This window comes from Malania oleifera, chromosome 9, assembly GCF_029873635.1.
Source record: "Malania oleifera isolate guangnan ecotype guangnan chromosome 9, ASM2987363v1, whole genome shotgun sequence".
Classification (NCBI taxonomy): domain Eukaryota; kingdom Viridiplantae; phylum Streptophyta; class Magnoliopsida; order Santalales; family Ximeniaceae; genus Malania; species Malania oleifera.
In genome coordinates this window covers 49,851,910-49,923,998 of record NC_080425.1, presented here as the reverse complement: position 1 = coordinate 49,923,998, position 72,089 = coordinate 49,851,910, and the positions used below count along the sequence as shown (strand labels likewise).

The following is a 72,089-nucleotide window of genomic DNA, read 5'->3' as shown; positions in this document are numbered from 1 at the left end:
ATTTGATGAATAGAGTTTTTTCACCAATATCTTGATCAGTTTGTAGTAGTTTTCATTGATGATATATTGGTGTACTCGAGGAGTTTTGAGGATCATAAGGTGCATTTGAGACAGGTGCTACAAGCACTCAGGGAGGAGAAGTTTTATGCCAAGTTTAGTAAGTGTGAGTTCTGGCTTAAGAAAGTTGCATTTTTAGGCCATGTGATCTCAAGAGACGGTATAGTAGTGGATCCCAGCAAGATTGACGCAGTGATAAATTGGGCCAGGGCGAGGAATGTATAGGAAGTTCGGAGTTTCTTTGGATTGGCAGGTTATTACCGATGATTCGTTAAGGGGTTTTCAGCTTTATCAGGACCTCTCACGCGTTTGACTAGGAAGAATTCCAAATTTGTGTGGGATGAAGAGTGTGAGCAGAGCTTCTAGGAATTAAAGTAGCGGCTTGTCACTGCTCCAGTTCTGACGATTCCATCGGGATATGATGGTTATGTTATCTACAGTGATGCATCTTTGAAAGAGTTCGGTTGTGTACTGATGCAACATGGTAGGGTGGTAGAATATACGTTTAGGCAGTTGAAAGAATATGAAAAGAACTATCCTACTCACGATTTGGAATTGGCTGTGGTTGTACACGCACTAAAGATCTGGACACATTACTTATATGGTGAGAGGTGTGAGATATTCTCTGACCATAAGAGCATAAAGTATTTCTTCACACAAAAAGAGTTGAACATGTGGCAGAGGAGGTGGTTGGAACTTATCAAGGATTACGACTGTACTATTAGTTACCACCCAGGTAAAGCAAATGTGGTGGCTAATGCTTTGAGCCGTAAGTCAGGAGACACAGCACAGCTAGCAACTGTAGTTCAGCACCCAATTCTGATGGACTTGGAAAGACTCGGCGTGGAATTAGTGGAAGATAATCCTCAGGCGCTTATTGCCAGTTTAGTGATATAGCCTGCACTGTACGAGAGAATTAAAGCTGCTCAGAGAGATGATCCAGAGTTAGTGGAGGTGCTTGCTAGAATACAGGATGGTCAGGGAGAGAATTTCAATATTGCCGATGATGGGGCTTTAAGATTTCGCACCATATTATGTGTGCCAGTAGATGACAGTATCAGAGGTCGATTCTAGAAGAGGCACACAGATCTCTATACACTGTCCATCCTGGTAGCACAAAAATGTATAGGGATCTGTAGGAGTATTTCTGGTGGAGTGGCATGAAGAGGGAGACAGCAGAGTTTGTGCAGCAGTGTTTGACATGCCAGTAGGTTAAGGTTGAGCACTAGAGATCGGTTGGTTAGTTGCAGCCACTTTTCATTCTCGAATGGAAGTGGGATCACGTATCCATGGATTTTGTTACCGGGCTACCACAGGAGCTGCACGGTTAGAATACCATCTGGGTAATAGTTGATAGGTTGACGAAGACAGTGCACTTTCTGCCTATTAAGGTTAGCTACCCTATAAACAGGTTAGCAGATATTTACATACAAGAGATTGTGCGACCCCATGGAGTGCCAGTATCCATAGTCTCGAACTGTGATCCATGTTTCACATCACGGTTCTGAAGGAGTTTAAGGAGGCACTAGGGACTCAGCTAGCATTCAGCACCGCTTTCCATCCTCAGACTGACGGTCAGATAGAGAGGACCATTCAGGTACTCGAGGATATGTTGTGAGCGTGTGTTTTGGATTTTGGGGTAAGTGTACTCAGTATATGCCATTGGTGGAATTCGCTTACAACAATAGCTATCAAGCTAGCATAGATATGACTCCTTATAAGACACTTTATGGTAGGAAGTGTTGTTCCCCTTTATATTGGAATGAGCTGGGTCAAAGGCGAGTTTTGGGACCAGAGATAGTTCAGCAGGCGTACAATAAAGTTCGACTCATTCGAAACCGAATTAGTGCAGCACAGAGTCGGTAGAAAAGCTACGTAGATACTCGCCGCTGAGAATTGGATTTTGGAGTAGGTGATCATGTATTTTTGAAAATCGCACCGTTAAAGGGAATTATGAGATTTGGAAAGAAAGGTAAATTGAGCCCTAGGTTCATTGGCCCATTTGAGATACTCGAGAAGATTGGGTCAGTTGCCTATCGGCTAGCTTTACTGCCACCTCTATTTAGGATTCATGACATGTTTCACATTTTTATGTTAAGAAAATACATCCTAGATCCTTTCCATATCATCAACTATGCGGAATTGGAACTCAGTGGTGATCTAGCATATGAGGAAGCTCCAGTACAGATTCTAGATAGAAAAGAACAAAAATTGCACAATAAGAAGATACAGTTGGTAAAAGTTCTGTGGAGGTATCACGCAATAGAAGAAGTTTCATGGGAGCTTGAAAGCGAGATTAGACAAAAATACCCCCACCTATTTAGTGGGTTATAGCAGTGATGTATAATTAAAGTAATAGTAATTTTATTTTGTTTAGCATAGTGAAATTGTAATATAGTGTATAGGATAGGTAGTATTTTGGTTTTGGGGGAACTTGTAATCTCCCAGAACTACCCATGTGACCACAGTATTCCTCCGCCATAAGTGAGGGCAGGTAATAAAATAAGTAGACCATTTTGTCCTCATGGGATGATGAGCTATATGGATAGTAAATTTCGAGGACAAAATTTTATAAGGAGGGGAGAATGTAGTGACCCGAAGAATAATAGTATTTAAATAATAAAGAGGAAGAGAAATGGAAACACTAATAGAAGGAGGCAGTCGACTTCGTCGACGAACGCGGCCTCGTCGACGAACACAAGAGTTTCGTCGATGAGGGTTCTTTAGGATCTCGTCGATGGTTAGATATTGAGAGAGGATTTTGAGGTCTAAAATTCATCGACGAAGGTGCAGGTTCATCGATGAACTTTCTACAGGACTCGTTGATGAGGTGACATGGCTCGTCGATGAATCTCACAGTATAAATAGTGCAAAACTTTCGGATTAATTCAGAAATGCAGCGCCGCTCTCTCTCCTACGACCCCTTTTCTATCTCTTTTCGATTTCGATCCCGTCAGTCGCCGGATCGATGATCTGAGGCCACCACGACGTTCCTGGCAAAGTTTTCTTCAAGTCTGCCAGAGTGGATCGTTAGTGGAACGAAGTCAGAATTCATCCCAAATTTAGGGTAAGGTCTTTTATTCAGAATTTGGGTTTCCAGCAGCTGTGAGAAATGTAATAGACATAGAAATAGTAATGTTTTGTTATGGGATTTATGGTTTTCAGGGTGTTGAGTGGAGAACCCTGCGTGTGTAAGACCCGTTATAGAAGAGGGATTTTAATAGAAAATAAGTAAAGAAAATATGCTATATTAGGTTATTTAAATATGATTTTAATATAAAATTATACATATTCTACTAGAGTAATATTCACAGCGGAGATTTATACTGTTTATTCAAGTATGATTAATATGTTTTAAAAATATTGTGTGACTTGAGAATATAGTTATAGTACAAAGACATGCTTTACAGTATTTTTCAGAGTTATGTTTTACAAAATATACAAACAGTGAATATATTTTATAGTAATTACAGAGTACCATGATTATACAGTTGATACAGATACAGTTTACAGCCATAACATACAGTTTTACAGTTTACTTTAGAAAATACAGTTGATACAGATACAATTTATCACAACGTCATGGTTTATGCATTTATTACAGAATCATGGTAAAATAGGTAGTTGTATATAGAGATGTATTATATAGTATCAGACCCTATTGGACCATACAGTTTACAGAGCATGGTACCGTAGCTACATATAATTTATAGAGTGCAACCATCTATTCAGATAATACGTGGTATAAAGGTCGATCGCATAGAGGCCACTAGTGGATAGGCTCCCCATCAGATATGGGTAGAGAATGGGCTGATCAGACCTATGGAATATAGTGATTTATTCCTGGTTGGCCAGTCAGGGTAGATCTCGCCTATGGGTCGCACAACCGTGTCATGAGGGGTTAAATCATGACATACAGTTATCCACAGGGAAGTTTTCAGTTATTACTATGTTTATACAGATTTACAGAGATAGAAAATATATATATTTATTAGAAGTATTTTGAGTAGAAGCCTAAAGTATAGAAATGTTAAGCAACAGATAAAAGTTGATGGTTTATATTACTAATATTGTATTTACCGATTCATTGATACATGATTATATAGTAATAGATTTTCGTAGTATTGTAACTCATCTGCTACACACTAGCAATAGCATATTTCGTCTTGCTGAGCGTTGGCTCATCCCAATTAATTTAACATTTTTCAGGTGATCAAGGTAGGCGAGTAGATCAGGCTCGCAGGTAGAGGGGCTTCAGTACTGCCCTGTAAGTAAAAAGTGAGTATTTGTTTTGGAGTGTTTCTGTATAGCCCTAGCCATTCAAGGGTATTTTGAGGAACAATCGTGCTTGTATATTTTGGGAAACATTTTAGCACTCTGGTATTGTATATAATTATATATGGTTATGTTTATTTGATTTCCGCTTCTCACTGCTTATGTTAATGATTGGGTTTAATCTCGTATGGTATCAGAGCATGTTAAATATTATAAAAAAAAAAATCCATTTAAATAGCAGGTCATTACATGTACAATTATAGAAGATGTTTTACATGATTACAAAAATTAGTATGATATTTATTATGATATGATGAATCATGTTTTACTTAGAATCTATACAACCAGTTTTTAGGTATATATATATTATGTACAGTTTATGTTTAAGCACGACAATACTTATATTGCCACACATTGATATTAGTTTATCCCCCTTACTGAGAGGTGTCTCATCCCAGCATTACAAACATTTCAGAAAATCCAGATAGGCGAATGGACCGAGCTTCGCAATAGTGGAGGTTGATCATGCTACCCTGTTAGAAGGGTAAGAAGTTGAGTTAGGGTTAGATTGGTTTTTGGATTATAACCCTAGGGTACTTTTTGTATTATGGAGATGTGTATGTATAAGATATATGGATTTAGTAGCACTCTAGTATTGTGTCTAGTATTGTAATTATGACTGTGTCATTTTTGTTTTCCACTGCTTAGGTATCATAGATGTATGATAGGCATATCCCCGGTACCCATGAGTCCGGGTTGATAATGACTATATCAATTTAGCAGAGTATCAGAGTTATTATGAATGTTGTTATGTGGAAAAAAAATAGGTCGTTACAACGATACGTTGGATCTATTATGAAAGCTGAAGGAGAAATTGAAGATGGTGTAATGCATAGAGTTAAAGCAGGTTGGGTAAAATGTAGAAGTGCTTCAAGTGTGCTTTGTGACGATAGAATACCCTTAAAATTAAAAGGAAAGTTTTATAAGATGACTATAAGACTAGCTATGCTATATCGATCAGAATGTTGGGTGACTAAGAAATAGAATATCCAAAAAGTTAAAGTTGCCGAGATGAAAATGTTTAGATGGATGAGTGGTATAACACTGAAAGATAAATTAAGGAATGAACATATTCGTAGTAGGTCAGGTGTAGATCTTATAGAACATAAGATAAGGGAGGGACTACTTAGAAGACTTAGATACTTGCAACATAGGCCATATAATGCACGAGCGAGGAAGAGTGAGTTAGTTACCATGAAGAGCAATAGAAAAGGTAGGGGTAAACCTAAAATAACTTGAAATGAGATAATGAGTAAGAATTTAATAGTCATAAATTTGTCAAAAGAAATGATTCATAATAGCATAAATTGGCGAAAAATGATTCATATAGCCGACTCCACCTGATGTGACTTAAAGCTTGATTTTGCTATTGTTGTTTTTGGTCCGATGTTGGTGAAATATAATTGAGTCCAAACTCGAGTTTGAGCTACTCGCTTCATTTTCAAGTCGAGCACGAGCTCAGATTTTTGAACTTGTTTGAATTTGGGGCCGAGCTCGAGCTAAGTCTTTAGGTTACAAAGTTGAGCCTAAACACATTAGCATTCAACTCGACGTGCCTTCTTTGTAGCTATACAAACAGGCCCTAACATTTTGACAGTGAACTTGTAAATTGCATTAACATGCTAATATATTTGAACTACAAAATATGTTAAATGCTTTTTATATTTTTTGGAATGGGGTTACATAAGTAAAAAAAAAAATAATTTCTTTTTGAGAAAAGATAGCACTGATTGGGTTTTTGATACAATAATGTAGGCATATTGTGGGGATGACGTTTATTTATTTATTTTGCTGAAGATTCTATCCTGGCCTTCTCCTCTCCTCTCCTCTCCTCTCCCCTTCATTTCTTCCCCTCCTCTTTAATAGATGATTTGACACATACCTGCTTTGGTCATTTACCCTTTTTTATTCCTGAAATTTGGTCAGGCTCACATGTTTTTTAAAGCAAACAATGCCTTAGCATGAGCAACTTGGTTTCTAACCCCAACTCCCCATCCACACTTCTTCAAAAATTCTCAATTAAAAATTCTATTTCAACCTATTAAAATTCCTTTACATGGTGTAAGTAGGCCATATTAAATAGTTAAAATTTACATTAAATAATTTTCAAAAAGAAAGATGGGATGGAAATACACTGACTTAAAAAATTATTATAAATAGCGGTAAATGTTTTTAATTAGTGAAAGAAAGAAAAGGGCATCTAAGGAATTGAGAAGGAGAAAAGACTATCAAATTTTAAGTGTTAAAAAAAAAAATTCAAGCCCATTTAGAGTTTCAATTGGCCCAAAAGATTACTAAGAATACGAAGAAAAATTTTAAAAAATTAAATATTAATAATGTGACGAAATTGAAAATATAGTATAACACATTTTATTTTTTTAATGATAATTAAATATGAAAATTTAGTTTTTCTCCTTATTTTCTTTCTTATTTTCCAACTTTAATATAAATGTTGGAAAGGTGAAAATAAGGTAACACTTTTTTTTTCCATTTTTTTAGGAAATTAGAATCCAAAAATAAAAACGGTTTCCCTCCTTAATCAGATCTCATGTTTTTTCCTTAGAAATATTTCTAATTTTTCATTAAAAATATTTTCTTCTAACCAAATAGGACCAAATATTCTCTAGTTCGGCAACAAATTTTTCCATCAATTTAATTTCTATTATCATAGGTAGCAACTTAAAAGGTAGAATAAGATCGGCATTTACGAAAGTCAAATATTTGTTAATAAAAATAGAATCAACAACTTGAATGGAAGACAATAAGTAAAATTTTCTTTTTACATACGATGAACAATAATTAGAAACTTCCTTATTTGGGATAACTAAGGCTATGCATTACTGGCTATTCTTAAAAATTAGGCTAATTTAATTTTTACATTTAGGTCGACCTTATAAAAAAAAAATCTCTTCACAAAATTCATATTATTAAGGTATTCTTTTAAAGTTAATAATTTCATTTATTTATTTAATAAATGTATAGTTTCGAGAATACAAATGATGTTTATTAGATCTATGATATTATCATGCTAACATCATATCATATGAAAACAACATCAAATTCAATGATTTGATACAGTATTTATAAAGAAATAAGGCAGCAAAGCAGAGTATCCTAGACGCTTCCCTCTCTCTCTCTCTCTCTCTCTCGCCGCAGTCTCCGCCGAGAGAGGAGTTGAATCTCTGAAATCTCCCAAGAGTATCTCTCTCTTTCTCTCCCTCCATATGTTTGTACGTATGTATTGATTTTTTTTCCCTCTCTTACTGGGTTGTTTTTTGGGTACCCAATGTTGAGCAGGGCAGAGCAGAGAAGAGGAAGGTGCTTGATTGCTAGAACAGAGGTTTTGTGTGATGGACGATAGAATCACAGCAAGGAGTTACATCCAGTATTCTCCTTCCGGAGTCCATGGCTTTCCTCACAGGTCTTCTTCTCACCCTACAGATCGAGAGAGGTTGGTTTACTTCTTTGCCCGACATTCCTTTTTAATTATTGATTGTTTTTTAATTTAACCATTGCTTTGCTCAGTCTCTGGGAAAGCGGAGGAAAATGAAAAGTTGCAAATCAAAATTCTGCAATTCTTGTTTCCTTTCTCTTTTTCTTTTAGAAAACTGAAAGCTTTACTCTGCTGAGGCTTGTTCAAGTATTTCACTTAGTTGAGCTGAATTTCCGTTCGAGAAGCATTTTTTTTTTCTCTTTTTCATGGCAGTATGAGAAACAGAGATCTTGATTATGTGCTGTATTAGCGAAGGGTAGTGCAATTTCTTCTTTCGCATATGAAACCTCATGATAGGGTTTTTCTCTTTCTGTCGGTGGTTTTGGTTTTTAGGTATTTATATCCATCACATACTGACTTTACGCAATTTACTTGTTTTATAATATACCCACCTAACTTTGATATTCTGCTGATGGGCCATTTAAAGATGCCCAGTGTTAATTTTTATCCTGAGGTAGTTTGTTGTTTGTTCATTTATTACTTTCCCCCCTTGTTATTATTATTAATATTATTATTATTATTATTATTTACTTGTGTGCTTAATTTTTAAAATTGTTTTGACATATATGCCTTTGATTAAATTCATTAGCAAATTATTGCTCAGATTGTGCTTCTACTTAAGCTATTATTCCACTGGGAATGGTTGTGAAATATGGGAATTAACTAGTGTAAGCGTGGCAGGTATTTGGCTGAGTTACTGGCAGAGAGGCAAAAACTGGGACCTTTTGTGCAAGTTCTGCCACACTGCAGCCGGCTTCTGAGTCAAGGTCATTGGAACTGTACCTTCTTTTAATTAGCTTAATTGATTTGGTATATTGTGTGTTGCGGAGTTGGTTGCATCATCAAAGTTTACACTTTCTGTGTTGTGAACCATTGGCTACTTAACATGATATTGTTGAAACCAAAAATCTTGAGCAACTTAACTCTAATATTTATCTAATGGGAATCCAACTAGCCAACTGCATGCCTTGGCTGAATTTGTAGCCAAGAAAACACATGAATGCATGCATAATAATCGTTCCCATAGCTATCTTGTAATTATTTACCATGTACAATGCTGTATCAATATCGAAAGTTGCATTGCTTGAACAGTGGACTAAAATGCTGGCTTGCATATACTCTTAATATCAAAATTGACATTAATATAAATTACACTTTTAAGTTTTTTCATGCATTGCTTAGCACTGAGGTTACATTTGGTTCATAGTGTTGAATAGAGTTTGAAGGGATTAGCTTCACAAAAAAATGGTGCCGTTTTTGAGATAAGTGGACATGAAAATTAATTCTGTTCCTACCTTCTATATGGGGATAACCATTCCCAATCTCCCCATTGGAGCATCTATTCCTAAAATATCCCAGGGTGGTGGTAATGATACCATCTTTTAATTCAACTGCCCTATATTCCATTCTCACTATCTTCCTTTCTGTAAACCAAACATGGAGTAGTTAGCTATTTTCTCTTGGCTTATGTTTTATTAGAATGAAGCACCTTTAGCTCTGCCTGATGATCAGGTGCTCTCTCTCTGTGGCTTTTAAAAGGATCATAGTGTTTTAATATTAGCCATTCGCATTGATATCAGGGGTGTAAAAATTCTCATTATATAAGAATGAGAATTTTTGAGATGTAAACTGGTAGCAGTGTAAAGGAGGTGGACTTTATACTGACCACCAAAAGAAGGGATGATTCAGGCACAGTGATAGAAGGAAAAGGAGATTTGTGGGAACTTGAAGTCGCCCCATAGATTATGATGTTAGGAGTTACCCTTAGTTCTCTCTCTCTCCCTTTCTTTTTCTTTTTTTTTGGGGGCGGGTATCAACTTTGGTGGGGAAGGAAGGAGTTTATTTTGCTTTTTTCATGACAGCATGTGTATTGCTGTGTCTGAAATGCAAGATATTGATGAAGGTAGTCATCTGTTTGTGACATGTTAGTAAGGCTTTTATGGATATATAGCTGGGAGATTATAAATAAAGAACTTAAGTACATTTTGTGGTAGAAGAGGCTGTGTTGGCTCATTGGATGCACAAGCATGGCTCACATCTACTGTTGTTTTGGTAAGAAGGTGGTACTGATGCCAGCTCAGTTATTTAGGTACTTCTGGTTACATGATTTTAAAAATCTTTAAATAGGGTGCATTTTTAGACATTCAGTTACTTTGCCTTTTTGCCATTGGCATTATATTTGAGTCTCCTGATGGTTATAAGAGTCAAACCATCATCATGTATGCACTTCCACTTCATTTTATTTTAGTAATTCAGGATATTTTAGTGGTGCCTCAAAATTGGCTGTTTTTGGTTGTTGTTATGGCTGTATGAAAAGTCGTGTGCTTTTAATAAAGTTGAAGCATATTAAGGATACCTTCCCATAAGATATGATACTCATGTTCAATTAGTTAAAAAATTTTAAAACATTACAAGCATCATGGATTAGTATAATGTTGATACCAAGGTAATATTGGTTGATACCTATCTATGCCAAGAAGATCAGAGCAATAATCTGTTGATGCCTGATCATTCTTTCAGAAGAATCTTTAGAGTTGACACCATATAATTGTAAAGCAGTATTGATACGTATGGGGGGATATAGATTGGCATTCTCTGATTCTTAAATCTTTTTAGCAACATCTGTTTACTTCTATAGGGCTCGTTATAGATTTCTAGAGATAGTGACATTTTTGTCAAAGTGATGCAAGTGCAACCAGTTGACATCTACCGTAGGCTTTTTGCCTATTTCTGTCCTCTAGGATTTTCTTTGTTTGAGGACTCTATTTTATTTTTGTTTTGTTTTGTTTTTTAATCCTTCTGGTTTCCTTTCTTTTGAAACACCTCTCATTCTTCTTTCATGTACTTTCCTTGTTTACTATTTAAAAAAATAAAAATAAAAAGAGAAACAAAAATTCTATCAATATTTTCATAGCTCATGGAAAGTACTTTCCCTTACATTCATTCAACTGCCAATCGAATGGTAGTTTTTTGGAATCATCACTATAGGCTTAGTGACTTTGTTCCTGTTCCCCTTTTGTCTCACTACAGAAATCATACGGGCATCAAGACTGGTAACCAATCAAATTTTTGTGGATCATGAAAGAATTGAACAGGAGAGTCCACTTAGATCACTAGGCCGACAGCCAAATGCAGGACCAAGGGATATGGAGGGATGGTCTGCAATGCAAACAGAGGTAACATTCTTTCTACCTGTTCTGGGAGTTTATTTTGTAGTGCATTGGAACTCTATAGGAATTCAATTTTCTCAACTGTTATGCTGTGATATTTGCTTGCAATTGTGGACAATCCTACAGTTCTTAATGTTGTTGTAGTTTATTTTATGTCTTCCGCTATGTGTCATAAATTTCTGTTATCGTCCTGTGGTATTCTCTCTCTCTCTCTCTCTCTCCCCAGTTGTATAACATTCCAAGCTTTCAAGATAAAAAAATATGGTCTGAAGTGTAAGTTGTGAATCATAACAATTTGATCTGCATATTGCTTGATATTAAAAATTTAAACTGTTTGACGGTTCTCGTCATCTTTACAATAAGAAGAAATCATTGACTATTATTAAGTTTCCCATTTGTGGCTGGAACTTGGTGTGTTACTATAGGGTTAAGTTTTCCTATTTAACCTTTTTATGTCACTTATTGCTTAATTTGCTGAATGGACTTTGTTTTTTACGCAAAATTGTGTTGGATTGATGAATGACTACTGAGAATTGTCAGATAATTATTGAGTTTCTGTATAGTTCATAGATGTAACTTTAGTAGTCATTATGCTATCCTTTGATGGTGGCTACAAATCCTATATATTATGCATTTGGTGCTGTAATTCATTCATATTCATATTGATGAATCAAAATTCATTGAAAATTTTAAAGGTATCATGTGTTGAGAAGTGGGCTTAAATCACAACTTCCATGCCTTGGAAGTTTGGTAATTGATAGATCAAAGAAAAAAGGCTTAAATTAAATTTCCCCATGCAAAAAAGTTTGGGGTTGCTGTCATCTTGATCCCTCTTGTATTTTTATCGATTCCATCCCTGAAGCTTCATAATGTTAGTAATGTCAGATTTTAGGTCCATCTAGAGATGTCTGATTTCTGTAAAGTTGCCACTTCAACATTCTCTGCCGTGCTTGAAAAAAAAAAACATTTTAACTTGCATTTGCATTTTTTATTTTTGTGTTTTTTTTCAACAATTTATTTTAATTCCTGTTCATTTTCAATTTTTTGTGACTCCTCTGTCATCAATGCACAAAACACATACCAAGCTTTATTTTTACAACTCATGCCAACTGGTTCTGAGTGGCAGCAGCATCATCTTCCTCTTCCTTCTTCCCAGGAACCTCCATAGAATTCGTACTCCCTCACAAATCACTGCCTGAGTCATCTTGATTACCTCACCACCAACCTAATTGTCTATTCTTTGCTTCTTCTCCATTTGTTTTCCACTTAGATTGGGGTTTTTATTGTTTTTATTTCCTCATAATTCTTTGGGTTTCTTCTCTAGGGGATTAGTCGTCTGGTTCAGCTGTCATTCTGCCATGAGTTTGCTGAAGACAACGAAGACTGGGTTGTATGCTTTCAGTTATTGTGCGTCTGATGGCCAGGGATGGTCATGAGAGTCCACAGACACTGTTATGGGGATGGCAAAATGGCTTAGTTCCCCTTTTTTGTGTTTTGTTTTTTTGTTTTGTTTTTTTTTTTTAGGCAGGTGAGTAATAATTAATGGAATAAGGGAAAAAAGAGATACAATAGTGAAAATGGAGCTTAAAGTTTGTTCTTTCCAACCATGGTATCTACTATTCAGTGCTGATGTGGCAATGCAAAGTTGCTCATAAAGATCCTTGCATGGATTCGAGGTTTGATATTGCTAGTTATGTGAAATTTTAGGGATGAAATTGGTAAAAATAAAAGTAGGACGAAAACGACACTGACCCCAAACCTTACGGGTGTAATTTACATTTTTAGCCAAGAAAGAATATGTAACTGTTTTACTTGATTCCTGATATCTGGTGGCCATAAGCCTGACACTATTATTTTGGTGGCACAGAACCTGATTGAATGAAACACTAGCATTTACATCCCTATATATTAATGGAGAGGATTTAATTTCACTGCCTAATTATTAGTTTAGAGTCTTTAGACTTTAGAGAATCAGAAAAGCCTTAAGGCTTACACTATTAATTTTATTTTATCTAATTCCTGAGTTCATCAATGAGGCTTTCTTGGAACTATGTGAAACAGGGCAGTGTGGTATTAGCAATCATAACATGGTTGACTGATGATAAATTTTATCTGTGCTTAATTATTTTAGTTTTTTTTCCCCAGGAAGGTGGACTTCGCCAAAGAATGGCCCCGTTTCAAGCGTCCACAATGGGTTGGCATGGGGGACCAGGACTTACTACCACTCCTATCATAAAGAAAGTCATTAGACTTGATGTTCCAGTGGAAAAGTATCCTAGTGTAAGGATCATTTTGTATTTATTTGGAGTTGGGTTGTCATTTAATTTATTTTTCAATAATAATAACTTCATATTTAAATCATGCTAGTATAATTTTGTTGGCCGAATTTTGGGACCACGTGGGAACTCTCTGAAAAGAGTAGAAGCCATGACACAGTGTAGAGTTTATATAAGAGGCCGGGGTTCAGTGAAGGATTCTATGAAGGTATGTTGATATTATTTACACAGTTTCTTTGATAGAACAATTTCACTGAAGTAAATTACTTTTTAATGTGCTGAGTGTAAAACTAAGTTGGAAGACTTAAAAGTTGCATTGTGGCTGGCAACTGCTATACAGTTTGCACACAGGTGGCACCCCTGGTGTCCTATCTTTAGTGAATACACTTATGCTCTTGCTGATAAAAATGGGAAAAAGAATTTGTAATGTGAACACTAAATATTTTCCTTCTTTGCATCCTTTCTCATACATAGTGTTGGTTTATGTTTTAAAACTTTATTTCTTCATTTTGTATGTGCATCTTTCTTCTTTGTGTCGGACTTGGAGCTGTATGGCTTACTGCTAGGATTTATCATGCATGTATATTACTGTTTCTTGGCAAAGTTTTATTCTTCAAAAGGAAAGACATGCTGTAGCTTATGCCATTAGTGGCTCTCATCTATATTTTTCTGATGATGATTTAAATCTTCTCTTACATTTGAAATTTTGATTTTTTTTTCCTTTGGTGATTAGGAATCTGAATCCATCCTTTGGGTGGAGCAAGTCGATACCGGAACTTGCAAACCACCCTGCCCATATGTACCAAACAAATCTCTCGATAAATCCCATTGGAATGAGCCCCAATGGGCATGTGAAACAAATCAAACCTAGGATCCTCCACTTCCCGAGACCTGACTGCTGGCTTAGAACCACTGAGTTATCCCTAGATTGCAATGTCAATATGAATGTTGTATATACTTACCTTGCATTGTTATATTGATATAAGTTATACCTTATAGATATTCTTGGTCACAGATTCTTACCTTCAACGTAGATGATTTTCTGCTAAAAAAAGAATGAATTATGCCTCAGAGATGTGATGGAAAAAGCTTAAAAATAATTGAGCAGATAACAACGAAATACTATCCCTATTGGTCCTATTTTCTAACACAATGAAGGCTTATTAAGGCCTATTAGGAGCAGGAAAATTGATGAGCATGGAGGGCGAGTCTTGACCCAATGGTAAGGGTGTTGCACTCATACCAGAAGGTCACAGGATCAATTCACTGAAACAGCCTCTCTAATTGTAAAGGGAAGGCTGCATACATCATCCTCTCCCCAGACCCTAATATGGCATGGGAGCATTGTGCTAGGCGTTGCAGATAATTATTGAGCATGCCCGTAAGATGTTTTAAGCAAAGCATGCAGCATGCTAATGGGTAGTGAGGATTGCCTGTTTTAACATATTTTCTTTTCTTTGAACTTACATTTTTCTTACAAGCACATTATCTTGGTCAATCAGTTAATTTGGGATATTTAGAATTTTGGCTACTGAAACATAGTAATTTCTATAGAAAGCCTTTCCCTAGAGAGGAGGTATTGTTGACTTGGAGAAAGGTACTGTCCAAGTCATTAATGTCATGTTTGGACTTTGCAAAATATGAGGAGAAAGGAGGGGAAAAAAATGAGACATGAAAACGTAGAACTATTTTGTCCAATTTGTGTTTAAGAATATAATTGACCAAGATTGGTGAAAAGTAATAAATTTTGCTTTTGTAATCTATATTTCTTGTCCTCTTTAATTCCTTCAAATTTTCATTTTTTTTTAGTTTCCATGATCCCAACATAGCTACATTGTGAATTAACAATTCCACCTTAATTGTTTGGAGATGGCTACAAACAGAATTGAACTTCTGATAATTATAAATTAGAAAAATGGTGTACTTGTACAAAAAGAAATGATGTTTCATCATGTTGTTGCCTCCTGAATTGTTCCTAATTCTCTAGTGAGTACTGAGTTGCCTGCACGCTTGCTTTGTGAGACCAAAGTATCTATTCCATGATTTAAATAGTGTAGCTTAGTCAATGAGGTGTTGTGTAAAGTGGGCGTAGCAAATCTTATGTGGCAGGATGGTGTTATGATTGTGAAACTTTTTCAAGCATGCAAAATCTTAAGAAAAGGTAACTGATTTTGCCTTTTTTAATCTTGAGTTCCATCAAATAGTGTTATATGTTACGACTTTTTCGTTACATTTATAATCATAAGTGCAAGAATTAGTGAGCAGTCATTAGAAACCTTAATATAGTAAATAAATAACTCAAAATGGGCATGAAACAGTGAAACATAATGAGTATCAAAAATATGAAAAATGAAGAAGAAGAAGAAGAAGAAGAAAGCAGGGGGAAAAAAATAGCAATTTCAACTTTGTATGAGATGTTATTGTATATAGATGTACTCTGGTTTCCGTCAAATGACTCAAATTCAATATTTGGCTTATGTTGGGAATGACTTCGGGGATTGGTCAAACCTTGGAAACACAATAGGAAATAGTTTCTTGCTTAATTGATTTAGTCATTGAAATTATCACCCTCATGTTGAGTCCATTGTATCATTCTGTTTGTAATCTTCCATTTTTTACAGATCTCTTGTCTATCCTGCATTGCTGTAACTATCTTCTTGGTTCAATATAAAATATTTAATCAAGGACACATTGAATGGTAATTTGATAGGGAGGCATACAAAATAACTGAATTTTGTGTGAGACTTGAAATAAATATGTTGCAAGATTTTACTTGCAGAGTATCTAACATGGGGAAAACAGGAAATCCATGTGGTTTGTGCCAATTTTCCATGCAAATGGACTGTAAGCAACTTGAAATACTGGGCTTTCAGAATGCGTGCCTCAAGGAGAAACTGGGTGAATTTAACATGATTAATAGCAAGCATGTATCCTGTATTATCAAAAATTTCACAATAGAATGGGGTCTTACAATTGCCTAAGCTGCCCCATTTCCTACTTATCTTGGTCTCTCCATTCCAGACTTTCTAGTAAGAGGGGCTTTCCAAATTCATTGAACTGAGCATTCACATATTGGGAAAATCCATTATGTGAGATTAAAACTCAAATGGATGTTCATTGGCTCTTGATGCCTGTTTTTATTTTTCTTGCTAAGACTTCTGAAATTTTCTTCAGGAAGAGAAGCTAAAAGATAAACCTGGATATGAGCACCTTAATGAGCCGTTACATGTGTTGGTGGAAGCTGAATTGCCAGAGGATTTAATTAATCCCCACTTGGATCGTGCAGTGGCAATATTGGAGAGTCTTTTGAAGCCTGTGGTATGAATGGGAATACCTGTTGCAACCTTACCATTATTTATTCAATTTCTCTGGACTCCTACTTACTCCCTTTCTCTTCAGGATGAAACCTCGGATCATTACAAGAAGCAACAACTAAGGGAACTGGCTATGCTAAACGGTACGCTAAGGGAAGAAAGCCCAAGCATGAGTCCAAGCATGAGCCCTAGCATGTCACCTTTTAATGGCACAGGAATGAAACGAGCCAAGACAGGACGGTAAACCCTCTATTTTGGATGATTGAGCTTATTTAAATTGATGGATGACCAAATGCCTAACTGATTTCCTCGTGGTTTCTTAATGACTATTGTCTACGAGAACCTTGGGGGCGGAGTTCTCAAATGATTAGTAAAATTTTGGAATTTTGTTTTAGCCTTGATATTTGGTGTATCTGGTCATATTCTGCTTCACTTGTTTTTGCTCAATATGCTGTCATCCTTCTTTAATCCTCTATTCTTTCATGTATCATTCCTTTGTAATTGAACTTTGTCATTTCATTAGTTATTGATATTGAGTCCCTTCTTGGTTTAAGTATGCCTAAACATCTACTCAACAAGTATTGATGTACTTGCGGATTCTTTTGTGTTCAATTTGGAACCAATGTATTTCCATCCATGCCTTATATTTTCTTTCTTATTTACCTTAAAGCAGGGTTCTTGATTTTGTGTTAAATTTTATTTTTCTTTTTGATCTGTTAGTGGTGTATCCTTTGTATCTGTTCTATCACCAGCTTTCTTAGCCGAGTTATTGCGTACGTTGCCTCTAGACAATATGCTGATTATATGAATTAAAATTGTCTAGATTTGTATACTGAACCTTTTAAAACTTGTTTCTGATTTCTAGGCCAGCATTCTTGAGAAAAAAAAATTTGCATTTGAAACTCATGCTGGTTGCTACTTGTTTTATCAATTCATATGGAGCTTGTACCATGTAATATGTTTGCACTTATACAGCTAATTTAAAATGAGTTTTTATTTTTATTTTTTGAATAAGTAATTTCATTTGAGTTTTTATTCAACTGAGTATGCTCTGTATGATACCCGAGCAAAAGGGGAAAAGAAAGAAAGAGTCTTATCTGTACATTGACTTAAGCTTACAGAAAATTATGTACAATGTTGAAAGCCAATAGTTAATGGGATTTGAATTTGATTCGAGTTCAACTTCTGTCCTCTCTCATGATATAAGTACATCACCTAATGGTGAAAGGCTGGTTCTGTGATTTATCACCTTTGGGTTTGAAGTGTGGCGCCCTTATCATTGACTGAACGCTGGCTCCCGTATGATCTAGGAGCAAAACACCAAGCTCTAGAGTTTACTTGAGTCCCTAAAATTGCTTCCAAATGCACAATTATGGCAGTAAAGTTTTCTTGAATTGCATAATTATGGCTGAAAATGAGTCAGAGGCTCTTGGCTTTATGCTTGTTGCATGATTCAGTCTGGTTTACCAAGATGAAAAACATATAAGGATTGCTACAGAATCTGCAAAAGCACATGATAAATAAAGAGCACCTTGTTTCTTAGTGGTTTATTGTATGTGTGTCATAATTTAATGATAAAACTTATGAAACGAAATTGTCAGGCTTAGCCTTGAGACAGTAAGGCCCAAATGCTCATCTCTGGAAGACATGTCTATATATATATATATGTGACCAATGGGTCAGCTTTGCGAGCTCTTCCTTTTTTGATTTTTGGTTTTTGTTTTTGTTTTTTTGGGTCTGTGCCATCAATCTAATAGCTGATGCTATTAGGTTTTTGAATTTGCATGGATTTGGATTGAAGTTAGTATAATTTTATTTTATATTCTGTTCAAGTTCATGCTAATCCAAATCAAAGGATTGAAATTGAGGTTCCTAACAGATGAGTTGACCCATTAATTAATTAATTAATTAATTATTATTAATTTTGTAATTTTGGGTGCAGAAGCATAAGCACACGTCTGCTGCCGCCTTGTCATTTGCTTGAGAAATTATACTTTACTCAACGTGCGATAACTAGTTTCTGAGTCCAGTTGGTCAATCAAAATCGGTTGTTTTTGTCTATCACCATCATATTTTAATTGGAATTTAAGCAGAGAAGTTTATTTAGATTTGAGTGGGGCATTTGCTGCTTTTGGGGGTATAAATGTTAAGTTCTGAATTGGATTTGTGTGAATTTAGACTAAATTTAGTATAATTTTGTATTGCATTTGTCTAAATCTATATAAATTTAAATTTAAATTTAAAGTCTCACACAGACATAAGGGGAGGGCTTTTAGGATTTATTTGGATCAATGATTTTGTTAAGAAAAAAGAAAGAAAAGGAAAATAAAAAATATATATTAATGCTATTAAAGTCAAAAATTTGTTTTAATATGATTAAAAGTTAAGGAAATCAAATGTTAATGATGTGCGAAATCCTCCCCCTCAAGTTGGTGTGGATACTTATGACACCTAACTTGCTGAGTAAGTAATTAAATTGTGTGAATCTAAGAGCTTTGGTAAAAATATCAGAGGATTGCTGGGTTGAATGCATGTAAGTTGTTTGAATGATGTCATTTTGGAGTTTTTCTTGAATCACATGACAGTCTATCTCAATATGCTTGGTTCGTTCATAGAACACTGAATTTGAGGGTATGTGTATTGCAGCCTTATTATCACAGTACAATCTGTTTGGTTGAGAATGCATTACTTCAAGATCTAACAGTAGAGCTTTTAGCCAAGTAAACTCACAACATATAGAGGTTATAGACATATATTCTGCTTTGGCTAAGGGGCGTGAAACTATTGTTTGTTTCTTGGTTTTTCAAGAAATGGGTTATTATTCAAGTGGGATGCAATGCCCGGTGACCGATTGTCTGGTGTTCCTACAACGTGCCCAATTTGCATCACAGTATGCATGGGGCTGGATTTCACTAGAAGTAGATAAGAAAATCCCTCAACCTGGAGATTTCTTAAGGTACTGTAGAACCTTGTGTGCTGCATTCAAGTGTGGTATTCGTGACTTGTCCATAAGTTGACTTAGTACATGCACTAAATAGGTTAAGTCTAGTTTTGTGATGACTAGATAAATTAGTCTTCTAACAAGTCGCTTATATGATGAAGGATCTGAGATGAGTATGCCCTCACTCTCGTTGAGTGCAAGATTTTGATCCATGGGAAAGTTTCCATTCTTAGCTCCAAGGAAGCCTGTATCTTCTAATATGTCGAGTGCATACTTCCTTTAAGATAGAAATATTCCTTTGGCTGAACAAGCCGCTTTGATCCCTATAAAGTATTTGAGGATTCCTAGATCTTTGAATTTGAAATAATTGCCTAGGTATTTCTTGACCTCATTGACTGTCCCAAACTGTTTCGTGCAACAATAATATTATCCTTATAGACTAAAATGACAGTAAAATTGTCCTCATGGGATTGGATTAAGAGTGAATAATCTGCTTTGGATTGTTTGTATACTGCATCAATGAGAGTGGATGAAAGTTTGACATACCATTGCCTCGAAACTTGTTTGAGGTCATACAAAGACTTAATGAGCTTGCAAACTCTAGTCTCCGCCTTTCGTCCGAACGTCGGAGGAAGCTGCTTATAGACTTCTTCATCAATATCACCATAGAGAAAAGCATTGTTGACATCAAGTTGATGAAGATGCCAGTTGGGAGCGGTAGCAAGAGCCAAAATGGTATGAATAATGGTCATTTTAGCAACCGGTGACCGATCGTCTGGTGTTCCTACAACGTGCCCAATTTGCATCATAGTATGCATGGAGCTGGATTTCACTAGGAGCAGATAAGAAAATCCCTCAACCTGGAGATTTCTTAAGGTACTGTAGAACCTTGTGTGCTGCATTCAAGTGTGGTATTCGTGACTTGTCCATAAGTTGACTTAGTACATGCACTAAATAGGTTAAGTCTAGTTTTGTGATGACTAGATAAATTAGTCTTCTAACAAGTCGCTTATATGATGAAGGATCTGAGATGAGTATGCCCTCACTCTCGTTGAGTGCAAGATTTTGATCCATGGGAAAGTTTCCATTCTTAGCTCCAAGGAAGCCTGTATCTTCTAATATGTCGAGTGCATACTTCCTTTAAGATAGAAATATTCCTTTGGCTAAACAAGCCGCTTTGATCCCTATAAAGTATTTGAGGATTCCTAGATCTTTGAATTTGAAATAATTGCCTAGGTATTTCTTAACCTCATTGACTGTCCCAAACTGTTTCGTGCAACAATAATATTATCCACATAGACTAAAATGACAGTGAAATTGTCCTCATGGGATTGGATTAAGAGTGAATAATCTGCTTTGGATTGTTTATATACTGCATCAATGAGAGTGGATGAAAGTTTGACATACCATTGCCTCGAAACTTGTTTGAGGTCATACAAAGACTTAATGAGCTTGCAAACTCTAGTCTCCGCCTTTCGTCCGAACTTCGGAGGAAGCTGCTTATAGACTTCTTCATCAATATCACCATAGAGAAAAGCATTGTTGACATCAAGTTGATGAAGATGCCAGTTGGGAGCGGTAGCAAGAGCCAAAATGGTATGAATAATGGTCATTTTAGCAACCGGTGACCGTCTGGTGTTCCTACAACGTGCCCAATCTGCATCATAGTATGCATGGAGCTGGATTTCACTAGGAGCAGATAAGAAAATCCCTCAACCTGGAGATTTCTTAAGGTTCTGTAGAACCCTGTGTGCTGCATTCAAGTGTGGTATTCGTGACTTGTCCATAAGTTGACTTAGTACATGCACTAAATAGATTAAGTTTGGTCTTGTGATGACCAGATAAATTAGTCTTCTAACAAGTCGCTTATATGATGAAGGATCTGAGATGAGTATGCCCTCACTCTCGTTGAGTGCAAGATTTTGATCCATGGGAAAGTTTCCATTCTTAGCTCCAAGGAAGTCTGTATCTTCTAATATGTCGAGTGCATACTTCCTTTAAGATAGAAATATTCCTTTGGCTGAACGAGCCACTTTAATCCCCATAGAGTATTTGAGGATTCCTAGATCTTTGAGGTTGAAACAATTGCCTAGGTATTTCTTAACCTTATTGACTGTCCCAAACTGTTTCGTGCAACAATAACATCATCCACATAGACTAAAATGGTAATGAAATTGCCCTAATGGGATTGGATGAAGAGTGAATAATCTGCTTTGGATTGTTTGTATACTACATCAATGAGAGTGGATGAAAGTTTGACATACCCTTGCCTCGAAACTTGTTTGAGGTCATACAAAGACTTAACGAGCTTGCAAATTCTAGTCTCCCCCTTTCATCCGAACCTCGGAGGAAGCTGCTTATAGACTTCTTCATCAATATCACCGTAGAGAAAAGCATTGTTGACATCGAGTTGATGGAGGTGCCAGTTGGGAGCAGTAGCAAGAGCCAAAAATGGTATGAATGGTGGTCATTTTAGCAACCGGAACAAATGTCTTGGTATATTCAATGCCTTCTTTTTGGCTGTAGCCCTTGGCAACTAGGTGAGCCTTGTACAGTTCGATGGATCCATTAGGGTTGTATTTGATCTTGTAGACCCATTTGCAGCCAATGAGTTTCTTGCTAAGAGGGAGAGGAGTAAAATGCCAGGTTTTGTTGAACTCGAGAGCATCAATTTCAACATGCATGATAGTACGTCAGTTGGGATCTGTCATGGCTTGAAAAATGACTGGGGTTCTTTGGCAAGTGAGAGGGTTGTGGTGAAAGCACGGTATAAGATAGAAAATCGTTGAGAGAATAAGGAGTACCTGGCAAACAGACCATTGCAGAGTCAGATGATTGAGTAGGCCGAGATGGCAGAGCCTATTCCACATGAAAATCTTGCAAGTATGTCAATGGCTAAGTAGGACAACTAGATCGTTGAGGTGGTGAAGGAGAGGGTAAAGAAGTGGATGGGGATGGAGGAGAGGTAGGCGGTGAGGAAAAATATGGTGACGAAGATGGAATTTCTATGATGTGATCAAGAGAGGGAATAGGACAAGGTAGGATGGGTTCTGTGGGCTCAGGAGTAGATGATGCAAAAGGGAAGAAATGTTCATGACAGAGAACATCTCGAGACACAAAGACTTTATGTGTTGCAAGGTTATAAATTCGGTATCCCTTTTGACCATATGGATAACCACTTGGATCGAACTTAGATGAGTTTTGCAAGTGAGTGGAAGCAAAGCATAAGCATCCAAAAACTCGCAGGTGATTGTATGCAAGGTTTGACATTATGTAATCTCTCATAAGGATACAAACCACCTAAAACAAGAGAAGGGGTTCGATTAATGAGATAAGTTGTAGTAAGAATGACATTCCCCAAAAAGTGTTTAGGGATATGGGCTTGAAAAATTAATGCACGGGCAACATTAAGAAGGTGACATTGTTTGTGTTCAACTACATTTTGTTAGGGAATGTTGACGCAACCAGTTTGATGTACGATGCCTATGGGGGCATAGAATGAGGGCATGTCAAACTTAGACCCATTATCACTTTGAATTATTTTTATAGTGGTGGAGAATTGCTTTTCAACAAGGTGAATGAAGGATTGCGAGAGAAAGCGGGTGTCAAATGTGTGGCGCATTAAGTAAACCTAGGTACAACGGATATAATCATCAACAATAGTGAGAAAATAGTGTGCACCAATAGTGGAAGGGACACGATGGCTCCCCCAAATATCAACATGCAATAGGTCAAAAGGTTTAAGAGATGAAATGGAACTAGATGGAAAAGGTGCACGAGTTTGTTTAGCCAATGGACAAATTAAACATGATTCTAAATTGGAGCTACAAATTTTTAGGAATTTATTGAAAAGAAAAGATAGATTTTTATTTGATAGATGACCCAAACGACGGTGCCAAAGTTGGGAAGTGGATGTGGATGTAGCCACCTGACAACGAGCATTCTTAGTGTTGGTGAAGTGGTATAAGTCATCCTGCTCAGTTCCTATCCCAATCATTTTCATCAAGCGTAGTTCCTAAATGAAAGAAAAATCAGAATAAAAAATAATGAGACAATGGAGGGTTTTGTACAGTTACGGACAAAAATTAAGTTGAAATGAAAAGTCGGGATGCAAAGGACATTGTTGAAAATAAGATAGGAAGAAAAGTGAACTGATCCAATACGAGTAACAGTGGCATGAGAGTCATCCAATAATTGATCAGTATGACCCAAAGATTAAGTTAAAGCAATGGGTAAGCAAACCATATGATCGGTTGCGTCACTCTCAAGAATCCATAAAAGATCATTATTGGACTTACCTAACAATGAAGATTCGATACTACCTACTTGGTGTGCCATGGATTGATGACACTATTTAGGGGTGAAAGGAAGACTGCTGGTAGATGGATTGGAAGAAGCTTGATGAGCACTATGCTTCGAACCCTGATTGGGCTTAGAGTTATGAGGTTATGAAGGGAAGCCATGAATGCGGTAGCATCAATCCACACTATGACACTCTTTGCCACAGTGAGTGCATTTGAGAGATTACCTAGGTGGACTAGGGCATCCTTCCTTTCGTGGTTGATAGTTGGTGGTGGCTAGAGCAATACCTTCAACGGATGGTGGAGACAGAATGTTGCGATGATCTTCTTCTTGAAGCACAAGGGCATAGGTGCGGTTGAGAGTGGGAAGTGGATCAATAAGAAGTATCTGCCCATGGATTGCAGTGTAGAAATCGTTGAACCCCATAAAAAACTTCAAGATATGATATAGTTATTGCTATGTGAGAGTCTCCTTGCGTGCACTGTAGGTGCGGGTAGACGTCTCTTGAACTGCGCATAACTCATCCCACAAACTCTTCAATTTGACAAAGTATGCTCTAATTGATAATGATCCTTGAAAAAGATTATTAATATCTTGTTAAAGCTTGTATAAGCGGAGGCCATTGACTTGGTAGTGTTGATCTTTTAAATTGTCCCATATGGCATAGGCAATTTTACAATAGATCACACTATTAGAAATCTCTTTCGAAATGGAATTGAGAAGCCAAGAAATTACCATAATGTTGCATTGTATCTATTATTAGTATTTCGAGGATTCAGAAAATTGTGAAGGTAGCAAGCCATCAATGAAGCAGATTTTGTTCTTCGCTTAGAGTGTGAGAATCATTGCACGACTCCATGTGGAATAATTGTCCTCCGTGAGCGGTGGAGAAACCAAAATCAGTTTAGGGTGATCTGATTGTTGGAGGCACAAGTGATGATTAGGATCATCATATTTTTTCACCATGGTTGCCCTTTCATCCATGAGAAGTGAACCTGTTTTTTTTTTTGTATTTGTATTTGAAAATACGGACTAGGTCGGACCGAATCGGAGCAAATCGAGGTGTGATCTAGACCTGTGATGCGGGTCAAATCTAGGGCACAGGTATGTTCTGTGGCACGGGTTGGGCTCAAATTAGAGTCTGTTGGCTAAAAATAAAATGTGCGGCCCAAAGAGAAATGGAATGAAGTGACTATGTGCGTGGATTGGGCTTTACCCTAGGAAAAATAGCCCAAAACCCACCTTCTTCAATCTTGAACAGAAAGGCAATATACAGGTTGTGCACCCCAACTGTTCGACAAAATGTTCAATGAAAATATAAGTAAAATTGAACTGATTGATTGAACCAAGTGAAAAATAGAGAGCATGAGAATAATCCCACAATCAAGAGTAGTGGAATTCTGAAAAATAAAATCCACACAACGTTTGATAGTAACGTTGATGTAAGAAGAAATGAGAAATACAACCTCTGTTTTGTGTTATTCAAAAATAGAGGAATGAAACCGAGGAGAATTATTCTCAAATAAAAGTTTTACCACTCAAGGATCAATTTGTTCTGATACCATGATAAAACTAGAGCAAAAAGAAACGAGAGGGAAATAAAGAACAAAAGAGAGCAAAAAATGAATTGCTATTGATATGTTTTTACAAGCTTTATACAACCCTTATTTATACATGTAAATTAGGAACATAAAATTGAATGTAATTAATCTACACGCTCCTGTTCATTTTTAGATGATTTACTTCTCTTAAATAGGAAGTTCATGTAATATCAGTCCCCAATTTGCTTGATACTTGCCATGATGTTAGGCAAGATTGTTTCCATGAAGTACAACCTTCCTCAACAAAAGCAATATAGTTGAGGATGTTGAAAATGTAAAAGAGACATTGTAGCATTTTAGTCCCAAAGGTTCTTACACCATTGGGTTTGGGGATGACATACAGTCTTATGGGGGAATTGTTTTCGCGATTTGAACAATTTTGAAATTTGAATGTAATGAGCGTTGTTAAGGAGATTTTAAGAACCTATTTGCTTAATGTTTCTCATATAGTTTTCAACATTGTAACATGTGAGATTCAAAGGGTATAAAAAATTTGCATTTGGTTAATTGTTTTCAATATATATAATATTTATATTTTAAAGTATATCCAAAATATCAAAGAAGATATTTGGGTTTTCTATGTTTTTAAATATAGTTTTTCATAGGAATGGTAAAATGGATTAGTTGTTAATGAATGATCTATGACTCGTGGCCTGTGGTTTTAAATCGAGCCTAGTTTATGGTATAATAATTTATTTATAACCAAGTCAATTTGAATCTCATTTTTTTATTTATTTTTTTAAAGAGTCAAGTGTGTCCTCGTTGGGTACCCATTGGATTATTTGTCTAACATGTATAACCCACTCTACTCGACAATAGCTAATTAGGTTTGGTTTCCACTCATTTCTTTTTGCCTTAAAAATAATAAATAGCCAAAGTAGGTTGTTTTGTTAAATATTAACTCACATTTGTTCGGTACCAAAGAGAGAAATAATTAATATGTTGTGCAAAGTATACACCAATGCGCAGCGGAATAGCACAGCAATCAATGATGAACAATGCGTAAGCAACTAAACACAAAGATAATCAAGGAAAACAATAAATCACACGACATAGAATTTATCTGGTTTGGTAATATGCCTACGTCCACAAGAGCAAGCGGTTGATTTTCACTATCGTTTCAAATAAGGGTTACAAAATAATGTTTATATGTTAAACCTATGCGTACAGAATGTTTAGAAATTATCTAGAGTACTCTTGTAGTAATTCCCAAAGGAAAATCCTCCGAAATCCCCAATCTATTGATCTTCCTGATTCAAATCCTGTAAACAACGCCGAACAATACCATTAACAGTTTTAGCAAAGCATCGACAATTTAATGTAAAGGCAGAAAACCTAAAGATTGAAACCGTCAACGATCATCTCCTAGGAGCAAATCGTTAACCAAATCGTTGACCCAACTGTCGACGTTTTCTTCCTTTCAGCCCACCTCCTTGCTCTTGCTTCACCATGCTTTCCTCGAGCATGCATTCTACTCAATATAAGCCACATACTCCAATAATCTCCACCTTGGCGAATATTCACCATTTAGGAGAAATACGAAAACATAACCTGTAGCTCCACCTGGGACAGTAGATTGGGACGCCTCCCATCTAACACCTGGAGACGTGAATCAAGTCTAAGCAATGATTGAACTTATCTATTGTAATAGGCTTTGTCAATATATCAGCTGCATTCTAAAACGTGTGAACTTTCTCAAGTAGTAGTTCACCAGAAGCAACTAGTTTTCTGATCCTGTGAAACCACACATTTATGTGCTTTATCCTCGCATGATACACATGGTTCTTCGTCAAATAGATGACACTCTGACTATCACACTGCAGTCGAACTCAACATTGTTGGATTTCCATTTCCTTGACCAATCCTGTAAGCCATAACGCTTCCTTGGCAGCCTCAGTCACTGCCATGTATTCTGATTTAGTAGTAAATAAAGCAACAAGTGACTACACCATAGACCTCCAACAAATAGGTCCTCCCACAAGGGTGAATACGTACCCTGTGGTAGACTTCCTATCATCTAAGTCCCCTGCATAGTCAACATCTACATATCCTACCACTGAAAGATTACCATGTTGTCTACTGAACATAATGTCATATTCAATTGTACCCCTCAATTATATGAGAATTCACTTGACTGCATCCCAATGCTGTCGACCCAGATTCGAAAAAGACTTGCTTACCACGCTGACAGCTTGTGCCAAGTCCGGCCTTGTACAGACCATGGCATACATAAGGTGTGACGCCTCGATTTGCACACCATTTATATATATATATATATATAAACAATAAATATTAATCCAACACCTGCCACGTCACAACTTTGATACCATATCAACACAACCCGATTCGAAATGGGATACCGGGTAATCAGTCCATCATATAAAAACATAACTAACAACAGAAGTCCATATATACATACCATCCAGAATACAAATAATTAGAGTTCTATGCATTCATACATATCCCAAAAACCCATAACAAACTCTAGGGGATTACACAAACAAATCCCCAACATAAAATACTTACCCTGTATATCAGGGTACTAGCTCCGCTCTATCTTGGAGCTCTATCACCTAACCTATTAGGGTTCCTTAAAATATTTAAATATTTGGGTGAGACAACTCTCAGTAAGATGGAATCAATTATTCACAATGTGTAGCAATATGAGTTGAATTACATCATATCACATTCCATTTTAATAAATATAACAGATGGGAGAAAATATATATATAGTTATGTACTCATAATCATATATGTATGTAAAACATATTTTCAAAGCTCTTTTATCATTTTCATAATCATATACATACTTTCTCATTTCTCAAAATCATATTCACATTTTCTTTCATAAACTATTCTTTCTCATATTCATATTTCAATAGCTTTTGAAGCTTTTCTTTCTCATTCTCATTTTCACATTCTAGCCCATGGGTATCCTCATATAAATATCTCAATATGCCTGTAACTCATGGTTGTTTATTATCGTGTTTGTAATGAGTAATCATAATCTAGCACATGAGTATCCGCCAGTATAAAATCCACAATGTGTCTGTAACTCATGGCTGTCATGAGGATATCCCCATCTCATTGTCATGCTTCCCCCTATGATTGGGTTGTGCGGCCCAAAGGTTAGATCTATCCGCGATTGGCCTACCTGGTTGGATCAAAGGGGAACATGTCTGTAGTACGAATGATCTACCCTATCCTGGTTCGGACCCCAGGAGGGCATCACAACCCTTCATAGGCCCATTCGATTGCCTCGCCACACTCTCCACAAGACCGTGTGGTTGCACTATCACCTCACTAGCAACGGTACCGTGCTCTCAATCAACAATAGTCCATCAGGGTACTCATTTCCACATTTCCATATTCACATTTCGATATTCTCACTTTAGTATCCACAATTCAGTAATCACATTTCAGTATTCACATTTAGTATTCACAATTCAGTATTTACATTTCATCTCATCAAATTCTCATCATTTCTGTTTCATTCTCCTCATAATAAATATCTCATTTCTCGTATTTCAACATTCCTTAGTAAACATATCAATACCACATTTCATTTGCACACACATACACCGTTTTTCCGTAAATCATTATGTACGTCACTTTTCATCATTTTCATATAAAAATCTCATTTCATCACAATTATGTATATAAGACATAATTAAATTTTCATAACTTCGTTTCGGTATAAAACAATTCAGCATATATATATATATATATATATATATATATATATATATATATATTTCATAATCTCATTTTCCTCAGCTCAAAACATATATCATGATTTCAATCACATTCCCAGTATAAACTTGTTATATCATATTTTTCATGCCACACAATTTTTGTCTAATATTTATAACATATTAATCACAAGCAAAATATCATATTTCATTTTCACATACTTTAAAGCAACAATTCATTTTCCCAAAAATAGCTGTTATAATTTATTCCCCTTACCTGACTTACTGAGAGACCCGTTAAAACCCAAATCCTACACCGGCAACGTTCGAAACTCAAAACCTTGAAACTCACTTTTTTTTTCCAAATCAATAAACTCATCTCCCAGAATATTTCTCATTTAACATTTCCTAGGCTCTATATACTCCAAATAAATACTTAAACCCTAAAATACCTTGCTTACCCTGATTTTGGAGTGGTGCCCAAGGATTCCAAATCAACAATTCGCTTTGGTTAAGTTATAGAGAATCTCCTAAAAATCCCATGGTAGCTTATGATTGTCAAAACGGGCGAGAATCAAGCCAGAAATGAAGAGAGAAGGGAGAGAAACTGAACGTAGAGAGAGAAAAAAGTGAGACATGATTTTTCTTGCTGAAATTCTGATTTCAACATATTTATAGACCGTTGGCCACGTGGCTTTGTCAACGAGACACGTGTACTCGTCGACGAACCATAGAAGGGCATTCATCGACGAATGTAATGAGTTCATCGACAAACCCTTAATAGCCTGAAATTCTCCGCACTTGGTATCTGCTTGTCGACGAGACACGTGTACTTCATCGATGAGACTTAGAGGGACATTCGTCGACGAATCCCTATTGATCCTCTTTTTACTTATTTTTATTTTCTTTTCTTTTATTACTTTCATACAATAAATTTTTCGGGTCTCTACATTCTCCTCTCCTTATAAAATTTCGCCCTCAAAATTGTTATTCGTCACCTTTTCATGCTTAAAGAAAACATCCCAATTTTATTAATTACCTTCACTTATGGCGGAGGAATACCGTGATTACAAAAAAAAAAGGGTTCTGAGAGATTACAATCATGTACATCAAAAGAAAACTCCCCCAAAACCATTCATAATTAAAACCAAAATGCTACCCATCCTATACAATACAAATCAAAATACATATCTTGTTATTCACTTTCTTTTTCCCACTTCAACCCTAGGTCCCACGGAACAGGTGTGGATATCTCTAGCGCATCTATTCCTCTATTTCCCAAGAAGCTTCCTCTACTGCATGATTGCGCCATAATACTTTTACCAGTGGAATCTTCTTTGTACACGGTTCTTGTTCCTTCCAGTTTAAAATCTGTACTGACATATCTTCATAAGATAAGGCATCATCAAGCTCGAGTGCCTCATAACTGATCATATGGGAGGGATCTGGGACGTATTTCTTTAACATGGAGACGTGAAATACGTTGTGAGTTCTATACAAAATCGATGGTAACGCCAACCTGTAGGCAACTAGACCCACTTTTTCAAGAATTTCGAATGGTTCAATATATCTAGGGTTCAATTTACCCTTCCTCCCAAATCTCATAACTCCTTTCATTGGTGCCACTTTTAGAAATGCATGATCTCCTGCATCAAATTCCAACTCTCGCCGGCGAGTATCTACATAACTCTTCTACCGACTTTGTGCTATTCTGATCCTTTCTCTGATGAATCTGACTTTATCATGAGTCTGTTGTATTAGCTCTGGCCCCAAAATCTATTTTTTCCCAATCTCATCCCAGTACAACGGAGATTGGCACCTTCTGCCATATAACGTCTCATATGGTGTCATCCCAATACTAGTATGATAGTTGTTATTATAAGAAAACTCGACCAGTGGCATGAACTATATCCAACTGTCCCCGAAATCTAGTACACAAGCTCGTAGCATATCCTCCATTATCTGTATCGTCTTCTTCGTTTCCTTATCTGTTTGAGGATGAAATGTTGTGCTGAACATCAACTGAGAACCTATGGCCTTCTGTAAACTCCTTCAAAATTGAAATGTAAACTGTGGGTCTCAGTTCGATACTATGGACACTGGCACGCCATGTAGTCTAACTATCTTTTGAATATACAAATCCGTTAGTTTGCTCATGGTGTAGTTAATTCTGATAGGCAAGAAAATGAGCAGTCTTCATCAGTCAATCTATGACTACCCAAATGGCGTCCTGTCCATGTAGTGTCGGCAGTAATCCTGTGACAAAATCTATCGCTATATGTTCTCACTTCCACTCAGGGATGTGGAGTGGCTGCAATGATCCCATTGGTCTCTAATGCTCAGCTTTTCGCCTGCTGGCATGTCAAACACTGCTCTACAAACTCAGCGATTTCTCTTTTCATATTGCTCTATCAAAAAGACTCCCAAAGATCTCTATACATTTTAATACTACCAGGGTGTACAGTATACAGGGATTGATGCGCTTCTTCTAGAATAACTTTCTTAATCTTAGGGTCAGCAGGTACACACAATTTAGTACGGAACCTCAAGGCTCCATCATATTAGATACTGAAATCTGCCTCCTGACCATCCTATACTTTATCCAAAATTTTCATTAATTCTGCGTCTTTCAGTTAAGCAACTTTAATTCTTTCTTGTAGGGTCAGCTGCAATATTAAATTGGCAATAAATGCACAGTGATCGCCTTCTACAAGTTCCACCACAAGTCTTTCCAAATCCATCTGAATCAAATGCTAAATTATCCCTACTAACATTGCTGCTCCCACTGATTTTTGGCTTAGAGCATCAACTACTATATTAGCCTTTCTCGTGTGGTAACTGATGGTGCAGTCATAATCTTTTATTAGTTCCAACCATCTCCCCTTATGTTTAATTCTTTCTGTGTGAAAAAGTATTTTAAACTCTTATAATTAGTGAAAATCTCACACCAACCCCCATATAGATAGTGTTTCCAAATTTGCAGCGCATAAACCACTATTGCTAACTTCAGATCATGGGTAGGATAATTCTTCTCATATTCTTTTAACTATCAGGAGGCATATGCTACCACTCTTTCCTATTGCATCAGCACACATCCGAGCCCTTTATGTGATGCATCACTGTAAATTACAAAACTCTCTTCTCCTGAAGGAATCGTCAGCACTGATGCAGTGATGAGCTGCTACTTTAATTCCTGAAAGTTTCGTTCACATTTTTCGGTCCATTTGAATTTCATACCTTTCCTGGTCAATCTCGTCAAAGTACTCGACAATTTAGAGAAACCCTTAACAAATCTACGATAGTACCCAGCCAAACCTAAGAAGCTTCTGATTTCCTGCACATTCTGCAGTTGTACCCAGTCCACCACCGCCTCGATCTTACTCGGATCCACTGAAATACCACTCTTGGATACCACATGTCCAAGGAAGGTAACTTACTTCAGTTAGAACTCACACTTCTTGAATTTTGCATACAACTTTCTTTCTCTCAACTCTTGAAATACTATCCTTAGATGTTCCTTGTGCTCCTCTAGGCTTTTTGAATACATTGGTATGTTGTCAATGAATACCACCACAAAATGGTTTAAATACTGGTGGAAGACCCTATTCATCAGATCCAAAAACACTACAGGAGCATTTGTTAACCCAAACGACATAACTAGAAATTCATAATGGCCATACCGAGTCCTGAATGCTGTCTTCGAAACATCTTCTGCCCTGGCCTTCACCTGATGGTACTCAGACCATAGATCTATTTTCGAGAAAGTCTGGGTCCCCTGTAGTTGGTCAAACAAGTCATCAATGTGGGGAAACAGATACTTATTCTTGATGGTTACTTTATTAATTTCTCTGTACTCGATGCACATTCTCATCGACCCATCCTTCTTCTTCACAAACAATACTGGCACTCCCTACGGTGACACCCTGGGCCGAATAAACCCCTTGTCTAATAGTTCCTACAACTGTTCCTTCAATTCTTTTAATTCCGTCGGTGCCATTCTATACAGTGCTTTTGAAATTGGCGTTGTCCCCGAAATTAGATCAATTGTAAACTCTACCTCACGATCAAGAGATAGCCCCGACAAATCCTCAGGAAATACTTCAGGAAAATCCCTCACTATCGAGATATCCTCTAACCTCAATTTCCTTTTCGACACCGCCTTCACACAGGCCAAATATCCCTAACAGCCTTTCAGCAACAATCTCCTCGCCTGAATGACATATAGTAACTGTGGTGGGGCGTGCACACATAATCCCACAAACCTGAACTCATGTCCTCCTGGAGTTCTGAATACTACCTCTCTCTAATGGCAGTCTATACTGGCATAGGGGGTAGCTAGCCAGTCCATCCCCAGAATCACTTCGAACCCAAACATATCTAAGACTACCAAGTTAGCTGATAAAGACCTCCTTTCTATACAAACTGGATAGTTCCTGAGTACTTTTTTACATAACATTACAGCCCCAGACGACAGAGAAACAGACAAACTGATATCTAATGATGGAGTTTCTATCCCACAAAATTTAATAAACTCTCTGGCAATAAAGGAGTGAGTCGCCCCTAAATCAAACAAAACAGTATCTGTATATGATAGAATTGAAGTAGTGTCACGACATCTCTTGCCGCCTCAGTATCTCCTGGTGTCAGCGCATATACTCGCGCTGGGGTTGGTATTCCTCTGCTGACTGCCTCGGGGTACCTATTGACCTCCTTAATATGGTCTAGGAGTAGGCGCAATAACTGGCGATGCTCGATAGTCTCTCGCCTTATGATTTGGCTGATAGCATCGGTAACAAACCATCTCTAATTCGGCACTTTCCTGGGTGTCTACTAAAGTATCTAGGACAGAGAGGAGGCATCGGTTTGCCCTGTACCGCTCTATCTCATATCCCTTATCTTCGTCGTCCTCTGCTATCCTGTCTCCTCCAGGACCCTCAACTGCACCCTGCCTGAAAATATGGAGGCGTAGATCTTTTTCCCTGACTCTGCGCCGTAGTGCTCCTCTATAGGTCACTCTCAATCACTGTGACTTTATCAATTATCTCTGAAAAAGTCAGGGCCTGCAAACCCACAACCTACTCATATAATCCCTGGTTCAGACCCTCCTCAAACTTTCTCGCTTTCTTCTCCTCGTCTGGCACTAAGTATGGGACAAACCGACAAACCGGGACAGCTCAATAAATCTGGTTACATACTGTTGTACCCTAAGCCAAATACAAAAACTCTGCCGCCTTTGCTTTTCTGATGGTAACAAGGAAGTAACATTCGAGAAAAAACTCCCTGAAGTGGCTCCAAGTCATCGCTACAAGCTCAGGTTTCTGTTCCTCTAACAGTCTCACTATTCTCCACCAGTGTTTTACCTTTTCAGTTAACTTGAATGTAGCAAATGATACTTTCTACTCCTTCGTATAAGGGAGCACTGCCAACATGTCTTCAATATCCTAGACCCAATTCTCAGCCACTACTGGGTCAGTCCCTCCAAAAAATGATGGGGGCTTTATACACGTGAACTGCTCAATCGTGCAGCTCCGCTCCCTTGAACCCCTAGCAATCTCTGCCATCACCTTCAGCATATGCACTGCTACTTCCAGACTCCCTTCTGAAAATGATACAACATAGTCTTAGAACTCTATCCTCATAATACCGCTAATATGCTTAAGAAACTAGGATCCATAAAACATTCTGTTATAACCATTTAACATCCTTAATCCCAATTTAAGATTCAGTCCTACCACTTAAAAACAAGAATCGACGATAGTTTACTATGGTTTTCCTGAAGTCGTCACCCTAGGAAAATCACAGAAATAACCACGGAACTCTTCCTCTAGGTCGCAAGATAGAACCCTAAATTCCAATTTTATTCTCGACAATAACTAACTCGTATTCCAGTCTACCATCCTTTACTCTCATCCAAATCCATTCCTATGCTCTGGTATTATATTCCGCTACTTACTAGAGTCTACAGAACTTAGGAACCTAGGCTCTGATACCAAATTATGACACCTCGATTTTCATACTATTTTATATATATATATATATATCTCCAGTAAATAATAAATATTAATTCAACACCTGCCATGTCACAACTCTGATACCATATCAACACAACCCGACTCGAAGTGAGATACCGAGTAATCAGTCCATCATATAAAAACATACCTAACAACGAAAGTCCATATATACATATAATCCAGAATACAAATAACCAGAGTTATATACATTCATACACATTCCAAAAACCCATAACAAACTCTAGGGGATTATACAAACACATCCCCAACACAAAACACTTACCCTGTATATCAAGGTACTAGCTCCCCTCTATCTTGGAGCTCTATCACCTGACCTATTATGGTTTCCTAAAATATTTATATATTTGGATGAGACAACTCTTAATAGGATGAAATAAATTATTCACAGTGTGTGACAGTATGAGTTCAATTACATCATATCACATTCCATTTTAATAAATATAACAGCTGGGAGAATATATATAGTTATGTACATATAATTATATATGTATGTAAAACATATTTTTAGAACTCTCTTATCATTTTCATAATCATATACGTACTTTCTCATTTCTCAAAATCATATTCACATTTTCTTTCATGAACTATTCTTTCTCATATTCATATTTCAATAGCTTTCAAAGCTTTTCTTTCTCATTCTCATTTTCACATTCTAACCCATGGGTATCCTCATATAAATATCTCAATGTGTCTGTAACTCATGACTGTTTATTATCTTGTCTGTAAGGAGTAATCATAATCCAGCACATAAGTATCTGCCAGTATAAAATCCACAATGTGTCTGTAACTCATGGTTGCCATGAGGATATCCCCATCTCATTGTCATGCTTCCCCCTATGATTGGGTTGTGCGGCCCAAAGGCTAGACCTAACCGTGGTTGACCTACCCGATTAGATCAAAGGGGAACGCATCTGTAGTACAAATGACCTACCCTATCTTGGTTCGGACCCAAGAGGGCATCACAAACCTTCACAGGCCCATTCGACTGCCTCGTCACACTCTCCACGAGACCATGTGGTTGCACTATAACCTCACTAGCAACGGTATCGTGCTCTCAATCAACAACAGTCCATCAGGGTACTCATTTCCACATTTCCATATTCACATTTTGATATTCTCACTTCAGTATTCACAATTTAGTAATCACATTTTAGTATTCACATTTCATCTCATCACATCAGCAGAATTCTCATAATTTCTGTTTCATTCTCCTCATAATAAGTATCTCATTTCTCATATTTCAACATTCCTTAGTAAACATATCAATACCACATTTCATTATTTCCCAGTATATATATATATATATATATATATATATATATCACAATTCTTCGTTTTTCCATAAAATCATTATGTATGCCACTTTTCATCATTTCCATATAAAAATCTCATTTCATCACAATTATGTATATAATACATAATTAAATTTCTATAACTTCGTTTCTGTATAAAACAACTTAGTATATATATATATACAACTTAGTGTGTATATATATATATATATATATATATATATATATATATATTTCATAATTTCATTTTCCTTAGCTTAAAACATATATCCTAATTTCAATCACATTCCCCGTATAAATCTGTTATATAATGTTTCTCATGCCACACAATTTTTGTATAATATTTATAACATATTAATCATAGGTAAAATATCATATTTCATTTTCACATACTTTAAATGAACAATTCATTTTCCCAAAAATAGTTGTTATAATTTATTCACCTGACTTACTGAGAGACCTGTTAAAACCCAAATCCTACGCCTGCAATGTTCAAAACTCAAAATCCTAAAATTCACATTTTTCCCAAATCAATCAACTCATCTCCCAAAATATTTCTCATTTAGCACTTCCTAAGCCCTATATACTCTAAATAAATACTTAAACCTTAAAATACCTTACTTACCTTGATTTTGGAGTGGTGTCTGAGGACTCCAAATCAACAATCCATTCCGGTTAAGTTGTAGAGAATCTCCCTAAAAACCCCGTGGTAGCTTCTGATTGTCAAAACGAGTGAGAATCGGGCCAAAAATGAAGAGAGAAGGGAGAGAAATTGAACGTAGAGAGAGAAAAAGGTGAGAAATGATTTTTCTCGCTGAAATTGCGATTTCAACATATTTATAGACCGTTGGCCTTGTGGCTTTGTTGACGAGACACGTGTACTCGTCATCAAACCACAGAAAGGCGTTCGTTGATGAATGTAATGAGTCCGTAAACAACAGAAAGGCATTCGTCGATGAATGTAATGAGTCCGTTGACGAACCCTTCATAGCCTGAAATTCTCCACTCTCGCAGTCTCCTCATTGACGAGACATGTGTACTTCGTCGATGAGACTTAGAGGGAAATTCATCGGCGAAGACCATTGGTTCGTCGACAAATCCCTGCTGACCCCCCTTTTTCCTTTTTCCTTTTTCTTTCTCTTCCATTTCTTTTCTTTTATTACTTTCATACATTAAATTTTTCGGGTCTCTACATAAGGCACCCCCACTGTACTAGCATAAGGGACCTTTGACATGTCACGAACCTCATTGTCCGTTTTTGGGCACTAGGTGGTAGACAACTTAAAATGATTCGCTAATGGTGTACTCACCGGTTTAACATTAGTCATGTTAAACCTCTCCAACACCTTCTCCACATAGCTGCCCTGAGATAACCATAATCTCCCTACAGTTTTGTTCCTGCGAATCTCCATCCCAAGAATCCTTTTGGTCACATTCAAGTCTTTCATATCAAACTTTTTACTTAATAGAGTCTTCAACTGATTTACCTCAGTCATATTCCTTGCAGTAATAAGCATATTATCAACATAAAGCAACAGAATAATGAGTGAACTGTCATCAATACTCCTCACATTGATGCAGTAATCGTACTCGCACATCCTATAGCCAATACAGATCCTGTAGGAGTCAAATCGTTTGTACCACTGCCTCGGAGACTGCTTCAACCCGTAAAGTGACTTCTTTAGTTTACAAATCAAGTGCTCCTGTTTAGGTTAGCAAAACCCTTCTGGTTGTGACATGTAAATCAGCTCCTTCAAATCACCATGGAGAAACGCTCTTTTTACATCCATATGCTCCAGATGCATGTCGTAATGCACCACTAATCCCAACACTACCCTGATGGAAGTGTGTTTGACCACATAGGAGAATTTTTCATCATAATCAACTCATTTCCTTTGCCAGTAACCTTTTTCTACCAACCCAGCCTTGAACTTCTTTGTTTTTTTTTTAAACTACTTCTTTCTTCTGGTACACCCACTTGCATCTTGTCGTCCTCTTCCATACTAGAAGCTCCACCAAATCCCACGTCTGGTTCTTGTGCAATGATTCCATCCCCTCCACTATAGCACCCATCAAATTACTTTTCTCTTGGCTGTGCACTGCCTTCTGAAAGGTAGTATGATCCTCGTTACTAGTGATAAATGCATAAGACACCAGATCATCAAAATCATACTTGGGCAGTGATCGGATAGTGTGTCTGGGTCTATCTACGGCTATATTGCAATGTTGCTGCTAGTCTCCTGAGTTAGAACTCTCTGCGTTCTAACCATTGTCATCTCCACTTTAAGTCTTTAACTCCACCTGCACCACACGCTCATTGCTGCTGCAGCTTTCTGGCACCTGTTTCTCTTCTTTTTCTTGAGTACGCTGCAACATGACTTTCTCATCGAAAACCACGTCTCTACTGATCACCATTTTGTTTGTCATTGGATCCCACAACTTTACCTTTTCATCCCTTTCTGATATCCCAGAAAGATGCACCATTTAGACTTTGCCTCAAGTTTTGATCTCTCCTCACTAGGAATGTGCACATAGGCTAGACACTCAAATACTCTCAAATCGGAATAGTCTACCTCGTTACCTGTCCACACCTCCTCAGCAACTTTCCTATCTTGTGATGTCATTGGTGATTCCTTAACCAAGAAACACGTCATACTCATTGCCTCAGCTTTGAAATTGTTAGTGAGTCCTACATTCAACCTAAGACACCGAGTCCTTTTAGTTAGGGTTCGGTTCATCTTTTTCATCACAATATTTTGTTGTGGTGTCTTACGTACTGTAAAATGCCTCTTTATGTCATGCTGCTTGCACAACTCTCTGAATCTCGAAGTTGTGTATCCAGTGTTATTATCTGACCCGAGGCACTTAATTTTTCCCGATCTAGTTTTCCACCTCAGCTTTCCAAAATTTAAAATTGGAAAACGTCTCTAACTTGTGCCGCATGAAGTACACTCAAACCTTTCGTGAGTAATCATCAATGAAACTCACAAAGTACATATGCCCTCCTAATGATGCTACTCTCACTGGCCTCAATCATCTGAATGAATGTAATTGAGGATTCCCTCCGTCTTGTGCGTGGCTACCATAAACTAGACCCTATTCTATTTTCCAAGCATACAATATTTGTAGAAATCCAACTTACATGATTTGAACCCCTTTAGAAGATTTCTTTTGTGAAGTTCCTTCATTCCATGTTCACTCATATACCCTAAACGCATATGCCATAAGACAGTGATATCCGACTTAGACTCTGCAACTATAACTCCACCTACAATTGTGGTACCTAACAGTATATAGATATTCCTCGGTACTTTCTACCCCTTCATCATAGTCAGAATACCCTTGTCCACCTTCATTGCCCCACCTTCATACTTGTAACTAAACCCATTACAATCTAAAGTGTCTAATGAAATCAAATTCTTCCTTAACTCTGGTATATGCATAACATCGCATAACGTCCTCACAACACCATCATAAATTTTGATTCCGATGCCCCCCATTTCGACAACTTTGCATAAAACACCATTTCCTATCAAAATAGAACAAAACAAAACAAGAATTCACCAATTTGTAAGTGGTGAATGAGTCTTTGTTGGGTGTCATGTGATAAGAGCACGCCGAATCTAAGATCCAAGAATCGGTGAGCCCATATGAACTAGATGAAATTGAGAGTATATCACCATTACCGCTCCCAGAGTCTCCTTCCACTACATTCGTCGTGTTTAATGAATCTTCTTTGTTTTCAACATTCCCCTTCTTCCTATTTGGACAATCCGATTTTTATGTGCCCCTTTTTCCCGCACTTAAAATACTATACATCCTTCCTCTTCCTAGAATTAGATCAAGCCTTATTGTTGCTCGGTCCACCTCAGAACTTGCTTCTCCCACGATCTTGATTGTTTTTCACCACAAGTTCTTCACCTTGAGAATTATCATCGCTGGCCTTCTTCCTCTGATGAAAACTCAATAGGGCACTCGTAACCAGATTTTCTCCAACTCTAGAGTTTTTTTTCCCCCATGTTAGAGTCATAACCAGATTCTCATATATATGAGACGTAGGTAAGGAATTTAGTAGCATCAACGCTTTGTCTTCGTCCTTGAACTTCACATAAACCCGCTTCAGATCACTAATGATCTGATTGAATACGTTGTTGTGTTGATTCAGATCCGAACTCTCTGTCATCTTAAGCCCATACAACTTTTGCTTAAGATACAACTTGTTCGTCAATAACTTGGGCATATACCGGCTCTCTAGTTTTAGCCAAACTGTCATCGGCGATTCCTCATCCATGACGTGATACATCACGTCATTGGCCAGACAAAGCCTGATAGTAGCCACATCTTTCGCTTCCAACTCTTTCCAACTTATGTCGTCTATGTCTTCCGGCTGCTTTTCGTATATTGTCTTCACTGTACCTTACTGCACCAACAAGTCCTTAACCCTCATCTGCCAAAGTTCGAAATTTCTCATTCCATCAAACCTAAAAACATCGAATTTTGCTGAAGAAATCTCAGTCATTGCAACCAATAGCTCTTATACCAATTTGTTGTGCAAAGTATACACCAATACGCAGCGGAAACACAAATTGAATCAAAATGTGTAACGCAACAATCAACGATGAACAATACATAAATAATCAATCACAAAGATAATAAAGGAAAACAATAAATCACACGACACAAAATTTATGTGGTTCGATGATGTGCCTACATCCACGAGAGCAAGTGGCTGATTTTCAATATCATTTCAAACAAGAGTTACAAAATAATGTTTATATGCTAACCCTATGTGTACCAAAGGTTTAGAAATTATTTAAAGTAATCCTGTAGTAATCCCCGAAGGAAAATCCTCCGAAATCCCCAATCTATTGATCTTCCCGATTCAAATCCCGTAAATAGTGCCGAACAATACCGTCGACGGTTTTAGCAAATTGTCGACGGTTTAATGCAGAGGCAGAAACCTGACGACTAAAATCGTCGACGGTTTCTTACTTTCAACCCAGCTCTTTGTTCTTACTTCACCATGCTTTCCCCGAGCATGCATTCCACTCAATATGAGCCACATACTCCAGCTTAATAGATGCTTTGTTTTTCCATGTAAATTGTTTTTTTCAAAAAAGAAAGTATTATTATGTATTTATTGACGTATATCTCTTTATAAACTGTTAATTAATTGGACGAGTTTGACTTTATGTTTTACTCCCCATTTATAGATGGGGTGATTATCTCATCCTAATTTCCAAATAGGATATGGGTGAATTTATTTATTTATAATAATAATAATAGTAATAATATTAAATAAAAATTATAATTATTATGATTACTAATTTATTAATAGATTACCACTTGAATCAACCTTAATCAAATATAATTTTATTATTTTTATTTTCAAGAACAATTTTAAAAACTAAACGCATTCTTATTTTCACTTCCAAAAGCTCCTTTTTGGATGCTCGATGGGACAGGCCTTTAACTTTTCATTTTCCAATTATTAGCATCCATGTTGTGGCCAATATAATTTGTTTTTTCATTCTGATAGATTATTTATTTATTTATTTTTAATTGTTTAAATAGCCCCGTTCTGTTTTAATGTGAGACCTCCATGATTGATCCATGTGAATTAACCATGAAAATTTGCCCTCAGTTTATGAAATAAAATAATTTTTTTACTGTATATAAGTTGAAAATTTGCAATACAAATTTATCAAGGCATTTTATTACATGTTTTATTGACGAAAAATTAACAGTGAAATGAGCAATTTTGAAATAAATTAAAACGTTAAAGAAAATTAGAACAAAACAAAACACAATTTACTAGCAATTTGTACGTGTGGCTCGGTATTTGATATATTTCGAGTAGACACGACAAAACGCATATATGGGTTTGAGGTCTATAATTTTGGATTGCGTATGTTCGAGATATCGCCGGAAACACATGATTTTTCTTATATTTGACATGTTTTTAAAATGATGATAAGAAGGTTAAACGATATGGTTGTCTATGTGACATTGTTGGGCAAACTTCGGCGTGGTATTATTTGATTTGTCTCGTTGGTCCGAAGTGGAATCGTAACAAGCTCTTCTTTCTAATTTTCAACTCCTTGCTTTGCTCGCACGACTCTTCATGGGATCGATCTATTTGCATGGTAGATTGGCAATACCCTTAAGAGTGATTCTGATATTAAATATGAATAAGATTGAAAGCTATCTATTTTTATATGGCTAAAACCTTTACAACACACACGTTGGATATCAATCTTTCAATGCTCTCAGTGAAGAGAAGTTCAGTACAAATGTACTTGCAATTTGTGGCGCAGGTGGATTGGTCTTGATGAAGATTGAAGATTAAGGGTTAATTAACATATTGCTCAAAGTTGCTTAGGGTTTTCAGTCCACAACTCTTAAAGCTTGCCTGCAACTCACACCTACTCTCCACAGCTCTAATATGAGCAAAGTATTCATAAAACTGTTTGGTGCGTAAGCATGGACTGAGAATTATTTTACTTGCAATTGTAAGTGCTTGTCATATTATTATTTTCTTATTTTGTTTTTTTAATTAATTTCAATTTAACTTGTCAAATATTATAAAGTAAAATTTCCTCAAATGTAATTATCGTGCCAATTGTAAAAATCGAACATTGCTAGCTAATAGTTTTAATTATCATTTTATTGTAAATAAATCAGTGATTTAAATACTAATATGAAACGAGGTTGATGATATAGTTTCAATCTCGTATAATTGTAATATTTGATATACACGCGATGTATTAATAGGTATTACATGATCTTACCATTCAAAATTTAAATTCTATATGGTCTTAATCTGAAATAGCTCTTTGCATTGTTTGCAAGCATTATATTCACAAGATTTGTTTACACAGCGGAGGTAGTCCCAAGATTACAATGAACTTGGGACCTTCAACACGAAAATCTAAAACTTCAACTGTTGGGTTGGGATATCCCCTATGAGTGCATATGCCTCTTAAGCTTTGCTTCAAAGCATATCAAATTTCTCTCCTCGAGCTAACCTCGAACCAATTTAGGCACCAAAAGATATTGAAAGCAAATAATCATGTGAAATAAAATAAAAGAGCATCTTTACAAAATGAGTGAGACCCTCCAGACACTTCACAAAAAATTATAACTCAATACATAAATGTATGTTTGGGCATTATCATTACAATTCTACAATTTATCAGTAAAAAATGGCTGACCTCATTATAGGACATCGCTAACAACCCACAAATCAATCCTGGATGCCAATCTAACTAGTTTCTCAACTAATGAATGACCTTCAAGATCTGCACCCAAAATTTTTATACAAAAAAAAAAATCCATAATGAGAAAACAGTGACAAAATTATGATGGTGAATATAGGAAAGGGGAATGGGAGCAGTACAAAGCACATGTGAACAAAGAAAAGAGAAAGATTGATTCAACAGAACGTATGTTAAGATTAGTTGGATCAAACACCTATGAGCTTAAACCACAAAACCCGAACATCAACTAATGTAAAAGGGGACTACAAGTAAAAGGGGAAGACATGCACAAGGTCATTGAAATCCAAATTCTACAAATTTTGATGAGAGATAGCAAGCTATTATTCTTTCTAGTGCAAGAAAGCAGTAGAGTAACCAGTAATTTACACCAGATTGGCCACCACATGACAGATAAGTAAAATATTCCAGATATGGAGACAACAACTTTGCATTAATCAAAATATTTACTATATATCTTAAACAAGGATTAATTACAAAACACTTGCACAAGTTTTATTTTGTTTCTGAATTATTATCAGCTTCAATTAGAAGATCAATGCTTGACCACTTGACACATAACCCACTCAATATACTTTTCAAATAAAAGATGTAATAAAGATGCTGCCATATCAGCCGAGCAGCCAGGCAAAGATTTTAGTCAGTGAGAGAAAGGGGATAAATTCAAAAAACTAGGACTCCTGTAAGAGTTGAAATTGGAATCTGAGGAGATATAGATGGTGAAATGAAGTCCAAACAATTTCCATTTCAAAATCTTTTTATGACAAATTTTGTTAGCCGTTTATTCAATTCTAAATCATATCTTAATTATGATGGTCTTCGTTTTGATGTTGAAGTCCTAACAGCATTTTGGGATAAACGTTTAATGGGATTTTAGTCCATTTTATTATAGTTTTATATAGAAACCTTCATCAGAATAGTCTATATTTGAACTAATTGCCATTGTAAGTAATTCAAGACTCAAGATACACAGCTAGAATTTAAGGTTTTATTGTATTATGCAGTTTGAACATGCTAGGATTCCCCCGGATAAATTTGAGCTTGTTTGAAATTGCATCTGTTACTGCTTCAATATATGTTTACTTTTGCATGGATCAATGCAGCAAAATGGTTTAACTACAAAAGAAAAATTCAACTTAGCAAGGATCATTTGTAAGGATTTCAAGCATTGAGAGAAAAACTGTCCAAATTGACAAACATTATGCAAAGGCACAATTGCACAAATGACTATAAGTCAACTCATCTGTCCCATGAGGTGGCAAGCACAGAAACAAAAAGCCCCACGGCAAAGCAATCAGTGACATGGTTTTAAATAAAGGTCGCGACTGTTACGTAATGCTGTTATGTAACAGTTTTCTGGGTTACCAATATCGTTACACACCGCGAAATCGGCGGGAAGAAAAATTACGGCCGTAGTGGCCGTTATGGACCGCATTAGCGGCCTTTACGTAATCGCTACAGGACTGTTACACCAAAAAATTATTTTATTTTTTACTTTTTCTTCCCATTTTTTCCCTCTTTCATATATCATTCTCAATATACCAAGTAGCAAGAAGGGGAAAAGATTATAATGAGGATGACAATGATACAAAATTTACTATTTTTTTAAATACTCACAATAGATGCATTAATTAACAATTTGAAAATACTAACTTGTTAGGAAAATATTTTATTCTGATAATATTAGTAATGTGATATTTATGTTCTATATTTTTCAACTTCAACCTTCTTTATTTTCTAACTATTTTATATTTGTATTATTCGCATGTCTTATGTGTCTAATAGATTAAAGGAGTGTATAATGTATTTTGTTTTATTAATTAATTTAGCACACATAAAAATTTATCACAGATAAAAACAATGAGAAGTATAAATACACACATGTAATTTTTCTATCAATGGTGGTTTAAAACAAATGTAAACTTGTTGCCCTTACCAAATAATTTAGTTACTCGAACTAAAGGATCCAAAATACACTAAAACTCTTTCTAAGAAGGGCTAAAAGCTTAAAATATGCAAGTACGCTAAGATGCACAAGGTTGCGCGTGTTTCAAAAAAAATCACGGCCGTTACACCTGCTTCCCGTTATGTAACATCTGCTACTCCCGCTTCCCGTTACACCCGTTACCATTACGTTACGCTACGCTACCTGCTACCGCGATTTAAAACCATGATCAGTGAGTAAAGATATAGGAAAATCACGGGCCTTTGTCTCAGTAAATATTTTAATATTAACTTAGGATCTCAATTTTCTTCATCTCAATAAGGGGCAACCAGAAAACAAACAAAAGAACTATCCTACCAGTCCGCGGTAAGCCACCCCCAATACATCTCATTGTAAACCAAGGGCCAAACTGGTGGCGGCGAAGGCCTGAATTTGTGCAGTCTGAGATGCAGGTCCAGCATTAAGTTGGTCAGCTTATCAGCCACCAAATCGCACTCTGTAATGCACCTCTCAATCTTTTCCCACCAAATTCTGGCACATATAAACAGGACAAGCACTTGTATTGGAAATGCTCGACCTAGCAAGTGCACAGCCACCAGTGAGTCAGACTCAACTATTAACTTCACTTCATCAGGAGCATTTAATTTAGAATCTAATTACATTACCTAATCCTCTCACTCCTAATCTCTACAACTAGTGAAAGGAAGCCGAGGCAGTTAAGCAGTTTCCAATCTGCCTTTCTTCCCTATGGCATTCCAAAACTTTCAATTTTTAACAGATTCATAATTAAAATTTAAATAATGAGCAAATTAGTAAACACAAGTATATAAGTAACTGCACAAATCTGCATTAGTTTTTACACACTCCTCCCCATAACTACAGAAGTCCAGCCCATAACTACCAAAAACCACAAAGCAAGTGCATTGTGCATGCTGCAGCTATTATTTCAAAGAAATGAAGATTAAATTCATTCAATACTAGCCACAGGCACAAGCTTGACAGATGAAATCAACTATTCAGTATAAATATACTATTTCATTAAGCTGACAAATAATTTTTTTTCAAATTTATGAAACTTAATAATATAAAAGAGAGTTTCAATGACAGGAAGAACAAGGGTCCTCCTTGACAGTTTTTATTATGGCAGTTGGCATGTTGGCTTTTATCTCATGGTTATTCTTCAGCTTCTCGTTAATTCACAAATGAAAATTACATAAAAAAGGAGTAACTTTTATGTACACAACAATAAAACCTATGAATGCAAACAAGGCAACACTGGAGAAAAATGTTTGAATAATAAAATTCCAGTCCTAAAATATTGAAAAGGAATAACAGAGAGTTCTTGGCTAATGAGAAGCAGAAAAAGATAAAACACAAAACACGCACCTCTAATATATTCAATTCCAACTTTAGAAAGATGCACGTTCAATCTCGAAGACCAAGTTCAAGCTCAAGCTCATCATCCTCTTCAAATAACTTCAAAAGGCGAGCATACTGCTCCTCTCTTTTCTTCTTTTGCCATATTTTGAAAAGAAAAAATGAAAACAGCCCAACTGCCACAAGTGCAAGGCATATGATGACTATCCTAGATGCATTGCTGCTACTAGAAGTGGCATGGGTGTCAGACTTGCCATTTTTGGAACTTGATTTGTCATCTGAAAAGGCTGAAAAGACCAAAAAACATGAAGCGTAAGAAATGGATGAAATACAATAATATGCAAAAACTCAGGTAACAGTAAAAGCTGCAGGTCCCATGTTTTAAGGATAGAAATGTTTACTACATCACTCAGGATAGTGATCTTGGACCATTGACGCCTAGAGTAGAAAGCATCCGTTTTGAAATTTCAATATAGTTTGAAGCATTTGCAGAACATTCACATATTTATAATTTAATATACTCTATTCATTTTACTTATATGTAATAATCATAGTATAGTAGTCTCCTTGAATAAAATTTATTTGAAGCGTAGCCTTTTAAGTAGCAACTTGTGATCCAGTGGAGATGATGCTCACATCATTTTCAAGACAAGGTTTTGACTCTCCCACTGCAAATTTCTTTTCTATTTCCCTTCACCATGTGGAAGAGTCCCATATTCAAAATTGAATCCACGGCTTGCAGTGGGTTCTGCTCTAAAGTTCATAAACTGTGGATTGCTTGCCATTTGTGCAAAAAAGCAAAAAATTAGATATCCTGGATCTTGGGAGTGAGAACCAAGTCAAAGAAAAGGTCGGCATATCTACTGTTTTAATTACAAAGAAGTATAATTAAGATTTAAAGCCATTCACAAGTGACCCTTTATCATGTGCAAAATATGTGTATCACCCAAATAAGTTTACATAATTACATTGCGTGAACCCAGCTTGGTAAAGCACTGACCAACTATTACGGCTAGCTGCAGAAATTTCTATAACATATTATATTGCAAAAAATTAATTAACTAACAGTTCTTACATAAATGTGTGAATTTATGAGTTAACAGTATTCCAGAATGAAAACAATAAGCGGGAGATTATTTCTTAAAATGCTCCACATTAATATCTCATCAATATTGGGAAACTAAATTCTACGATCTCATTAAATTTTTTATGCTAACTTCCCACACAAAATGTACAAAGTTTTTATATTTGGAATCTTTTCAGGTGCAAAACCGTTCCTCAATTCTAAAGTTTACATTTTACTGGTCATTCGAAGACAAGTTCTAATTCGCATAAGTAGACAATTGCAGAGAACAAATGAGAAAATGGAATTGTAAAAGAATAATGACATAGTGGATGGCATTTTCCTGAACATTTAGTTTACCATCGGAATATCTTAGTCCTACATAAGGAAACAATTCAAGCTCAAATGGTATTTCTTAATGTGAATTCCAACTCTCCTCTTATTATGTATAAAATTCCTACACCTTCCTAGTTCTTACTCTAAAATAAGTGACAACTTGGGAATAGCTAATAATTACCATTTTGCATCTTAATTTACAATTTTGTCTTCATTACTTAGTTCTATATGAAAAGTGCCACAGTAGGGACAAATAGTATTCTATTTTTGCAATGGGAATTACAATCTACCCTTGTGATGCGCCATAAAAACTCCTATCATGTCCTACACTTATGAAAGTCCCCAATTGAGGATGAAGTCCTACACTAATGAAAATTCCCAATTGAGGATGAATGATAACTTTTACCCTGCATTTTTATTTACTTGCATTATGAAATTATAAAATGTGCGAACTTGGGGTCAAAGAATATTTTTTATCTCACATTTTTTAAATTCTCATTTGCCCTTGGTGCATCTTAAATTTTGTTCTATTTTTTGTGCATACATGCACATGTTCATTTGTTTGTATGTGCATGAGTGCTTGTGCATTTGAGCACGCATTCACTCCTGTGCATGTGTGTGCGTGCGTGTGCATATTAATTATGATGCTTGTGTTCTAAGGACTTTACTTTTTCCAGCGGTACCAAACATAAAATGCTTTTGATAATTTATCTGATTAACATTCAATAATTATGATTATATCTTTTTTATAATTATGGTTTTAAATTAGTATTTGACAGTTAATATTTTACAAAATGTAATTTAATTAAGTCATAATCTTCAAAATGAATTTATAGATTAACTAAATATTAAACTGCGCAAGCACATTGCACATGCCTTCTACTATTTTATAATTACAGTTTTATAGTTGTATCTAACAATTAATACATTGTAATAATGGAAATAAATTTATACATTAATTAATTATCAAGCTAGGAAGTGCATCCCGTGCCCAGTCTAACAATAACAAAAAACACCAGTGCATCTCTCACATTAAAATGGATTATATGTATAGAAGAATAATTTTAAATTGACAATTATAAAGCAATGATTATAAATGTAACTCCTACCCTCTTTTTCATAAATTAAAAAGCCATAAACAAGTGCCAATCCTGCCCATCCAGGGCCAAAGGAGTGCACATCTAAATATGGCCTTAACCTTGAACATATTTGCATGAAGTGGCCGCTGAACCTGCACAAATGTTCTTGCTCGTACACTCAAATGTGTAGAATCATAAGCTTTATAGGTGTTACTTCCCTGCTCATTTCTCACATTTGTAGCAAACATAGTTGTCAAATCATTTATCCAATTGAGCATTGTCTGGTACCATCATTACACGTTATATCAAAAGGTGTTCTGTATTTGTTTTGATAAAAGAAGAAAATTTATTAGACAAAAGAAGGGCATTAAAAACTGAAAGGGTGAGATAACTTCCAACTAATGTAACAAAGCCCTCCAATCTCTATGCACATCAGCTAGCCACATTCCATTAAACTATTCAAAAGCAGAACACCATACAGAAAATAAAAGGAGACCCTGCGCCAAACCAGGTCAGAAGACATCACCAGCCCAATGAAGATTCTAAAACACATCACACCGTCCACCCCACAACAAAATTAGCGCAAGTTTCTTGAATTTAGCACAAATTTCTTGCTAACACACAAAAAAGCACTGTGCAAAATGAAAGGAAAGCTTTATGCATGAAAGGATCAATTTATGCAATGGCTTTGTTCTGAAAGAACAAAAATAAAAACAGAGAGCAAAATTGAAGGTCACAACTCACAACATAGTTTTGAACAAAAACTCAAACAGAGTCAGCCAAATACCAAATTCGAGTTCATTATTTTGTCATCTTGGTAACAAGAAGAACAATATACATAAAAAGGGTTTCAATTTTACTATCGCAGTTCATTTCCCTCTAGCTCGTCAGCAACCAAACAGAGAAACATATGTAACTGCAACGTCAAATACATCAGATCCATGACCAAGTTAACGAATCGATTCAAATCAAAATCAAACAGCTGAAGGAAACACAGTAATTAGGTTCGAAAATGCGATAATCAATGAAGCGGAAGCATTGGAGAGATCTGATAAACAAAGGAGACTTGATTATAGCACGGACCTGAGATGATTTGTGCGAAAACAGATGAGAGGAAAAGAAGAACACGGAACGATCTCCTTCCCGAGGTTTCACTCATCCCTCTCTCTCTCCTCTCTCTCCAAAAATGAAAATCGATGCTTTTTGTGTCTGCAATACGCGGCCGTACCCAGTAAACGGCAATAAAGTTTTCATTATTTTTTTATTTTTTTTAAACTAAAGTTTTGATGATTTTGATGTTACCCCGTTCACTTTATGGTCCCCACTCTGAAAAAATATTAAATATATAATGGAAAAAAATATTAGATACATCGAATGCGTACAATAGGTTAGTATATATATATATATATATATGTACTGTATCTATTGAATTACCATAATATTTAAAAATTAGTTATATTTAGGATAATTTTGTATTTTGCTTCACTCGCTTTTAGGTTTTTTCGTTCATACATGTTATGTTACATATTTGTATTTTAAATTTTGAAATATTTGTTTTCATCTCATGTTTGCTTATATGGAGGGATTTAAAAGAATAACTAATGGGGTGTTTGTATGACTTTTCAATATCCTTATTTTGCGTTACTATATGATATTGGAAGTATCACATGGAGCATTTTTTTTTTCTTTTCAAGGGCAACAACTCTTCAAACTATTTAACCAAATTGGGGTGAAGCAAAACACCTCATAGAATATATGGAAATCTCCACAACCTACTTGTAAGCTAATTCTTAGAATATTATATTTTGTGATGCTTTAGTTTCCTTTTTCCATTCCAGTTGTTGGGCAAAAGCCCTCAAACAATGCACAACGGAATATATAATTGTGTAAAGGATCAAACATAAACGTTGCAACAATCTAAATGATGAATACATAATTCCACAACCACAGCAAGTAAATAAAGCAATAAAAAGAACAATGACACGAAGAATTACGTCGTTTGGCAAAGCCTATATTCAAGGGAGCAAACGGTAAAAATTCACTATCTCCTTGTCCAAATTACATGAACAATACATGATTCTCTCAAGAATACTCTCAATCAACCATTGGCACCTTTGACACACAAAAGCACACCATATACAACGTATTCTATGTATATATAAGTCTCTTCATAAGTTTCACCGTGAGACCAAACCAAAATAACATCCAAATATTCAAAATTCAAAATTTGTGCAGGCTGTTCCGAGCTAAACCATTGACTGATTGGGCCAATCAGTTGACAATTTCAGATAGAAAGTTAATTGTATGAATTTTAGAGCAAATCGTTGACTGATTCAGCCAATCAGTCGATCGTTTGCTGCTACTCCTCAGTACAAGTGACTTTCAACTTTGTTTTCTTCTTTGTTTATGCACTTCATCAAGTATATGAACCACAAAAAAACAATAATCTCCACTTTGGTGAACATACGCCCCTTAGGAGAACCTAAAAACATAGCTTGTTGCTCCACCTTGACTTTGGGACGTTAGGTTGAGACAGTTTCCCATCTAACAATTAGAGATAAACACCAAGTCCAAGCAACACCGCTTGAACTTGCCAATGGCAGCTTCACCTTCTACCATCAACCCTGATACAATTGTAGATGCAATATCCGAAAACTTCACCTTAGGCTTCCAACAAGACCTTCCCATAATAGTAAACACAAAAGCTACTGAAAGTTTTATATCACCAAAGCCCCCTATATAGTCTTCAACAAATCTCACAATTGACAGTCACTTTGTGATATGAACCCACAAGCTCCGATTGCACGCGATGATCTGCATGTGTCAAGCGGACCAATCACAAAAGCTAGAGCCAAGAAGGTCAAGGAGGCTATGCAAGGACTAATCGAGAAGTTATTTGAGCAAGAGTCAATGAGGGCTATGGACACTAAAGAAAAAGACTTTCTTGAAGAGCCTAAGATGTTAAATTGTCTAAAGGCGAGTGAAGCTAGAACGTTAAGTCAATAAGGGCTGTTTGGGGAATTTTTATGGATTAAGCATGACATGTGACTCGCACATGTTTCATTAAATGACATGACACATGGCATGTGACTTGCACATGTTTCATTAAATGACATGGCATGTTTAAGGTTATGTGGGATTATTTTATTGGCCAGATTGATGTCATAACTTATTTCTATTGGCCGATCTGATGTCATGGGTTTCTTTTATTTTCTATAAGTAGTCAACTCTCTATTGTATTAAAGGATGATTATTTTTGCTGAATAGAATTACAAGTGAGGTTTATTTCTCTTCAAGTTCTTCATTGAACTTTCACCGAACTTATCAAAGGTGCTACCTTTGTGGCGTTCATCCATTAATTTGATATTCTTGGTTTGTGCTTCACGTCAAGCAATAGGTCAAGGATCCTATACCATGTCGAATCTTATTTTGGGTTTGGGGTTTTGATAAATCTGATTTGGGGTCTCCGGACGTTTATTCTTGGGGTTCCGTATCATTTGGTATCAGAGCTTTGGTTCAAATCAGGTTCTATCTATCTTATTTTTCTTGTTTACTTTCAAAAATTCTTTTATCTTATAATCATTTATTCTTATTTCATATTTTTTAATTATCCGACCTACCTATCTTGTTTTCTTGTTTTCGAAATTTTCCATCTCTTCTTTAATATCATCCATCATCAAGATTGAATCTTTTGTGGCTGGAAATTGCAAGAAATACAGCAAGGCCGATTAGAGCACATTAAAAAAAAAATAATTTTGTGCATTAAAAAAAAAAGAGAAAAAAAGAGAAAAGGCAGTATTTTGCATTAAAAAAAAAAAAAAAGAGGAGGCAGCAAATTATTATTCTGATTTGTGTTTGAATATATCCTTGGACGAGTTGGTTATTTTGTTCCATTGAATTTCCTTTTATTTCGTTTGCATCATTATTGTTTTCTTGACTTCTTTTTGTCTTTCCTTCATTGTTTCGTGTCTTGATTTAGTTGTTTTCATTGATTTGCGTTTGATTTGTTTGGGATTAGTTCATTAAAGAACTAAAAGAGAAATCCTGAGTGGTAAGAGGCACAAGTGTGTGAGCATATCAGAGGGAAAAAGCCAAAAAAAAAAAAAATTTGTGTCAAAAACACGAGCGTTGAGTGTCATTGTTTGGAGGGTAAACACGTAAGGGAGTGAGTGAGAAATTTTTTTTTCTCTCTAATATCCTTTTTGTAGGTTTGAAATTATGAGTAGAAAGGTGGTTGGCGCTGAAACTTCCAGCAAAGGTAGCGAGAATGAGAACCCTCCACAAGAGTCATTCTTCACCTTGCAAGCCATTCAACAGCAATTTGAAAGACTCAATACGGTTTTTGGGGAGTTCAGAGATAGATTGGATAGACAAGACGCTGCAATTGATGGACTGAGAAGAGGATAATCCAATGAAAGGCGGCGAAGGCCATATACTCCTCCGATTGCTGAATTTGAAAATGATATAGGTAGCAACGAAGCAAGTGATGATGAACATGGAGGTATGGGAAGATTTGCTTATCGAGGTGCTAGGCAAGAGCGACAACCTCGATGGGAGCCAAGGGGTCGAGATAACATCGATAGAAACATCGGAAGCATCAAAATGAAGATTCCTCCTTTTCAGGGGAAAAATAACCCCGATGTATACCTTGAATGGGAGAGGAAGGTTGAGCTCATTTTTGAGTGTCATAACTACTCCGAAGAAAAGAAAGTGAAATTGGCAGCTATGGAGTTTACTGACTACGCACTGGTATGATGGGATCAAATTCTTCTTAGTAGGCGTAGAAACATGGAAAGACCTATCCAGATGTGGGCTGAAATGAAGGCGGTGATAAGGAAGCAATTTGTACCAAACCACTACTACCGAGACTTACACCAACGTCTTCAAAGCCTTACCCAAGGTACCAAAAGTGTGGAGGACTACCACAAGGAGATGGAGATAGCTATGATTTAGGCAAATATTGAGGAAGATAGAGAAGCTACGATGGCACGATTCATATGTGGGTTGAACCAGGAAATTGCTAACATAGTGGAGCTGCAGCACTATGTGGAGTTAGAGGACATGGTGCATATGGCAATGAAAGTAGAGAGGCAACTCAAACACAAGGGTAGAAACAAGCATGCTACAACAACTTTGGCTTCCCATTCCACATGGAAACCGAATTGGGGGAAATCAAAAGAAGAAATGATTGTTTCCAAATCCAAGGAAGAGAAGGAGAAAGGCAAAGACAAAGTGGGCAGCCATGAAAAAGGTATAACTTCTTCTCAATCTAGTAGGAACAGAAATACCAAGTGTTTTAGGTGTTTGGGGACTAGCCATATTGCATCACAATGCCCAAACAAAAGAGCAATGATTATGAGAGATGATGGTACTATTGAGACTGATGATAAGGAAAGTGATCATGAGTCCATGCCTTCACTAAAAGATTCTAGTGATGTTGAGTATGCTGTCCATTGTGAGGCATTAGTAACTAGGAGAGCTTTAAACATGCATGTGGTGAAAGACGAGAGCAGCGTGAGAATTTATTTCATACTCGATGTTACATCAATGATAAAGTGTGTAGCATGATCATCGATGGAGGGAGCTGCACTAACGTAGCTAATACCACATTAGTAGAGAAGTTGAGGTTGTAATGCATAAAACATTCTAGGCCTTACAAACTTCAATAGTTGAATGAGTGTGGGGAGGTTAGGGTGAATAAGCAAGTGTTGATTGTATTTTCAATTGGAAAATATTCTGATGAGATTCTATGTGATGTGGTCCCTATGCATGCTAGTCACATCTTATTGGGCATGCCATGGCAATATGATTGACGTGTCACTCATGATGGGTTCAAGAATAGGTATTCTTTTCTAAAAGATGGGAGAAGTGTGACCCTTGTACCATTGACTCCTAAACAAGTGTATGAAGATCAAGTGAGATTGAAAAGAGCAAATGATGAGAAAAACAAAAAAGAGGCTGAGAATAAAACAAAAGGAGAGGCAGAGAGCATTGAAATTAGAAAAAAAAAAAAAAAAGTGGTAAAAATGAGAGAAAAACAACGAGAGAGGAAAAAGTGAGTTTGTATGCAAAAGAAAAAGAGTGTATGAAAGCTTTTTATGCACAAAGACCTCTAGTTGTACTCATGTACAAGGAGGCATATTTGAGCACTAACGAACTCACCTCTTCCTTGCCTAGTGCTGTTGTTTCTTTGCTGCAGGAATACAAGGATGTCTTTCCTGTGGACGTGCCTAATGGTTTGCCACCAATTAGAGGAATTGAGCATCAGATTGATTTCATCCCCGGGGCTATGATTCTCAACTGTCCAGCCTATAGGAGCAGCCCCGAGGAGACTAAGGAACTTCAGAGACAAGTTGAGGAGCTGCTTGCCAAGGGGCATGTGAGGGAGAGCATGAGTCCGTGTGCGGTACCCGTGCTACTAGTACCGAAGAAAGATGGATCATGGAGGATGTGCGTCGATTGTAGAGCCATCAATAAAATCACTATAAAGTATCGCCATCTTATTCCTAGACTAGATGACATGTTAGATGAACTGCATGGCTCTTGCATCTTTTCTAAAATTGATTTAACAAGTGGCTACCATCAAATAAGAATGAAACCGGGTGATGAATGGAAAACTACATTTAAGACAAAGTACGTTTTGTATGAATGGATGGTTATGCCCTTTGGTCTGACCAATGCACCTAGTACTTTTATGCGCTTGATGAATCATGTGTTGCATGCATTTATAGGCAGATTTGTTGTTGTCTACTTTGACAACATCTTAGTGTATAGCAAGAATCTTGATGATCACTTGGATCATTTGAAAGGTGTACTAGATGTTCTTAAAAAAGAAAATTTGTTTGCTAACCTAAAGAAATGTGATCTCTGCATGGAAAAGGTTATTTTCTTGGGTTATATGGTGAGTGCTAAAGGCGTAGAAGTGGATGAGGAAAAAGTGAAAGCAATAAAAGATTGGCCAACACCTAAATCTGTGACTGATGTACGTAGTTTTCATGGGTTGGCTAGTTTTTATAGGCGATTTGTGAGAGATTTTAGCACCATTGCTGCACCTTTAACTGAAGTAATAAAAAAGAACGTGGGGTTTAAATGGGGTACTGCACAAGAACATTCCTTTAAAATGCTTAAAGATAGGTTGTGTTCTGCTTCATTGTTACTTTTACCTGATTTCACTAAAACTTTTGAGATTGAATGTGATGCCTTTGGGATTGGTATTGGAGCTGTTTTGATGCAAGATAAGCGTCCCATTGCATATTTTAGTGAAAATCTCAATGGGGCAGCATTGAACTACTCCACGTATGATAAAGAATTGTATGCCTTGGTGCGGGCATTGGAGACGTGGCAACACTACTTGTGGCCTAAAGAATTCGTGATCCATTTTGATCATGAATCATTAAAGCATTTGAAGGGGCAAGGTAAGCTAAATCGCCACCACGCCAAATGGGTAGAGTTCATCGAAACCTTCCCATATGTCATTCAATACAAGCAGGGGAAAGAAAATGTTGTGGCTGATGCGCTTTCTTGCAGGTATGCCTTAATTACTACACTTAGCACTAAGCTATTGGGTTTTGAGTACATAAAGGATATATATGCTAAAGATTCTGATTTTGCTAATGTGTATGAGGCATGTGATAAAGTTGCGTTTCATAAATTCTATAGGAATGATGAATATTTGTTTAGGGAGAATAGACTTTGTGTGCCTAACTGCTCCCTAAGAGAATTGCTTGTGCGAGAGTCACATAGTGGGGGTTTGATGGGACATTTTGGGGTACAAAAGACTTTAGATATTCTGCATGAACACTTCTTTTGGCCACATATGCGTAGAGATGTAGAGAGAGTGTGTTCTAGATGCATTTCATGTAAACAAGCTAAGTCTAAGGTCTTACCTCATGGCCTTTACACTCCTTTGCCTGTACCTAGTGAACCTTGGGTAGACATTTCAATGGATTTCATTTTAGGTTTGCCTAGGTCCAAAGGGGGTAGGGACTCTATATTTGTGGTGGTTGATAGATTTTCTAAAATGGCACATTTTATTCCTTGCCATAAAACTGATGATGCCACAAATATAGCCAATTTATTCTTTAGGGACATTGTGCGATTGCATGGCATTCTTAGGAGAATTGTGAGTGATAGGGATGTTAAATTCCTTAGCTACTTTTGGAAGGTTTTATGGGGAAAATTAGGAACTAAGCTATTATTTTCTACTACTTGTCATCCCCAAACCGACGGTCAAACCGAAGTAGTTAATCGGACTTTAGCAACCTTATTGCATGTGGTCATTCAAGGGAATTTAAAATCATGGGAAGAATGCATACCACTTGTTGAGTTTGCTTATAATAGAACTGTGCATGCTTCTACTAATTTTTCTCCATTTGAAATTGTTTATGGTTTTAATCCTTTGACTCCATTGGATTTGATGCTGCTACCTGTGAATGAGATAGCTAGCTTAGACGGACGACACAAGGCTGACTTGGTGAAGAGGATCCATGAACAAGCACGGCAGCACATTGAAAAGAAGAACCGACAATATTCATCTCAAGCTAATAAGGGGCGCAAGTTCGTTACTTTTGAACCAGGAGATTGGGTATGGGTGCATATGAGAAAAGAAAGGTTTCCTACTAAAAGGAAAACAAAGCTACACCCGAGGGGTGATGGACCTTTTCAAGTGGTAGAAAAGATCAACGATAATGCATACAAGTTGGATCTACCAGGTGAGTATAAGGTCAATGCAACTTTCAATGTTTCTGATTTATCCTTTTTTGATGTAGGTGATGATTCGAGGATGAATCTTTTTGAAGAGAGGGGGAATGATATGAACCCACAAGCTCCGATTGCACACGATGATCTGCACGTGCCAAGCGGACCAAGCACAAGAGCTAGAGCCAAGAAGGTCAAGGAGGCTATGCAAGGACTAATTGAGAAGTTATTTGAGCAAGAGTCAATGAGGGCTATGGACACTAAAGAAAAAGACTTTCTTGAAGAGCCTAAGATGCTAAATTGTCTAAAGGCGGGTGAAGCTGGAACGTTAAGTCAATAAGGGCTGTTTGGGGAATTTTTATGGATTAAGCATGACATGTGACTTGCACATGTTTCATTAAATGACATGACACATGGCATGTGACTTGCACATGTTTCATTAAATGACACATGTCATGTGACTTGCACATGTTTCGTTAAATGACATGGCATGTTTAAGGTTATGTGGGATTATTTTATTGGCCAGATTGATGTCATAGCTTATTTCTATTGGCCGATCTGATGTCATGAGTTTTTTTTATTTTCTATAAGTAGTCAACTCTCTATTGTATTAAAGGATGATTATTTTTGCTGAATAGAATTACAAGTGAGGTTTATTTCTCTTCAAGTTCTTCATTGAACTTTCACTGAACTTATCAAAGGTGCTACCTTTGTGGCGTTCATCCATTAATTTGATATTCTTGGTTTGTGCTTCACGTCAAGTGATAGGTCAAGGATCCTATACCATGTCGAATCTTATTTTGGGTTTGGGGTTTTGATAAATCTGATTTGGGGTCTCTGGACGTTTATTCTTGGGGTTCCATATCACTTTGTTTCATGTCGAAACACCTCATTACACTATAAGGGGCGTTACATATATGGGCATGTAATCTCCTCAATCATCGGGACTCTCGCTTATAAAAGATGTTGCATGTGTGAATACAGTCTATAAGTGTCTAAACAGTTGTTGTTGTCATTTAACAAATGATTATATTTTGTATACACTAAAACTCATGTTGTCACACACTAATAATAATTTATTCCATCTTACTACGAAGCGTCTCACCCCATCATACAACTTATTTTTCAGGACCGTCTTATGATCGAGCCTAGCGTTCTCTAGAGTGAGGTGATAGTATAGCTTAGAGTGAGTGGTTGTAGAACTCAAATGTATTTTTTTAATTTTATTTTCTAGTTATGTAATATGGATAGAAGGATACATCATTTTGGGTTGTATAAATTAGTACTCGGGTATTTTATTTGAGAATGTTTAATTATATTCCGCTGCTTGGATGATATTTATGGTATCAGAGATTTGTGGAAGGAACACATGACACCCGAGGCCCTACTTGGAAGGTTCGGGGTGTTACAGAGTGGTATCAGAGCTTTAAATTGTTAGGTTCTACAGACTCTAGGACGATTAATACCAGAGTGTAGGTTCAAGTTTGGACGAGGATAGAAACGGGTAGATTAGGATACTGGTAGGAAATTTTGAATTTTTTTTTTCATGGCCTGGAGGCAGAAACCCCTTAATGGTCTTTTGTGATTTTCTGAATCAGTCGCGAGTTTCAGAAAATCATGGTAAATCTATCAACGGTGATGTTTCTGAGTAGAGAGACAGAAACTTGAAATTAGAACTCGATGGTTAGGTTGGTTGATTTGTGGAGAAAGGTATTTAAAGGAGAATCTTGGTAATTTAGTGTTGTAATTTGACGGTTTGTGGTCAAGTTGGGTGCTTAATGTTTTTTATTGAGGATTTGAATGTTAAGTAACGTATTTATGTATGTCTGCAGAGTATATTGAATTTGTAGTATGATGATGGTCAAATAATTTTAGGGTTACGTAAAATGATTGATTAACAAATTTTGAGAACGAAATTTCTATAAGGAGAGGAGAATATAGTAACTCGGAAAAAAATATTTAAGATTAATAATTAAATAATTAAATATTATTAAATTGAAATATTTAAATAAATAATATGATGGATATATAAGTATACATATATATATATATATATAAAATACTAATATAGTATATTGAGTAAAGATATAATTATTATATATATTTATATATTGGAAAGCTTAACCATTAAGCTTTTTAAAAATTGCATTTCCAATCCAGAGAACCCCCTGCACTCACAACTCTCACTCCATTCTCTCTCTCTCTCTCTCTCTCTTTTCATTTTTTCTCCGTCCATAAGCCGAATAAAAAAACGAACACCACCACGAGATCCTGACTTTGATTCTTAGCAAGTTAATCGGAACAAATTTTAGGTTTAAGCTTCCTAGGCATCACTCTAAAGCCAAAGTAAGGGAAATAAATTATATCAGGAATTTTTATAATTTAACTGATTAAATTGTAATATGAAATTACATGAATTATATTCACGGTTTTCTGAATATTCTGGTATATGAAAATTAGATTTTGGATTATTATTATTATGAGTTAATTAAATTGGTGTTTGTGGGCCTAGAGATTTTATAATAATAGTTATTTTAAAGTTGAACCGACTGAATTAAAGTATTTGATTTCTAAATTATTGTAATAGATTTTCTAAATGATTTGATCGATTAAAATTATTGATTCGATTTATTATATATATTTTATAAAAGAATTAAAGTGAGTAGGGTTGGTTATCTCTGTTTTCCTATTAAATACATATTTTGAGTTAGATAAATTGTGGAGATGATTAAACCCGTGTTTTCGGTAAAACAAATATTGAAAATAGAACGATCGATTTTCCAGTAGTTTATATAATTATGAAAAACACTCAAATCGTGTGACATAAGAAAGAATATTATTGTTTAGCTAAAGTTATAAGTTTTTAGTATGATATATTAATATATTGAAATATGTGGGTATTATACTATTTTTGGAACTATGGAAAAGAAAGTATAGTATAGAGTATTATTATTGTTAATTGAATAGTTCCCTCAAGCTTATAAATAGTGAGTTTTGGAAGGATGAAGGAGGGGAGGAAAAGGAAAATCAGAAAGAGAATTTGGTGAGAAAAATTGGGGAAGGGGAAAAAAGAATTGCTTATGGAAGGAGTAAGAAGAAATTTGAGTTGGGAGAGCTTGAGGTTAAAAGAAGCAAAAAGGCTAAAGGAAAGGTGGCTGAGAGATTGAAGGGCAAAAACACTAAAGGCATTGGCAGTGGAGACTCAAAATAGATGACTCGAAAATCGGAGGGGTTAGAAGACATAGGTTGGTTCTTTAAATTCTATTTAGTTTTGTTTTAATTTCTTGGATAATTAAAATTACATAGTTTTAAGTTCAAAACTTCATAGATTGAATGTGAGTGGAATTTTAAAACAGAGTTCAACTTGATCCGAAAGGAAAAAGCCTATGAATTTCGCTAGAATTCACCAAATAAATTTGGATATTTAGTCGGATCTGAAAGCCCAGACTGGGATTTGAAAGCCTAGACCCAAATTTGGATCTTGAGCCACTCATCCAAATCTAAAATTTCAAATTGTAAAATTCTAAACACAACTTAATTATGTGTTTAGAAATCTTTACTATAAATCTTGAAGTTAGATTTATGCAAATTCTGTCAAGATCTAAACAAATCTAAGATAAAACTTAAGATTTATACTTGAAGATTAAATCATAAAACAGGTTTGCTGATTATATAGTACAAATTTGACCAGAACGCTAGCAGTCCATGTAAGTTAATTCTGTATTCTTTTTTTGTTGTTTCCAATATTGGGTAGCATAAGCTGTTTGCAGCCCTATGAACAGTGATTAGAGTTTTGGGAAGGAGGGATATTTAATTTTTTTAAGGTGTGGAACAATGACATGTGGTTCAATATATGTGGGCTGTCTGTCTGCTAATTACTAAAGGTTTTTGCAATATTGAAAGAAGCAGTGATATTGAAAATCCATGTATTAATAAACATCCAAGTCAAAGGCCTGTGGAAAAAGCAGCAGGGCAAATCCATTAGTGATTGGATTACTACTCTTTTCGTTCAAAAAGAGGATGTCGAACTAATATTTATTAACACCGAACGCCAACTAGCGGACATTTTGACAAAACACCTAAACGAGGATAGATTTTGCAAAATGATGCACGAACTAGGAATGTGTACTCCTCATGATATTTGTTAAAATTGTGAGGAAGACATTGCTCAAATTGCATATTCAAAGACTTAAGATGGAAGCCTATAACCGGTTCAAAACTGATATTTCCAAAAGAAACGTGGTGAGTAGGAAAATTGTGCATTTAACATTTGTTGAGAATAATTTTCCACTCTTCATAGATAAATTTAGGGTCATAGGTTGGGAGTTCTTGATGACCCTTGATGACCCTATTTATCCTGAGTTGGTTAAAGAGTTTTATGCCAACTTCGTATATGCTACTCCTAGGAAACCTGCACACTCCATTGCATATGGTGTGAGATTGTATATCTGGATGCCGAGGCTTTGAGTGAAATTTTGATGTGTGAGATATGATATCACCTGTCTCCTTCTTAGGCGAGATAACTAGAACCTATCTTTTTGATGGTGAATAAAGGGGGAGAAGTATCTTGGTGGCTGGTTTTGTATTTTTTTATTGATAGTATTTTGTTGAGTGCTGCTACTATGTGGTTTGTTGTTATTGCATATTTCCCGCCAAAATAATGAGATCCAACAACAACAAGGAACTCAAATCATTCTACCTTTAGAATTGAATGATAGACCTCGACCGGTTGTTTACGACAAACAAGAACCTTGTATATACGACCTCAACCCATTGTTTATTACGAAACAAGAATCTCGGTATAAGGAAGACGCCATAAACGATGGTGGAAAGACGTTTGACAAGTCGTTGGTGAACGCCACGAGAAATCCCGATAAGTTCGAATAGTTCTTCAAAGAACTGCAGAGAAAATACTCTCACAATTTTATTCAATTCAGTGATGTCCTTTGTTCTTACAATAAGAATGCTTTTATAGGCATAACCTAGGAGACAAAGCATTAAACACTTCAAACCACTCTCAACAACTTACAAACACTTCTTGCAAGATTACAAAATTAGGCTCAACAACTCTCAACAACTTACTAAGACTTCTTGCAAGATTACAAATTAAATATAACACAAAAGTCAAAGGTAGACTCAACAACTCAACAACTTACTAAGACCATGCAAGCAAACAAGTTGTCTTGCATGATTACAATTATAACACAAAAGTCAAAGAGTCAAATCCCATATTTGAATAGCACACCATTATTACAGCATTTAAATATGCCAATTCAAGGTTGGCCTTGGCCAGATTCTTCTAAAGTTTCAATCATATTGATGAATCTTTGATGCTCACGTGGGTTATGCTTAATGGGCCTCTACGAATTTGCTTGAGTCCATGCCACTTGAATCAGTCCGTTGAGTGCAGCTTTAAATTTCCTTGCACGTGCCCAATTGGCATTTGGGCAAGTTCCTTTGAAGTTGTGCTATGATTTGCATCATTCCCCTTCTCTTGAAAAGGATTTGCCCTCAAATCATCACCTACATCAAAAGGAATCAAATCAATAACATTAAAAGTGGCACTTACATTGTACTCACTAGGTAAATCTAGCTTGTAAGTGTCAGGATCAAGCGTTACTGATTCTTCTAAAACCAATTGGTGGTAGAAGGGGCGCAACCTTTTCCTTTAAATGGCAGCGCAGAGCCCTGCACTAAGCGTCGGGTGGACATGAGTGGTTGCACCAATTCTAAGTAGGGGTGCCGACGGGCTGGCACGCCAAGCACTATCGAGCTAGGGCCCACTGCTACGATCCTTCGCAATAGGATTGACTGCTGACTTCCCATAAAGCCAACAATCACCCCCCCAGTAGCTACCCTGGGAGCGCTTGAACCCGTGACCTCTCTCTGATACCACTTGTCAGGATCAAGCGCTACCGATTCTTCTAAAACCAATTGGTGGTAGAAGGGGCGCAACCTTTTCCTTTAAACGGCAGCGCAGAGCCCCGCACTAAGCGTCGGGTGGACATGAGGAGCTGCACCAATTCTAAGTAGGGGTGCTGATGGGCTGGCACGCCAAGCACTGTCAAGTTAGGGCCCACTGCTACTATCCCTCACAACAGGGTTGACTGCTGACTTCCCATAAAGCCAACAATAAGTGTTGTCATTGATGCGCTCTAGGACTTGGAAAGGTCCATCTCCTCTTGGAAGCAATTTGGAATGTCTTTGCGCCGGAAATCTCTCTTTTCTCATATGCAGCCAAACCCAATCTCCGGGGTTCAAAAAGCAGCTTGTGACGCCCCTTGTTGGCTTGTTTTGCATATTGCTCCGTTCTTCGCTCAATGTTGAGTCGTGCTTTCTCATGAATCTTCTTGACAAAGTCAGCTTTCTTTTTGCCATCTAAATTAACATGCTCAGTCAAAGGTAAAGGAGATAAATCCAATGGAGTTAAAAGGATTAAATCCATACACAATTTCAAATGGTGAAAATTTAGTAGCAGAATGAACAGATCTGTTATAAGCAAACTCAACGTGTGGTAAACATTCTTCCCATGTTTTGATGTTCTTTTTAATGATTGCCATCAATAAAGTAGACAAAGTCCTGTTTACTATTTCAGTTTGACCATCAGTTTGTAGATGACAAGTAGTAGAAAACAATAGCTTAGTACCTAACTTACACCACAAAGTCTTCCAAAAATAGCTCAAGAACTTAACATCTCTATCTGAAACAATTGTTCTAGGCATGCCATGTAATCTCACAATCTCTCTAAAGAACAAATCAGCAACATGCGAGGCATCATCCATTTTGTGACATGGAATAAAGTGTGCCATCTTAGAAAATCTATCCACAACCACAAAAATTGAATCTCTCCCATGTTTAGTCCTAGGCAATCCTAACACAAAGTCCATTAAAATATCAATCTAAGGCTCATGAGGAATTGGTAAAGGGGTATACCAACCGTTGGACCTCACTCTAGATTTGGCTTGCCTACATGTGACACATCTATCACAAATTCTCTCAACATCTCTTTTCATGTGAGGTCAATAGAAGTGTTCCTGCAAAACGGCTAAAGTCTTTGCAACTCCAAAATGTCCCATTAATCCCCCACCATGAGATTCCTGCACTAACAACTCCCTCAAGGAACAATTTGGTATGCATAACTTATTCTCTCGAAATAGGAATCCATCAAGCCTAAAGAACTTACCACAAGAGGTTTTCTCACAAGACCAGTATGCTTAATAGAATTTGTGGTCATCAACGTATAAGTTTTAATGTGCTCAAAACCAAGAAATTTTGCATCAAGTGTGGAGAGCAATGCATACTTGCGAGAAAGTGCGTCGGCAACCACATTCTCCTTGCTTTGCTTATACTGGATGACGTATGGAAACGTCTTAATGAACTCCACCCAACGCGCATGCCTTTTGTTTAGCTTGTGTTGTCCCTTCAAGTGTTTCAAGGACTCATGATCAGTGTGAATCACAAATTCCTTAGGCCATAGGTAGTGTTGCTACGTAACTAAAGCTCGAACCAATGCATACAACTCTTTAACATAAGTTGGGTAGTTTAAGGCTGCCTCGCTTAGTTTCTCGCCGAAGTAAGCAACTGGTCGTCCTTCCTGCATAAGAACTGCGCTTATGCCAATACTTGAAGCATCACATTCAATCTCAAACGTTTTCAAAAAATTAGGTAAAGAAAATAAGGGGGCGTTGGTTAGCTTCTCTTTGAGTAATTGGAATGCCTTCTCTTGTTCTTCTCCCCATCTAAATCAAACGTTCTTCTTGATCACTTCGGTAATTGGTGCGACTATGCTACTAAAGTCCTTCACGAACCGCTAGTAGAAACTAGCAAGTCCATGAAATCTACGAACATTACCTACACATGTGGTACTCTGCCACTCTTGGATTGCACGTACCTTCTCTTCATCAACCTGTATACCTTGTGTACTAACAACAAATCCCAGAAATACAAGCTTATCGGTGTAAAAGGTACACTTCTTCAGATTAGCAAACAACCTTTCTTTCCTAAGGACATCTAAAATAGATTTCAAATGTACTACATGATCGTCCACATTTTTTCTATAAATGAGTATATCATCAAAGTAGACAACTACAAATCTGCCTATAAATGCATGCAAAACATGATTCATAAGTTTCATAAAGGTGCTCAGAGCATTAGTCAATCCAAAAGGCATGACTAACCATTCATACAAACCATACTTTGTTTTAAAGGCAGTTTTCCATTCATCTCCTTATTTTATTCTAATATGATGATAACCACTCTTTAAATCAATCTTAGAAAATACACAAGAACCATGCAGTTCATCTAACATATCATCTAAGCAAGGAATAGGATGACGATACTTTACCGTTATGTTGTTGATGGCTTGGGAATCAACGCACATTCTCCATGTCCCATCCTTTTTAGGTACAAGTAAAACCAGAACGGCGCATGGACTCATGCTTTCCCTCACGTGCCCTTTTTCCAACAACTCACTTACCTGCCGTTGAAGCTCCTTTGTCTCCTCGGGATTGCTCATATAGGCTAGCCGGTTTGAAATTGTCGTACTAGGAACAAAATCAATTTGATGTTCAATCCCTCGGATTGGAGGTAACCCATGTGGTGTTTCCTCGGGAAAGACATCCTCATACTCCTGCAAAAGATAAACAACAGAACTAGGCAAAGCAAGGTCAAGTTCGTTAGCATTTAGACATGCCTCTTTGTACAAAAGTACAATCATCGACTGATTTGAAAACATTGCTCGCTTAATTTCACTCACTTTTGCATAGAAATTCTTTTGTTTTCTCTCTGATTTTTTCTCAATGGCCAAATTTTGATTTTCTTTTTCTCTCTCATTTTTCTCGGCCTCTCTTTGATTTTCACTCCTTTTCTTTTGTTCACTCTTTTTCTTTTCATCACTCTCATTTTGCAACTCACTTGATCCTCATATACTTGTTGCGGACTCAATGGTACAAGAGTGATTGATCGTTGATTAAGTACAAAGGGGTATTTGTTTGTAAAGCCATCATGCTTCACACGCCTATCAAACTGCCATGGACGGCCTAGCAATAAGTGTCTAGCTTGCATCAGTACTACATCACATAACACTTCATCTTCGTATTTACCGATTCAAAATGCGACTAACACCTGCTTGTTCACCCTTATCTCACCACTATCATTTAACCATTGCAACTTGTACGGTCTAGGATGCTTCAACACGGCTAGTCCTAATTTTTCCACCATAATTGTGCTTACAACATTAGTACAACTACCATCATCAATAATCACACTACATTCCTTGTCTTGGACTTTGCACCTAGTGTGAAAGATGTTCTCCCGCTGCACTTCGTCAACTCCTTTTGCTTGCAAGCTCAATGCTCTCCTTACCACCAATGTCAATGTATCAGGGGCTAAATATTCCTCCTCAGAAATGTCCTCCAATGGTGGCATGTCATCATTGTCGGAATCTTCATTGTTGGTCACAATTTCACCATTGTCTTGCAACACCATGACCTGCTTGTTTGGACATTGACTTGCTATGTGTCCCCTGCCTTGACATTTAAAACATTTAATGTCACGATTCCTAGAGGTAGCAGTGTCAGTTTTACCTTAAGGAATGTGGCAGGTGTTCGCGGACTTGGGCTCGGCTTTGGACGTTTGTGACTTGTCCATATGCTTACTATAACTCGGTTTCTAAGAGGTAGAACCGGAGTTATGGGTTGCACGAGAAACACCCCTCTTCTTTAGTTGTTGCTCCATTTTGATGGCCATGTGCACCATATCTTCCAACTCCACATAATGCTGCATGTCTACCTTATCTTGGATTTCCTAGTTTAATCCAAATAAAAACCTAGCCATTGTAGCTTCTCGGTCTTCCTCTACATTAGCCCGAATCATAGCAATATCCATCTCCTTGTAGTAACCCTCTACGCTCCGGCTTCCTTGCCTAAAACCTTGTAGCTTTTTGTATAACTCTCCATAGTAGTAACTTGGAACGAATCGCTTTCTCATCACTGTTTTCATCTCCTCCGATGTTTCTATTGGTCGTTCTCTATTCCGCCTCCTGTTTGTAACAAGCTGATCCCACCAAGTAATAGCATAGTTAGAAAATTCAATCACAACTAATTTTACCTTCTTTGTTTCAGAATAGTTATGGCAATCAAATATGAAATCCATCTTCTTCTCTCACTCAAGGTATGCTTCAGGGTCGGATCTACCTTGAAATGATGGAATCTTCAACTTAATACTACCCAAGTTGTTATCTTCTCAGTTCCTAGCTTCTCTAGTCCGCCCTCCAGGTCTCCTATTACTAACAATAGAATCCCAATCATCTTCTTTATCAAAACCAACCCTGTAAGGCATCTTCATCTTCAACCCTCACTCCCCTCGGTTGAACTCTTTCCCTTATACACACATTAGTGTCGTTTTGTGGCTGCTTCTCACATGTATTCTCCATTTGATCTATCCGTTTGTGAACCTGCTCCAGTTCCAACCTCATCACATGCCTCATCTCACCCATCATGGCCTCCATAAACACTTTTGGATCAACCAGTTCCGTAGCATCTTCGGCAACGCTCTTAGCACTATTATGAGACATGATTGTTGCAGAGCAAAGTTAGAAAGGAAAAAAAAAAAAAAAAAGGACCTCACAATTCTCGCCCTTACGTGTTTACACTCAAGAAAGGTGAATCACTCTACATTCGTGTTTCACTCAAAAAAACACGTGGCTTTTAACCCTCTAATGTTCTCACCACTCTTGCCTTTTTTCCACTCAATAATTCTCTTCCAATTCTTTTGAAACTAAACAATACTTCAAAATTTCCAGCAACAATTCACCAAGAAATCATCAAGGAATTTCAGATAGCAGAAATACAAGGAACACGACTAATTAGTTTTTTGAAAGCACAAAATAGCAAAACTTCCATGGAAAAAAAATATTTGATTTTGGGGTAAGGTGACTTCCTCTCTTCTTCTTCTTCTTCTTCTTCTTCTTCTTCTTCTTTTTATGATCAGCACCTGGCTTTTGACAATAACAGAATAAGATTTCGAAATAAATTAGAACAAACAAAATACGAGCGGAATAGGGTAGAGGAAATTCAGTTAAACTAGGGTATGTGAACCAAATTTGGAAACTACAAGAACACAAAATAAAGAAACAAAAGAAAGGTTTTAAGGGATAGGCAAACCTGAACTAGAACCTGTGCTCTGATACCAAATGATGCGAATTCCCACCAAAATAATGAGATCCAACAACAACAAGGAACCCAGATCGTTCTACGTTCAGAATTGAATGATAGACCTTGACCCGTTGTTTACGACAAACAAGAACCTTGGTATATACGAACTCAACCCATTGTTTATTGTGAAACAAGAAACTCGGTATAAGGAAGACGCCACAAACGGTGGTGGAAAGCTGTTTGATAAGTCGTTGGTGAACGCCACGAGAAATCCCGATAAGTTTGAATAGTTCTTCAAAGAACCGTAGAGAAAATACTCTCACAATTTTATTCAATTCAATGATGTCCTTTTTTCTTATAATAAGAATGCTTTTTTAGGCATAGCCTAGGAGACAAAGCATTAAACACTTCAAACCTCTCAACAACTTACTAACACTTCTTGTAAGATTACAAATTAGGCTCAACAACTCTCAACAACTTACTAAGACTTCTTGCAAGATTACAAATTAAATGTAACACAAAAGTCAAAAGTAGACTCAACAACTCAACAACTTACTAAGACCATGCAAGCAAACAAGTTGTCTTGCATGATTACAATTATAACACAAAAGTCAAAGAGTCAAATCCCATATTTGAATAGCACACCATTATTACAGCATTTAAATATGCCAATTCAAGGTTGGCCTTGGCTAGATTCTTCTAAAGCTTCAATCATGTTGATGAATCTTTATTGCTCACGTGGGTCATGCTCAATGAGCCTCCACGAATTTGCTTGAGTCCATGCCTCTTGAATCAGTCCGTTGAGTGCAGCTTTAAATTTCCTTACACGTGCCCAATTGGCATTTGGGCAAGTTCCTTTGAAGTTGTGCTATGATTTGCATAAATATGGTGGTTATATATGTGAGTAAGACAAATTAGTAATGTGTTACTATTCAAAATGAAACTTCAAGATTTGTTACATATACTATCTGTTGATGAAACTTCAATGATTGCTTGTTATTCTACATTAAATGAACTTTTTGAAAATTGCAAGGTTATAAAATATAGAGTTGAATAGTTTTATCAAGCCTAACATGCATATAGTAAGGGGGTAAATTTTCATATCTTTCAACAGCATGATGGGGAGATTGTTAGCCTTAGTGACTACATGATCCTAAATAATATATTTTGATGATAACAACCCATTAGTGATTTTAAGTTAAACTAATCTTTACACATCAAGTTAGTACAGGAACAATATGAAGATACTGGATCAAATGCAAAGATCAAGTGAACATTCAAGAAGCAAAGATCAAAACAAACACTCACTCTAAACATCTCAAGCATAACCAACTAAAGCAAATGTAAAATCATAATGTAAATGGGAAGTTTTTGAGACAGGAGTAATTTGTGACTCTTGTAGTTTTGATTCGAGCAAGTTTATTTAGCAAGAGTTGAGCAATTGCATGAGCATTTATGCATATAGGATATCAATGAATTCTTAGAACAAAACTTAATGAGTTTTCAAATACAGAATATCCTATAATCAAATGTATTTTCATAAGGGACAAGTTTTTAAACAATATTAGTATTATAATATTTTATATACTTGGTTCTAGTTTAGTTTAAACCAAGATTAAGCACCCAAAGGAAAGAAATAGGTCAACTGCTTCGATGGTTTCATAAAATGGGCTAAATTGATTTTTGCCAAGAAGAAATTGTCGACGGTTTGGGGAAACCGTTGACAATTTGCTTTGGGAACTGCTTCCAACGGGCAAAAAATGGTTGTTTTTCAAATTAGTTTATTATTTTAAATGTCCAACGACCATAAAACGGCTAGTTTGCCCCTTTGCCTATAAATACAAGCTACTAGCACTTAATAAACACCTTTGATAGTTGTTGAATAATTATTGCAAGCATTTAGTTCATCATTCATTGCTCAAATCTCTCTTGCTCTTCAAACTTGTGTAAGATTCATTTCTAGAGAGGTTAGTGTAAGGCTTTGTATTAGCTTTGGTGTAAACCTAAGAGGGGGGGTTAATTGGTATTTTAAAAATTTGTTCCCTAGGTCAATCCACTAATCTAGTAATAGTATTACACAACCTAGGGGAAATCTAAGTATGTATGAAATTGCAGATATGATATATTAACCAAATTTAGTACACGTACTACAATTTCAGTATTTCTCAACAAGATGCAATACTGTGTCAATCACATAAGCAGTATATTCAATAGGGAAATTAAATCAAGCACAAATTAGAATATAATGCAAGAAATGTAAAAGTGACACTGAATATGATATTGGGGTTCGGCCAATCCTGCCTACGTTCCCGCCTTGGCACACCCACACAAGGATTACACTATAAGCTCACTTAACGGGTGGAACGATACCTAAACAATTAGGTCAATTAGTATAGGGTTAATCTCAACCTTTACAAATTCTCCTTGCAAGGCGAAGAAGACCCTACCAATCCTTACGGGCTAGATTACCGTACCCTCAGGCCACGCCTGGAATACAACAGATTTTACAATAATAACTAGGTACAGTGATTATGCTTCTCAATCAAGAAGATATGTACCAAATGTAATAAATCAACCTCACATCAACAGTATAGGAAATTGTAAGCCTTGTGATGTGATTTTTGTGCAAGCAACACTCAACAAGATATAATCACAAA

At 36.5% G+C, this 72,089-nt stretch overlaps 2 protein-coding genes and 1 long non-coding RNA gene across 3 annotated transcripts; 2 read left to right on the top strand and 1 right to left on the bottom strand.

Moving 5' to 3' along the window:
• The first annotated feature begins 7,414 nt into the window (after positions 1–7,414).
• Positions 7,415–17,282, top strand: LOC131163323 (KH domain-containing protein At1g09660/At1g09670). The gene is made up of 8 exons (XM_058119894.1): positions 7,415–7,590; positions 7,690–7,843; positions 8,567–8,652; positions 10,916–11,061; positions 13,201–13,335; positions 13,423–13,539; positions 16,506–16,649; positions 16,731–17,282. The coding sequence occupies exons 2-8, from the start codon at positions 7,743–7,745 to the stop codon at positions 16,887–16,889; spliced, it is 888 nt and encodes a 295-aa protein (XP_057975877.1). The 5' UTR covers positions 7,415–7,590; positions 7,690–7,742; the 3' UTR covers positions 16,890–17,282.
• Positions 17,283–43,561: 26,279 nt separating this feature from the next.
• Positions 43,562–50,867, bottom strand: LOC131163322 (uncharacterized). Its single transcript, XR_009139060.1, has 3 exons — positions 50,666–50,867; positions 47,114–47,391; positions 43,562–43,806 (listed from the first exon to the last, which is right to left on the bottom strand). It is a non-coding gene; the product is annotated as an uncharacterized LOC131163322 (long non-coding RNA).
• A 3,218-nt stretch (positions 50,868–54,085) lies between these two features.
• LOC131163450 (uncharacterized) lies at positions 54,086–56,101 on the top strand. The gene is made up of 3 exons (XM_058120038.1): positions 54,086–54,331; positions 55,782–55,988; positions 56,093–56,101. The coding sequence occupies exons 1-3, from the start codon at positions 54,086–54,088 to the stop codon at positions 56,099–56,101; spliced, it is 462 nt and encodes a 153-aa protein (XP_057976021.1).
• Positions 56,102–72,089: the final 15,988 nt, after the last annotated feature.

What these genes read in the sequence shown, in the direction of transcription:
- LOC131163323 (XM_058119894.1), top strand. Translation starts at nt 7,743, where the DNA reads ATGGACGATAGAATCACAGCAAGGAGTTACATCCAGTATTCTCCTTCC. An exon ending in CACCCTACAGATCGAGAGAG is followed by an intron (nt 7,844 to 8,566) that starts GTTGGTTTACTT and finishes TAAGCGTGGCAG; the next exon opens with GTATTTGGCTGAGTTACTGG. An exon ending in CAGCCGGCTTCTGAGTCAAG is followed by an intron (nt 8,653 to 10,915) that starts GTCATTGGAACT and finishes GTCTCACTACAG; the next exon opens with AAATCATACGGGCATCAAGA.
- LOC131163450 (XM_058120038.1), top strand. Translation starts at nt 54,086, where the DNA reads ATGGGAAGATTTGCTTATCGAGGTGCTAGGCAAGAGCGACAACCTCGA. An exon ending in AGTTTACTGACTACGCACTG is followed by an intron (nt 54,332 to 55,781) that starts GTATGATGGGAT and finishes TCTTTGCTGCAG; the next exon opens with GAATACAAGGATGTCTTTCC.